The 72,089-nt window shown below is 38.9% G+C and overlaps 1 protein-coding gene across 1 annotated transcript; it reads right to left on the reverse strand.

Annotated features, from left to right (window-relative positions):
* Positions 1-25,588: 25,588 nt before the first annotated feature.
* LOC138911668 (uncharacterized) lies at positions 25,589-26,074 on the reverse strand. The gene has a single exon (XM_070211045.1). It carries the CDS (start codon positions 26,072-26,074, stop codon positions 25,589-25,591), a length of 486 nt encoding a protein of 161 aa, XP_070067146.1.
* Positions 26,075-72,089: the final 46,015 nt, after the last annotated feature.

The raw sequence follows: 72,089 nt of genomic DNA on the forward strand, positions 1-72,089 counted from the left end.
TACATATGATGTATTTTTGAACCGCTTACTCTACAGGAAAGTGCTGGGCGCACTCGCTTCTATATGATTTGTACGATAGAACGGCAACGCTGTTAACTTTTATCTCGCTCGCACTTACTCTCAGCTCTCAATGCTCTCTCTATGTTTAGGGATCGTTTCAATGTGTGTGTGTGTGTATTTGTCCGAGCACCAAAACTGCGCACAAATTCAATTTTTCCCAAATGCTGAGGCATTTCTACCCTTTTGAAGGCACGAGTAATATGAAATAGAGAAAGGGTTTGCCACGTCGATGCGAAATTCTTGCATTTTAGCTCGCTATCGTTGGTAAGGGTACCCAAGCGTTGCCATGTGTGCATTTAAAATATTTTGGACTCGCTATTCACGCATACTTGCATATTTTGTGTATGAATAGAAGCATTTATGCGCTTGTGTGCCTGTTGCTTGCCTGCCTGCCTGTCCCCGATGCAAATTTAACAAGATTTTAGGATTTCTGATTTTGGACCTCTACACACAGACACACACATACAAATGTCTGTGAATGGGCTGATCATGGGCGCAAAAGAAAATACATTATTGGTGATGGCAAGTTAGGCCAATATGTTCCGAAGTGCATGGAAGAGCAATTAATTTGAATAGCACACGATAAGTTAGGACATCTAGCGGCAGACAAGTGTGTTAATGACCTAAAAAGAAATTATTGGTTCCCGTCAGTGTGTAGTAAAGTAGAACAATTTATTAGAAATTGATTTCCGTGCATATTACACTCAATGCCCAAAACCATATATGCGAATTTCTTGCAAGAACGCGGTATAGAGCATATCAAAGTTGCCACTGGGGCACCACAGGTATCTTTTACAATTGTTGTTTATGCCATAGATTGTTTTATTACAATGAAGCAGTTCGTTAAATTCTAAATGTATTATATTGTTGTTTTTCACTACTGGCTTTATTATAGTATTTTTGCATTCTATTTCTTCTAAATTTGGAATTTTTACAATATAAAACAGAGTGGTTCCATTATGCAAAATGGATACATCTGCGAATTCTAGCATTTCTTAAATATTTAAAGGTGGCATGTTGCTTTTATTAAAGTTATCGTTAATAGGAATCTGTAATTTTTATGAGTTTTTTATGTTGCTTTTATGTATTATTTTGTCAGTTGTTGTTAGTACGGTTGTGTTTCTATTTTCTTTAATTATTTCTTTTTTGTATCTGGGTGACAGTTTGGTACCTAATCTGGTATTGACTTTGACGAATATTTCTTGACCAGGTATGTAAGTTCGTATGTCGTTACGTTTTTTGTTATGATTCTGCATGTCAGTCGACTGTTTCTGTTTGAGTCTGTCAATGTTCTCCTTCCTAGCTTTTTCGTATTGGTCTGGGTCCGTAGTCACGTTTCTGCCGAAGTACATGTCTAATGGTCTCTTGTTAGTTGTCGAGTGTATAGTGTAGTTGTAGTCGTATATTGATTTGTTAAGTAGTTCTTCGAATGTTCTGTATATGTCTACCGCTGTAAGTACTAAGTTTTTTTCTGTCGTGTATATGTCGATGTGGATTGTATGTCCTGGGTATTCGGGGATTGGTGTTTCTTTGAGTTTTGGGTTAGTGGGATGCCTATCGTATTTTTCTTCTTTACAAACCTGACACTGTTTGACTAATTCTGTTATTCGTTGCTTCATTTTTGGGAAATAGAATCTTTCGGACAATTGCATTTTGTTTTCTAGTGCGTTGCGGTGGGCTCTGTTGTGCGTAACCAATATCTTCTCATCTTGTTCTGTTTCATTTGTTAAATCTTTTACTTGAGACTGTGTGAATCTAATCTTGAAGTTCCTAAAATGTTGGGGATATATCTGCTGAATTTGGTTCATTATTTCTTCTGAAGTTATTATTCCGTTGATTACGGATGGGTTTAGATGAGCTTTCAGTATTTGCGTAAGGTCGTGTTCTGAGAAATTTGGTCGAGTAATTGTATGCCTGTGGAATGTTGGGAATGGGATATGGAATTCGTAATTTGTTTCGTTGGCTCTACTGAGAAATATCTGGTTTTTGAATACGTTGATTGGAGCTTCTATGCTCGGAATTAAGTTGTGGCTTGAACTGTCTGCACTGTGCTGGGTGGAGGCTACTGATCCAATATTATTGATCACGGGGATACGTGATAGCGCATCGGCTACAATGTTATCCCTACCTGGCTTATAGAGGAGTTCGTAATCAAACTCTTCTAGGTAAGCTTTCCACCTCTTTATCCTAGCGTTGCCGTTCCAACTGCTAAGAGAGTGGGTTAAGGGTTGATGGTCGGTGTATATTTTTACACTCTCTTTACCGTAGAGGTAATTCTTGAGGGCTTTTAAGGCCCAAATTATTGCCAACATTTCCCTTTCATTGGTGGCGTAGTTCTCCTCTGTTTTAGAGAGAGTTTTAGAGAGGAAACAAATGGGTCACTTGTTCTGGGATAGGACAGCCCCAATAGCAAAGTTGGATGCATCTGTTGTCAGATGAAATTCTTTGCTGAAGTCTGGGTAATGAAGTATTACCTCATTCGAAACTAGGGAATTTTTTATTTTATTGAATGCTTCGATCGCTTCTTCGTTGACATTAATGAGCATTTTAGCTGATTGATTTTTGGACATGCGTCCATCTTCCCCTCTTAAAAAAGAGGTTAGGGGCTTTGCCAGCTTAGCGAAATCTTTTGTAAACCTCCTATAATAGCTGGCAAGGCCAATAAACGATCTTAAATCTTTGAGTGTTTTTGGAGGTGGGTACTTCCTTATTGTCTCAATTTTGTTTGGATTAGTTTCTATCCCCTTGGCTGAGATGACAAATCCCAGGAATTCTACTCTGCTTTTAAAGAACTCGCATTTGTTCAACTGACATTTCATGTTGGCTTCTTGTAGAGTTCTGAATATGGCGGCAAGGTGCTGCGCATGCGATTCATCATCTTTGCTAAAGATAATGATATCGTCAATATAAATGAAGCATATTTTTCCAATATGCTCACGAAGGATGTCGTCAAGAGCTCTCTGGAAAATTGAGGGCGCATTCTTGAGACCGAATGGGAGTCGTGTAAACTCGTATTTTCCGTTGTTAACGGAGAAGGCAGTTTTTTCTATGTCTGACTCCTTAAGGGGTATTTGATGAAAGCCACTTTTCAAATCTAAGACAGAGAAAACTTTGTTATTGCCTAGCTGTGCTAGTACCTCGTTGACTTCGGGTATAGGGTATTTGTCTGCGGTAGTTTCTTTATTTAGTTTCCTGTAGTCTATAACCATGCGATATTTCTTTTGCCCGGAGGCATCTAATTTTTTCGGAACAATCCACAGGTGAATTGTACGGGGATCGGGAGGGTCGGGTGATTCCGTCCTCTAAAAGTTCTTTGATTTGGCTGTGTACTTCGTCTTTTAAAGACATTGCAAATTGGTAAAATTTTGAATATATGGGGAAGTCGTTTTTTGTTCGAATCTCTGCTCTGACGTTGGTTGTGTATGTCAGTTTTTCGTCCGGATTGGCAAATAGGTGTGGGTGCATTTTAACTAGTTGATTAAGGCTATTTTTTGTTCGTTTCTCATATGTTCTGTCCGTGGTATTACCGTGTTGACCGCCTCTATTTTTTTCTGCTTAATGGGTATGCAAATGTTGTTCTTGATTATTAGTAGATTCTTGCTGCTTTGTATCACAGCATCTAGTTCCTTTAGACTATCGTTACCTAATATGGCGTCAAATGATTTTAGGGTGGGTAAGAGAAAGAATTTTATTTTTATATCGTTTCTTTTAAAAAGATTAGCAAACTTGTGGTGTGTAATTTTAATGCTTCCGCCGACTGTGACGGCTTCAAAGGGTTTTTCGTTTGGTTTTCGGTTTGATCCTGTATCTATTAGTATTTTGAGTAATTTTCCGCTCCCCATCTTACATTCTATGTAAGGAAGAGAGGAGCTCTTTATCCTAAAAAATTAATGTCTGAGTGTTCGTATTGGGTATTTTGTCCGTCATCTGTTTCTTCAATTTGTTGGGCGTATTCGTTTAATGGCTGTTCGTATTCAGTCTGCTGTTCGTAATTTAGCATTGATTGTACGTATTCCTCCATAGTCACATAGTTGTCGGTGTTTTCTGTCTCCGTCTGTTCTTCTCCTGTTTGTATATTGAAATTTCTTTGTTTTTTGTCCGTGGCGTTTGTTTGGTGGTGGAGGTCTCTTCCCTACTTCAAAATTGGGTCTGTTCATGTAGTTTATCATCCTCGTGCGGATGCTTTGGTCCACGTCCATTGGCTCAGGACGTGGTTGGGGTTTTGGTGCAGAAGGTCTATTGGGTATGTATACCTGTTGTGGTTGTGCCTGGTAGGTTCGTTGGTTGGGATATTGTGGAATCGGTCAATTATTGTTGTAAGTCGGTGGTCCATGGTTTGTATTGGTTGGCCAAGGTGTATGGATCGGGAGTTGGGGCCTGAAGCTAATGGGTGGTGGCCTAAAAGTTTGCGCGAAAGAAGGCTGAGCTGTTCGAGGTGGCAGTGTAGGTGGTGGTATATTTCTATTTGGGTTTCTGGCATGTGTCTGTTGATTTCTATTCAAAGTCATGTTAGTGCGATAGCTTTGATTCTCTAGTTTTAAGGTAGATCTGCTGGCTCCTTTATTCCAAGAATCCGTGGTAAATCTCCCTTCAAACCTCTAATGAAGGTGTCTAATGCTTTATCTCGGTATATTTTTGTCATAAGGGTTTCGGATTCCCTATTTAATTCCATGCAGCCTACTTTATCTAATATCAGCGACAAGTGGTTGTAAACGACCTGGTAAAATTCTTCTACTGTTTGCTTGTTACCTTGCACTAACATTGTCATCTGATATTCTAATGTTCCCAGATCTCTTTTGTCTGCGTAGTGCAGCGTGAGACATTTGGAGATAGCGCTCCAATTTAGGGGAACATTATACGACTCGAGGGCCGTGTCGGCATTGCCAGTGATTTTGTTTCTCACTGTATGCAATATGCCAAAGTATTTTGGCGAACCTGCCTCAGCTGCATAGGCTGAGAGTATACGATCTACACTCTTCTTCCATGAGCTAAATTCTGCTGGATTACCGGAGAATTCTCTGAGGGTTTTAACTATGTCCGGAACTCTGTCTAAGTCATTCAAATTGTGGTTGGCAGTTATTGTTTGGTCGTCTACGTCACTAAACTCCCTAGAGGGGTTGACTAACTGCTTTACCAATGTCGGCAGTTGTTGTGCCAAAATCTGGCTAACCGTGGCTGCTATTATCTGTTCTGCGTTATTCGCCATGACTCTATTTTGTAAATGTTCGTTTTGTCTGTCGATATGTCGTTGTTGCTGTCTGTTCGAGTTATGTCCGCCTACCTGTGGTTGATCTGATACTATTGGGGGCCTAACTAAATTGCTTTCATTAGCCATAAACGAGATATATTACTTATATTGTATATTTTAAGATATTTTCGAAGTATATTTAAATCTAGTGTTAATTTTTTACTCTATATTTTACTTGAATTTTTGATCGTTTTGTTTTCTTTTTAAAACCAGTGGCTTGTTTCTTCCTTCTACTTTGGAGGGTCCCTTGGGAGTCGCAAAGTTGGAAATAATTTATACTACGTTCGTAATCTTTATATTTGTTTATCGTTTTACACTTTTTTATCTTGCTTATCGTTCTACAATATTTAGTATTTATTATTCTTATAATTCTATTTCACTTTTGTGTTAGTTGTTCGTTTGTTTTTTTTGTGTTTCACTTAATTTCTAACTTACAGTACTATTCCTGATGTGGCAACCTCCCCTGCCGGTCCGGATCTCATCCTTTTTGAAGCCTTTGGGTATCTACTGGGGATCCTGCGACCAGTCTTTGTTGAGAGTATCCTGCGGGTCCACCGATGGGCAAAATTGAGCAATTAAGTTCCAATTGCCTTTCGCGAATTTAACCAAGTTGAATTTAATCGACGAGAGTTGCACTGGTTTTATTTTCGCGTATAACCGACCAACGCGTACGTAGAAGCGTTTTGTTCTGTTGTAACACGAGCCGGTCCCTGCTCGGGCGCCAGTTAATTCCAAAGTTTATTAAACGATGAAAAAAATATAATTTTTAGGGAAGCAAGACTTTCTTTATTTGATGTTAATTTGCAACTAAATAAACTTAAATCAATTCTAGCCCTAGTAACCTGTGGCTTAGCGGCAGCGGCGTTGGCATCGGCGTCGCTGCTGATGTTGTTGGCCCGTTGGGCAATTCTTCTTGGAATTTTCGGCGGTTGCCAGTCGGCGCGTGGAGGAAATGGCACAGACACCAAGTCAGCATTTTGCTGCACTTCTTATGAGGTGTTGCAATGCTTCTTATTGGGACTGTATGAATTTATTTGTTGTTAACTTATATTATTAAGTAAACGCAGTTCGATGGCAAGTGGAAACCTACAAAAACATAAAAGTGGCTCAGAATTAGATTATCGAAAACCGATCTTGATATTTTACAAGCTTGTTGTTTACTTTTTCCACTTGACAATTAATTGTAAAAATGAATATAAATTGTTCTTGAAGCTGCTGTGGAGAATAAATAACAAACGATACATATATAATATGATGTGTGTGTATATACATGCAGGTGAATTTGCACAGATTTCGGCTTTAATTAACTAATTGTGTGTTTTTTATTGAAGTATGTGCTTGTTTGGTGAAATATAGAAATGAGAAGCCCATACACTTATTGTTCAACGGAGCGAAAACCTATGTGTGCAGATATAACTTGATGTACTTGAATGCATCAATATGGCAATCGGTTAAATTTTTTGGGTATGCACTTGTTCATATATACATACATACGGACACCAATATGGCGACCTTTTTTTCTTATGGAGTCACATTGTGTTTTATTTCTTAAAGTATCTGTAACTTTTTAAATGTCATTATGTCCACGAACAATATTTTATTTAAGCTTTTTATACCACGAACCCATTGCATATGGGTAAAAAGGGTATATTGTATTTGTGCAAAATGCAAATGTATGTAACAAGCAGAAGGAAGCATCTCATACTCGATCTAGCCATGTCCGTCTGTCTGTCCGTCCGTCCGTCCATATGTATGAACGCAAGGATCTCAGAACCTATAAGAGCTAGAGAACCTATAAGAGTTAGATGTAGGTGCTCCTAGTGCCCGCGCAGATTGAGTTTATTTCCGATAATCGATAAATTATTCCGTTTCCAAGCAATCGATTAAAATTTAAATCGATATCCTGTTTTTTGGCCAATTTTGGTAAATAATAAGAGCTAGAGTCACCAAACATTTGATGTTGGAAGAAGGTGGTTCAGGGTATCCCCTAGTCGGGAGCTCCCGACTGTAACCTCTTAATTGTTTTTTTCGCTGGTGTGGCTGTAGTAGACTCGACAGCAAGTAATGCGGTCAGTTGCGAGTTCGAACCCTGGCAAAGCAACTTTTTTTTTTTAATTTATTTGGTGTTGGTATAAGAGTTTTCAGGGTATTCCCTAGTCGGGGGCTCCCGACTAGAACCTCTTACTTGTTTTGTTTGTTTGAATGAAACTACCTCTCGCTTTGAGCACGGACAATTTGAAGCGAAAAAATATGCTTAGACATATAAATTTTAATAAGTCGGAGTGGTGTTGCTGGAATTTTGGCAATACTCAAGTTGAGGTAGGTGCACTGCTACTTATCTTGCATGGATTTCTGGTGGTGCTGGAAATTTATATTGCAGATATACAAATAATCTCGAAATGAAATTCGATACATCTGAATATTCTGAAGATCTTTCTCATAAATATGCCCTAAAGAGAGTTAATAAAAAGTCTTGGGGATGATGAAAAATGAGAACAATGGTAGGATGACGAAAGAATTCATAGGACTTTGACCCAAAATGTACTTATTGAAACTTGAGGATGGAGGTTGCCTTTTTGAGAATACACAAATATTCTATGGTACAATAAGATAAAGTGTAGAAAATTTGATTAAGATTGGTTAAGAAACAACCAATGTTATATGTAACTGCGCAATTTAATGGGGCAGCTAGCGAATAATTCGAGAAATTCTGTGTACATGAAAAAACACACAATCATGGGCGTCTGTTCCCGCATGGTGGCTATTATCTGTAACGCTATTTAAGTTCGTTTTCTTCTCATAAGTATCTAATTATTGTTGTGGCTGCTGAGTAGAGGCTAAGCAAGTGCCACCACTCACCTGGCGCGAGTTTGAGCCCTACCGGGAAAGTATTTTATATTTTCTTGCTGGTGTGGCTATTGAGTAATGTCGACAGCAAGTAATGCGGTCAGTTGCAAGCTCGAACCCTTCCAAAGGAACTTTTATTTTTATTTATTTGGTGTTGGAATTAGAGAGTTCTGGGTATTCCCTAGTCGGGAGCTCCCGAAAGCTCTTACATGTTTTAATCTGAAATTGTATAAAAATTGAGAAGGAGAGAGTGAGAGTTAAATAAGGTAACCTTAAAAAATAACTATCAAACCTCAGAGGGGAAGATATGTAAATACCGTATATCATATTCAGTAGATGCACATAACAAATGCTGCTGTATTCAAAAAATATAAGAATGAGCGATTCCCATCGTTTAATCGGCGGTGAGAGTTGCCGTGAAGATAAGGTGAAAGAAACAAAATATAAAATATATGAACATCCAGCTAAAACAAATAACGAGGTAAAAAACACAAATGATAAGAGCTATTCAGAGAGCTCTCTAAAAAAACAACAACCATTCGACGGAAACCTCACCTTAACAATAAAAATCAGTAAATTCAATACAATATGATAAATGGAGTTTAAATTCAAATTCACATTCAGATTTAAAAATACATCGTGAGATTCAAGTGAGCTTTTTGTTGAGGATGATGATACCGTTGTAGTCCCTGAAACAGACATTGAAAATGAGGAGGATGACATAATCCATCTGGACCATCTAAATTAAACTTTTTCTCATCCGAAAAAATAACCTTTTTAAGAAAAAAATATTTAAAAATCTTATGTTGCATGTGTTGCATCTGCATGTTGCATGCAACATTACAAGACAACGATTCCTTATCAAGTCCCAGCACGTATCAAGGTTTTTAAAAGCCAATTCAAGTCGTGCTGCCTTGTGGTGATTTTTGAGAGTTGGCTGCTTCTTCATTACTCCTCGCACTATATGTTTGGATGTTTTTAAAGTACGCCAAACGCACATTGGTGACACTGGAATGCTGCTGTATGCAGCAAGTTGACGACACGACAAGGTCGAATTACTTGCTTTTTTCAAAATTTGACGCTTGTTACGGCCAGACAGTTTGGATTTTCTTCCAGCATTATTATTTCTGCCGTATCCTTCCTCATTTTGTAAAAAATTATTGATTACGCAGCATGTTCGACCAATTAATTTCCCAATTTGGTTAATTAATAAGCCAGAGGCTTTAAAAGCGAGAATTTTCCCTTTTTCCTCTTCAGTCAAACGCGTTCCTCGTGGCATTTCAATGATTTTTTAAATAAAATTGATAAAATTCAAAACTACAAATCAAACAAAGTTGATACGCACGCCTAAAGATCAGTTTTTCGATTGTTTCGTATAATTTCGTTACAATAAAATTTCAGCAAAACAACGGCTTTTAGAAGCAAACCTAACGGGACATTTCCAGCATAGGCTAAATATAGAATGTAACGGTTCTCTATTGCACATTATGCTTTGAATTCTCATTTTATTCCATCGTGCGAGTTGATTTAACAACATTTTCGATTTGTCGAGTGTTTGAAGTAATATTTTGATAGTTTCGTATAATTTCGTTACGAACCTTATTTAACAATAGACCACTATTCGACTCAAGAAGCTCAACCAATAATATTATCACATAGTGAGGAAGAACTATTACTACAACAATTTATTTGATTAATAAAATTATATATGTCGCAGTGTGATAGGTCAGGAAGGCCGTGTCGCAGTGTGATCCCTAGTAATTGTACGCGGGTACATTCCTCAGTGGCATTCTGGGAATTTGGGGATTCGAGGAATTCCCTGCTTTTGCTTTACTAGCTGATATTGAACGAAAGCACGGCAGCAGAGGCAGAGACGCTCTGCTGCTGAGTGATGTTCGATGGTAAGATACCAAGAGTCTTGAGTAAGACAGAGATGGCTACATACACTCGACATGAGTGAGTTAACGACATGAGTGAGTTTACGACATGAGTGCGTAGGCTGACATGGTCAGTTGAGCTTGGGTATTTGAACCGATCGGAACTCGCTGTGCAGCCGCGTCAATCATCAGAAGTATCAACATGGATGACATACCTTTGCCGCCGACAGACATACCCCTGACGCCGACATCAGAAGTGGGATTAGCTCCGCCAAAAGAGGACAGCTCTAACCTTTTAAGGGCAGCCTTAGAAGAGCAAAATCGTAATCTAATGGAAATAATAAAATCCATGCAGGCACCAAGAGCACCGGCAATAGACGGGAGAGTACTCCACGTCACTCTACGCAAGTTTTGCCCTGACACCGCTGGAACAGATGCATCAGCTTCGTGTACTACAGTGGACCTAATCTTCGCGGATAATGCTCTCGAAGGCAGTGTGCTTGTGATTGCGTTAAGCAAAGCATTAGAAGGCAGTGCATCGCAATGGCTGTCCCAAATATGGTTCGCTGGCATCACATGGCCGCAGTTTAAGGAACTTTTCATCCAACGTTTCGTGGGCATTGAGACAACTTCTGCCATACTGATGAACATTTTGAACGGACGTCCCAAAACTGGAGAGAGTTTTGCCGAGTACGGCAGTGGCATAGTCACCCTATTGCTCTCTAAGTGGAAGGCAAAGAATTTGGAGGAGATTGCTGTATCAGTAGCGTTAGCCCACATGGCTCAAATTGATAATTTGTTGCGTTGGCTGTTTACAACGAATGTGACGACTCGTAATGAGCTGCAGCAGCAGCTACAGGCTTACGCTTTCAAGAAGCGTAACAATGAGGAGGACGGATATTCGACTGGTCCGGATAAGAAGAAAACAAGAATGCAGTCGCAGGTGAAGTGCCATTTTTGTGGAAAGGCTGGCCACAAATATGCAGAATGCCGCTCTCGAATGGGAAAAGCTTCAGCCCCAACAGAAAGGAGTTATAGCGTGAGCAGCACGTCCGGAGTGAAGGATCGATCAAAAATTAAATGTTTTAAGTGCGATGAAATCGGACATGTGGCTTCTGTATGCCCCAAAAATCGTACTGGTGGAAACAACAAGAGCTACGAGAAGCGAGTTGACGTTTGTACAGTAGCTCCACCAAGTGGAACGATTACCTTATCCGGTGAGTCTATTCCATATTGTTTCGATTCTGGAGCCGAATGTTCACTGGTCAACGATTTCACAATATTGTAACATTAAATGGCATAAGTAACGATTCAATTTGTAGCACATTGCAAGTTCTGAGTAATATTAATATTTAACAATATTGTTTAGAAGTTTTATTACATGTGGTTATGGACAAATATTTGAAGCATAAAGTATTCATTGGCCGTGAGGTTTTAAGCCAGGGCTTTGGTGTATCAATTGAAGAAATCATAAATTCTGATACCAATTTAAATGATTCTGATAAGACGATATTGAACAATATGTTGAGAAATTAGAAATTAGGCTAATAGATCCACAAAAGACTATGCAACGCCGACCTTATAGGCTTAGCGAAGATGAGAGGAAGCACGTTCGGTGCAAAATTGATGAATTGCTTACGTCAAAAATTATTCGTCCCAGCTGTTCACCATTCGCTAGTCCCATGATGCTGGTTAAGAAGAATAATAGCACAGATCGTCTTTGTGTAGATTAACGCGTTTTAAATGACAATACAATTGCCGATAAATATCCTTTGCCTCTTATTTCGGATCAAATATCGTGGTGCAAGGTACTTTTCGTGTATAGATATGGCAAGTGGATTTTACCAAATCCCAGTACACCCAGATTCAATTGAGCGAACGGTTTTCGTTACACCTGATGGACAGTACGAATTCTTAACCATGCCCTTTTGTCTGAAGAACGCACCTTCTGTGTTTTAGCGTGCAATAATAAAAGCCCTGGGTCCGTTGGCACACACATTCGCAATTGTTTACATTGACGATGTTATGGTAGTAGCTAAAACGAAAGATGAAGCTTTAGAACGACTAGAGATAGCGTTGGACACCTTAAGTAAAGCCGGATTTTCATTTAATATAACGAAATGTCGTTTCTTAAAACTAAAATCGAGTACCTTGGGTTTGAAATAACGAATGGAGAAATTCGGCCAAATGCACGAAAGATCCAGGCATTGATAGGGTTGCCACCTCAGGAATCTGTAACTCAATTACGACAGTTCATTGGTTTAGCTTCTTACTTTCGGCAATTCATTCCAAAGTTTTCCGAAATATTAAAACCATTGTACATGCTTACTTCAAAGAATAATGCTAATTTTGTCTGGTTGTCAGAGCATGAACAAATACGTTTGAAAATAATACGTGTATTGACACAGGCCCCAGTATTAACTATATTCGATCCACAATATCTAATAGAATTGCACACAGATCCAGCTCCATTGGTTACGGCGATATTGTTACATAAAATCGAAAATAAATCCTATGTAGTGGAGTATTATACCAAATGTACTTCTCCGGCTGAAGCAAAATACCACTCGTACGAACTCGAGACTTTAGCAGTTGTCAATGCTATGAAGCATTTTAGGCATTATTTACAAGGTCGTAAATTTGTCGTTTACACAGATTGTAACTCTTTTAAGGCCAGTCGCACCAAAATGGAATTAACACCGAGAGTGCATAGATGGTGGGGGTTTCTACAGTCATTTGATTTCGATCTCGAATATAGAAAAGGGGAGCGAATGGCGCATGTCGATTTCCATTCCCGAAATCCACTGTCAGAAGGAAATAAGTGTGCGGATAAAATAATTGAGAAGCGTATTAATCTTACTGAAGTGACCGACAATTCGTTGGTGTCCGAACAGCATCGCGATCCTGAAATAATCAATATTTCATCCAAGTTACGCAATAACGAGTTACCGGAAAATTTGAATAAAACATTTGAATTAAGAAAGAGCATATTGCATAGAAAAATACAGAGAAATGGTAAAACAAGGTGCTTGCCGGTAATTCCAAGGGCGTTTAGGTGGGCAGTGATCAACCACGTACATGAATCTGTTATGCAGAATTGCATCCAATTCCTTAGATAGAGATACCATGGCACACGGTACACATCGACATAACGGGTAAAATGAGTGGGAAAAATGACTTGAGGGAATACGTCATTGTTTTAATAGATGCCTTCACCAAGTTTGTTTATTTTTACCACACACTGAATATAGACACTGAAAGTTGTATTAAAGCTGTGAAATCGGTTGTGGCGCTATTTGGGCTGCCAACTAGAATAATAGAGGACCAAGGTCGCTGTTTTGCTAGCTCAGGCTTTCGCAATTTCTGTTCCGCTCAAAAGGTTCAACTGCATTTCATCGCTACCGGAGCTAGTAGGGCAAATGGACAGGTTGAACGCGTGATGAGCACACTTAAGACAATGCTGACGGCAGTTAAAACGAGCAGGATGCATTGGCTGAAGTACAACTGGCCATGAATTGTACTGCAAATCGAGTCACCAAGTTTAGCGCTTTAGAGCTATAAATAGGAAAAGAAGCTAGGCCTTTTGGTTTATTGTCAATAAACGAAGAAGACAATGATGTAGATAGAGAACAGATTAGAATTCAAGCCAAGGAAAACATGGAAAATAATGAATAATAACAAAGATTTGACAAAAATAAGGCAAAGATTATGAAGCATAACGTAGGTTATCATGTTTTACTGAAAAACGAAGACAAAGCTCGACCCTAAATTTAAAGGTCCATTTGAGGTGATCAAAGTCTTAGACGGCGATCGATATGAACTAAAATCATTGGTTAATAAGCGAACGTATAAATATTCACACGAGTGGCTAAGAGCGCTACTAAGCAGACAAATAATTAACGAATTAAACGAAGAATTCGATGGCCTAAGTGATGGGGATCCCAGGAGAAGAACGAACCAATCGACGGCGTTAGTAAGCGTGCGTCTGTGTCCCAAGAGGGGAATTGAGGACCGCACCATAACAGCTGTCTCACAGGGATGAGAAGTGTTATGGCGCGAGTCAAGGTGATTGGGTGTAAGTGTGCACACCAAATTAAATTGAGAAACTGAGAGACAAATCTAAGTTATGTAAAATCTGAATTATTGGAAAATTCTGATTAGAATTAAATGATATGAATAAGATCATGAAGTTGAAAAACTATTATGTTTGTAAACAATAGGCAATTGTGTTTCCTAGATAAGAAAAATTGTCAGTTAATGTTTGTGTAAGCGGCTCTGTAAGTTTGTAAATTGTAAGAGAAAATAATGTTGTTAAAAACAAGAGATATCATAATTAAAAGAGTCTGGTATGTGACTTGGACATGGGTGGTGGATGTAGCACACAAGGACGTGTGATAGGTCTTGAAGGCCGTGTCGCAGTGTGATAGGTCAGGAAGGCCGTGTCGCAGTGTGATTCCTAGTAATTGTACGCGGGTACATTCCTCAGTGGCATTCTGGGAATTCGGGGATTCGGGAGTCTTGAGTAAGACAGAGATGGCAACATACACTCGAATTGAGTGAGTTTAGGACATGAGTGAGTTTACGACATGAGTGCGTAGGCTGACATGGTCAGTTGAGCTTGGGTATTTGAACCGCTGTGCAGCCGCGTCAATCATCAGAAGTATCAACATGGATGACATACCTTTGCCGCCGACAGACATACCCCTGCCGCCGACATATATAATTATATTTTACAGAATTATATCCTTGTTTATTTTATTTTCATTAAAGGAGTTCTGGGAATAATTTTTTAAATGTAATCAATCGAATTTTCAGATCTTAAGCATTCTTTACAAATTTTAGCTGAGCAAACCTCTCCTCATTTGCCATTATCCTTACAGTTTCGGTAACAGGTAATTTTCAGATGACAAAGTTCATACCTACTCTAATAAGTACACCTTTATGTTGAGACATTTTCATCATATTGAAGCATAAAATGTCTACACATTATTGCGCTTGAATTCTCATCAAGTTGAAGTAGAATTAGTAGCGTATTAAAACATTGAGCTGCTTTAATAAATATATAATGTTTAAAAAGATGAGTGTTCTATATATTTTAAGAGCAATCGATAATATTATTTTTTATGCAATTTTATATTTAATCTATATCCCAAAGCTAGTCATAAGGCTAGTTTCAAAAGAAAACATTTTCAAATAAAATTCTTTATATTTTCATTATACCCTTCAGAGGGTATTATAATTTTGTCGTGAAATGTGTAAGGCCTAGAAGGAGACATCTTCGACCCCATAAAGTGCATTCATTCTTGATCAGCATCAACAGCCGACTCGATTTAGCTATGTCCGTCTGTCTGTTTCTATGCGTACTAGTCCCTCAGTCTTAATGCTATCTTTATCTATCTATCTTTGAATAGAAAAACTGTGATGCGTCCTCTAAGGTAGCCACCCCACAGTTCATAATTATAATTATAGGGTATAGCGCATTGTACAGTATATAATCTTAGTTATAAGAACAGTTAAGGCAAGGAGCCGGCTGTCGCATCAACCGTGCGTTGCTTATCTGTTGATCAATATCGCCGTCGGGAGCGCAACTTCCCTTCGGCGGCGAAGAGCGACAGCTCCGATACGAATTTGCGAAAGCTCGCGGCGAAGTTGAGCGGCCGAGGCGAATGCATCGCTACCGAGATTGCCGGCACTTTAGGAGAGACTACCAGGCTGAGTAGACGACATCGAAGAAAAGTATGAGTGAGGAAGTGCAAAGAGTGCAGCGGAGCGCTAGGGCGCCAAGACAGTGCGGCAGGGCTTTAGTTCAGGAAACACAGTGTAGGGTAGTAGTTAATGAACAGGTGAATAAAGTGAAAATAAGGAAAACTATGAAGGAAATTGTTTGTCTTTGTATTCTCGGGTGGTCGTATTTGTGCTAATATCGGGAATATCCGATATTAACCCTATCGATATCGTAGTTGGTGCGTGACCGCGGCCCGATAGTGCGAGTGGTGCGAGGCTACATCTCGGCAGTGAGTTTGGTGCTTGGCAACGGCCCGGTAGTGCAGTTGGGATTCGGAGTTGCCGCTGTGGACAGGGGGTCCCTGCCCCGCCGGCAACGGCCCTGCGGTAGTGGCCAACCAAAAGTGGCCGAAACCGGGTATGATCCGCAACCAGCGTGCGCACGGGAGGGGCACTTCACTAGAGAATGTCCTAACGTACCTGATTTGTTTTGCAGAAGTAGCCAGGATTGTTTTCGGCGCACGGATGCCTGAAACAGGCAACTGCGCCGCCCAGGCCAGGATCGGGTCAGCGCCGACACACTACATCCTTGAGCGGTTGCGTCTCCCCCGGCTTATCTAAACTCTGGATTTGAAGCACTGGTACTGGCCGATACCAATGGCAGCCGATAGTCGGGAATCCACGGCACTCACAGTCCCTGGAATAGGTCTGTTCCAATGGCGGGTGATGCCATTTGGGTTGAAGAGCAGCGTCATCCGGGCAAAGTTGATCTACCTTGGGCATGTCATTAGCGGGGATGGAATACGTACCGATCCAGAGAAGTTGAAGAAGATCCGTAACCTGAGGGCCCCAACAAATTGTAAGGAGTTGCGTCAATGCCTTGGGATGGCGTCACCTTAAAGAAGGTTCGAAAATGGGCATAGGAACAAGAACAGGAGGATCCATTGCGTCAATTGAAGGATAGCTTGACGAGTGCTCCTGTGTTGGCTTGTCCGGACTGTTCCGCCAAATTCGTCTTGCAGACTGACGCGAGCGAATATGGCCTCGTCACAGTGCTGACGCAAACAATTGAGGGCAGGAGCGATTGATAGCGTACGCGAGCCGGAATTTACTGATAGCGAAAATGAACTATTCCGCTACCAAGAAGGAGTGTTTAGCAATCGTAAGGTCAACCCGGAAGGTGCGTTGCTACCTAGAGGGGTATCGCTTCGACTCGATAACGGATCATCTGGCACTAAAGTGACTCAACTCCATCGAGAGCCCTTTAGGAAGACTCGCGCGATGGGCACTGGAACTACAACAGCTCCAATTCGACGTCCACGAACGACGCACTATCAACACATCCTCTAGAGACCTACCAACAATCAGTAGTAGCCGAGTCACCCTGCAAGTGGGTCGCGAGTATGTGTGCTAGAATCGCCGAGGAGCCGGCCAAGTTCCCGGACTACATAGAAAAGATCGGGAACTGTATAGGCATTTGGGTCACCTAACGGATGACGAGGACTTCATTTCTTGGAAATAATGAGTGCCTAATGATCAGCGATAGATTGTATTGCGGGAATGCCATGATGCGTGAGGAAAGCCGTGTCAAGATTGGCACATACTACTGGCCAGGTTTGTTCCGTTACGCCGCCAAGTAATGAAGTGCTTCGAGGTCTGTCAAAAATTCAAAAGCGAGCAACTCATACCGGCTGGACGGATGCTGTCGACGCAGGTGGCAGGGCTAATGGCAGTATTCTGCGCCGACTTCGTCAGGCCCCTTTCACGCTCGTAACATAACACAATGCTATTGGTGTTCCATGATGCCCTTTTAAAGTGGGTGGAATTGGTCCGTCTTAGGAAGGCCACGGCTGCACACCTGCAGACCTCATTCCGAGAGAGGATTCTAAGTAGGTTCGGTGTACCCAGGAAGTTTGTGTGCGGCAACGGAGTACAATTTACAAGCCGTAGTTTAAAGGCTTTTCTGGAGTCCTTGGGTGTCCAGTACACCGTATTGTCAGCAAGAAAATTCTATTGAGACGACCAAAAAGAGTTCGTGGGACGAGCTTTTGCCCGAGATAGCGCTGGCATAATACAAGTGTGACCGATTCGACCGTATTCAGTCCCGCTGCATTGGGAAAATGCATGGTAAGGAGCCGCGAAGAGCGCGCGCAGCAGACCTAGCTGAAAACCCGTAGATTAGGCTCACAATAGATAGAGTAGGTTCCACATATTGTGAGCTGCACTGCTAGGGCAGGGAATAACATAAATCTAGTATTAGTAATAGGAACCGGTACCGTTACCGATGTATTGAAGATATCAAGGAGCCCTGTTTGACTTATGTTTGAATTTAAACGGCGGGCGTCGCAGCAATAGAACAACACCGCCTTCAGGAGCGCGACATCCATTCAGCGGCGAAGACGGAAAGCGCCGAGGCGTACGTATAGCTCGCTAGCGAGCGTGCCGGCACTTTTAGAATGACTTCCAGGCTGAGTAGACGTGCAGCGAAGAGAAGTGTGAGTGTCAAAGTGCAGAGTGCAGCCGAGCAGTAGGGCTTCAATACAGTTCGGCAGGGCAGGGTAGTTAATTAACAAGTTAATTAAGTGAATGTTTATTTATTTATTTATTTATTTTTTAATTTATTTATTTATTGATTTATTTATTATAAATGGTTGACAAAACGACTGTCTTCCCCATTATTTAATAGATTAAAATAGATGTTATTATATGCTAAAAGCCTAGTTAAAGATAACAATGTTCTAAACAGCATCACTGACCAGTCCGGCCAGCTGTGTGCCCCTTTTCAAAGTCAATCTTGTCAGTGATGCTATTCGAGCCTACATCTAAGCAGACGGGTGTAAGTAGGAATAAAATTGTTCTTTAGTAAAATTAAAATAATATCATTTGTTATAATTAAAGTAATATCATTGTTATATAAATACAATATATAGGAAAAAATAAGAATTCATCGACCCGGTGGGGGAAAATTTACAGCCTGTCCGTCAAGCTATACCCCTGCTCATAGCTGGGATTAGTAAGTGACTTCCCGAAGGTATCCTGGAAGGAACTAATAGTGGTAGAGAGAGATCGGTAGTGAAAATGTGATGCATCCTATTAGGGTCCCAATTTAAACCTCGTAAGGCAAAAAGAAGAAATTGCTTCTGAACAGACTCAATTCGATTCTGGCTATTGTTATGCTGCGGAGACTAGATGCAAGAGCAGTATTTAAAGATAGGGCGAACAAGAGAGATGTACAGAAGTTTCATTATAAAAGGTTCATTAACCTCTTTAGACCATCGTTTAATTAATCCAAGTACACCTTCTGCCTTCTGCCTTATTGGATCCTTAACTGTTAGTATACGTTGCAAAGGAGTATTATCGATTGTATAACTGAAAAGATAAGGTGTCGTACGATTAAATGTCGTAAACATACACTTTGAACAATTCAGATGCAATTGATTGGCCGAACACCAAAGGTGCATAGCGTTCAAATCGTTTTGTAGAAGAGAATGATGTAGAGGATTAGTGAAGTTTCACATCGTCCGCATACATGAGTCCTCGGGCAATTGATATAACAGAGGGGAGATCATTTATAAAAAATGTGAAGAGTAAAGGTCCAAGATGACTACCTTGAGGAACACACAGAAGGAACGTGAACCTGTTTAGAGGTAGTCAGCCTCAGCATTACTCTTTGGGTCCTACCTTTCAAATAAGAATTAATCCAAATCAGAAGAGACGGAGGCAAACATATGCGGTCAAATTTAAAAAGTAAAATGTTATGGTACTCAGAGTCAAACACCTTACTGAAGTCAGTGTAAATGACATCAGTTTGCATTTTCGAAAGGAAAGCATCATTTACCAAGGAAGTAAACTCAAGCAGATTGGCCGTAGTTGACCGATTCTTTACGAATCCATGTTGAACAGGGGAAACAGCTGATTTGCAGAGATGCTGCAAATTCGAAGTGATTATATTTTCAAATAATTTTGGAATAGAGGACAGTTTGCAGTGCCCCTGTAGTTTTTTATATCAGACTCCATTTTTCTTGTGGATAGGAATGATATAAGATTCTTTTCAAAGAGATGGATGGAAACGATGAATGAAACTGCTGGTATTTGCATTCTCGGGTGGTCATATTTGTGTTACAGGGGAAATTATATTAAGCCTAACCTATAGTATTAGCATGTGGTGTGAGGCTGCAGTCCGATATCGTAGTTGGTGCGTGGCCTCGGCCCGACAGTGCGAGTGGTGCGAGGTTACATCTCGGCAGTGAGGTTGGTGCGTGGCCACGGCCCGGTAGTACAGTTGGTGTGAGGTTACGGCCCGGTAGAATAGGTGGTAGGAGGCAGCGCCCGGAAGAGTAGTTGTTGTGAACATAGAGAGAGAACTATAGTTGGGTCTGTATACTCACTTCCCAAACTCGGCATTTGTTAGTTGTACCATGCTCTTCATATAACTGCAAAATCTTATTAAGATCGGTACATTATATCATATAGCTATTTTTTGATTAAAAACCTATCTATCTATTATGATAAACAAAGATATCTTGACCAAACTCTGTATTAACTATTTTCCCTGTGCTTCTTAGATACGTGATGCAACTTGATGGTTTAACGTCCTCAGTAAGACTCCACTTCTCAGCCCTCGGCTGAGGGATCAAGATCATGAGCTCGCTCTCTTCAAACAATGCTCTCATTCTCTTGATGAGTTTCTAGAATATACATGAGCCTGAATTTGTGCTGCGTTAGCAATTTGGACCTTTGGGTTACAATTTTGGGTGTATCAGTTACATATGTGGTGCGCTTAGTTGCTAGGGCTTATGTGTAAGGGGTTGCCATTAGGCGCTGTAGACATGTTATATATGCTGTATTAGGATACATGAGTCAATGTGTCCTTATAGTTTATGTTGTGGGTGTGGTACATATGTCACAAACCTAATAAATTATCCTGTCCTCAGGCGTACTTTTTATACCCTTGCTGAGGGTATTATAATTTTGCCGTGATATATGTAACGCATAGAAGGAGACATCTTCGACCCCATAAAGTATATATATTCTTAATCAGCATCAACAGCCGAGTCGATATTGCCATGTCCGTCTGTCCGTCTGTCTGTTTCTATGCGAACTAGTCCCTCAGTTTTAAATCTATCTTAATGGAACTTTGCAGAACTCCCTCTTTCTGTTGCACGCAGCACATATGTGCAAACCAGCTGGATCGGACGACTATATCATATAGCTGCCTTAGGAACGATCGTTTAGTTTAGTTTTTGTATGAAAAACATTCTGTTTTTCAAGATATCTTGACCAAACTCGGCATTTATTAGTTTTATCTTACTCCTCATATATGTGCAAAATCCTATTAATATCGGACCGATATATCATATAATTGCCATAGGAATGATCGGTCGAAAATTAAGTTGTATGAAAAAACATTTTGTTTATCAAGATATCTTGACCAAACTCGGCATTTATTAGTTTTACTATGCTCCTCATATATATGCAAAATCCTATTAATATCGGACCGATATATCATATAGCTGCCATAGGAACGATCGGTCGAAAATTAAGTTTTTGTATGAAAAAACATTTTGTTTATCAAGATATCTTGACCAACCTCGGCATTTATTAGTTTCACTTTACTCTTCATATATATGCAAAATTCTATTAAGATCGGACCACTATATCATATAGCTGCTATGAAAAACAAATTTTGTATTTCTAGATATCTTGACCAAACTCGGCATTTATTAGTTTTACTTTACTCCTCATATATGTGCAAAATCCTATTAATAATAAATATCGGACCACTAAATCATATAACTGCCATAGGAATGATCGTTCGAAAATTAAGTTTTTGTATGAAAAAACATTTTGTTTTTCAAGATATCTTGACCAAACTCGGCATTTATTAGTTTTACTATGCTCCTCATATATATGCTAAATACTATTAAGATCGGACCACTATATTATATAGCTGCCATAGGAACGATCGGTCGAAAATTAAGTTTTTGTATGAAAAAACATTTGGCTTATCAAGATATCCTGACAAAACTCGGCATTTATTAGTTTTACTATGTTCCTCATATATATGCAAAGTCCTATTAAGATCGGACCATTATATCAAATAGCTACCATAGGAACGATCGGTCGAAAATTAAGTTTTTGTATGAAAAAACATTTTGTTTTTCAAGATATCTTGACCAAACTCGGCAATGGCTGGTTCCAGCCGGAAATCTAAAATTTGATGTTGGTCTCGGACATCTATCCCGAATTGAATTTCCAAGGTGTCCTGCCAAGCCATGGCGGCACAATTGGCCCAAAACAGCAGTCTTCGGGTGAATACTGTCCGGCTCCTGCGCTCACCAGTTAACAGAGCCACTACCTCCTCATTATACCCTTGCAGAGGGTATTATTATTTAGTCGGAAAATGTGCAACGCAAAAGAGGAGACATCTCCGACCCCATAAAGTATATTCTTATATTCTTGATCAGCATCAACAGCCGAGTCGATAGAGCCATGTCCGTCTGTCCGTCTGTCTGTTTCAATGCGAATTAGTCTCTCAGTTTTAAAGCTATCTTAATGAAATTTTGCAGAAGTCCCTCTTTCTGTTCTGCACATATGTGAAAACCAGCTGGATCGGACCACTATATCATATAGCTACCATAGGAACGATCGGTCGAAAATTAAGTTTTTGTATGAAAAAACATTTTGTTTTTCAAGATATCTTGACCAAACTCGGCATTTATTAGTTTTACTTCACTCCTCATATATGTGCAAAATCTTATTAAGATCGGACCACTATATCATATAGCTGCCATAGGAACGATCGGTCGAAAATTAAGTTGTATGAAAAAACAGTTTGTTTATTAAGATATCTTGACCAAACTCGGCATTTATTAGTTTTACTTTGCTCCTCATATGTATGCAAAATCCTATTAAGATCGGACCACTATATCATATAGCTGCCATAGGAACGATCGTTCGAAAATTAAGTTTTTGTATGAAAAAACATTTTGTTTTTCAAGATATCTTGACCAAACTCGGCATTTATTAGTTTTACTTCACTCCTCATATATGGGCAAAATCCTATTAAGATCGGACCACTATATCTTGATCAGCACCAATAGCCGAGTCGAGCTAGCCATGTCCGTCTGTCTGTCCGTCCGTCCGTCCGTGCGTATGTATGAACGCAAGGATCTCAGAACCTATAAAAGCTAGAAACGTGAAATTTGAGATGAAGGTGCTCCTAGTTCCCGCGCAGATCGAGTAACATATTTTGTGCCATTAGTTGCTAGGGCTTATGTGTAAGGAGTTGGCATTAGGTGCTGTAGATATATGTTATATATGCCGTATGAGTGTATGTGTACTTATAGTATATGTTGTGGGTGTGGTACATATGTCACATACCTAAGAAATTAGCCTGTCCTCAGGCGTACTTTTTATACCCTTGCTGAGGGTATTATAATTTTGTCATGAAATGTGTAATGCATAGATGGAGACATCTCCGACCCCATAAAGTATATATATTCTTAATCAGCATCAACAGCCGAGTCGATATAGCCATGTCCGTCTGTCCGTCTGTCTCTTTCTATGCGAACTAGTCCCTCAGTTTTAAAGCTATCTTAATGAAACTTTGCAGAACTCTCTCTTTTTGTTGCACGCAGCACATATATGCAAACCAGCTGGATCGGACCACTATATCATATAGCTGCCATAGGAACGATCGGTCGAAAATTAAGTTTTTGTATGAAAAAACATTTTGTTTTCCAAGATATCGTGACCAAACTCGGCATTTCCCGGTACTTCTTAGCACTATGAGCATTATGAAAAGGTTGGGTCTGCAAGGGTATTAGATCTATGGCGTGCCGAAGATAGCCCTTCTTTCTTGTTTTCTTTGCGCTTGTGTACTCTATTCGTGCTTTTACTTAAGCAATATACACTGTTCTGTCTAACAGTAACATCTAAAAAGAACACATTCGGCCGATCGCACAGAAAATAAGTGTGTGTTGAAGAGCAAAACGAAAAAAGTGGAAGTGAAAAGTGTCTTTTCTTGTTGTTGTCGTGAGACAATATCAATGAAAGCTGCGGCTTAGCTACTAACAATGAATTTATATTTTGAGCGCTAAGCATACTACCTTTTTCACTTAAAATAAAGGACAGAGCCGAGAATGCTCTTGGACTGATACCTGAGTTGCCGGTATGGCCAGCGAAAGTGCACTCATGAAAGGTGATTTTAATAACATATGTTGGTAAAAATCGAGTACATTTGCATCAAGTGGTAAACGACCATGAGCCATATCGAAATTTTCAATTTCTAAATATATTCCCGCCAATTTTTGAGACATTGGCTCTTCTTGGGGTTGGGCTACTGTCCGAAATTATTCAGAAATAGCGATGTTTCTTCTGTAGCACTCGTACAAGTGGAGGATGATTGCTCTGCCATAACTAAAACAGGTAGTGCTTCAGAAAATGTAGCCTCATTCTGTTTTGTACCATGGATCTATAAAATAAATATGCATTCGTTATTATGATTAAATTGGTTTTAAACAATTACAACTTTACTTGTTTAAAACATTTATTCTAAAATACAAAATATTGACTGATACTATATAACATAAATTACTTGAGGACAATTGACGGGACTTTCACTTCAGGGACACGTATACCCAACTTGTTTTATATATTTTTTAATTTTTTTTTTCCAACATTTTTTGTTGGTCGTTTATGACTAAACTAATACGTGGGTCCATATAAATCACAGTTAACAAAACTTTGTTTTCAAGTAACTTACTTTCGCGATTTAAGGGTTGACCTAATATTTTCTTCCTTCGGTAGTTTTGGCTTTTTTCAAATTTCCATCTTAGCTCAATCCATAATTTAAAACAAGAAAGAGGTTTTAGTCGGGAGCTCCCGACTAGGGAATACCCTGATCCCTCTTATTCCACCGAATAAATTTAAACAAGTAAGAGTTTCTATGCGGCAGCTCCCGACTAGGGGATACCCTGAACTCTCTTCCAACACCAAATGCATATATATTCTATTTTAGAAGTTCGGTGACTCTAGCTCTTATTTACCAAAATTGCCCAAAAAACAGGGTATCGATATCGATTGCTGGGAGACGGAGTAAGATATCGATTATTGGAAACATACTCGATCTGCGCGGGAAATAGGAGCACCAACATCTGAAATTTCAAGTCTCTAGCTCTTATAGTTTCTGAGATCCTTGCGTTTATACATACGGACGGACGGACGGACAGACCGACGGACAGACAGACGGACATGGCTAGATTGACTCGGCTATTAATGCTGATCAAGAATATAAATACTATATGGGGTCGGAGATGCTTTCTTCTGCCTGTTACATACATTTAGACTTCGCACAAATACAATATACCCTTATACCCATTTTTAATGGGTTCAGGCTATAAAAACCACTGTACAGAAGATGCTCAAGTTGCAGTTTTACGGTAGTGTTGAGTTACTAATGTTTTTTAGCAACTGTTTAGAACCCAAACCAAGAAATAAGTAAATTTTGGCCTGTCACAACAACACGTTATAATTCAGTTTATTAGGTAAATTTAAGTAGATTATAAGGTTATTTGGCTGTGGCTCAGAATTGGTTCTTCGCTTCGCCTCGATCAACAACGAACTGAGAGAGCAGACAGAAAAGGAATATGCAATTTTTATCAGTGCAAGAAAGGCTTGCCAGCCTTGTTTATAATAAACAGCTATTCCACTAGACCAAAATTACAACCTCTTCTTATGTTTACATGAATGTTTGCTTATGCTTATTTGATGTGGCTGCTGCAGAATCCAACACAATAGCTGTGATTTGGCAAACAAGAGTACGAAGCTCTTAAAAAGTAAGCAAAGAGCGTGCGACAGAGCGATAGAAGTGGTGCTTTGCCAACTTCACTGCCGCCTCCCATAGTCCACCAAAGTGCGGAGAACGTGGGAGGATGAATTTCCACCCGATGTAATCGGCGAGGCAGAACTGCCGAACTGCTTCCATGTGGGGATCGCTAAGCAAGAGACGTTTCAAATCCACCAGCTCATTCTTCGATCCGACGAAGTTTGTTGCGTTGTCGGACCAAATATGACTGGGTTTGCCACGAGTGGCGATGAATCGCTTCAGGGCACTCAAAAATGTAACAGTCGATAGGTCCTTGACTAGCTCTAGATGCATTGCCTTGCTGGTGAAACAAATGAAGACGCTGACATAGCACTTGATGGATGGCCTCGTACGAACTGCCGACTTATTGAAGAAGGGTCCGCAATAATCGAATCCAGGAACGGTTAAGGCTTGAACGACTTCCAGACGTTCCCTTGGACGACTTGCCATCATAGGCTCGACAAAAATAAGCCTTGCTCTGAAGCACCTCACACATCAACTCACTGCTTTAGAGACTGTTCTTATTCAACCAATCGGCCAATATTTAAGTCGAATTTTGGGTAGAAGTGTACGGGGACCAGGGTGTATATTCCTCTCATGAAACTGAACGATGACAGCTAAGGTGATTGCATGACGCCGAGGCAGTATAATGGGGTGTTGCGCATCATAGTCCAGGGACGAATTGTTAAGCCAGCCACCGACGCGGAGGAGGTCACGTTCATCCAGAAATGGTGCAAGAGATGCAACGGAGCTGGATTGTTTCACATTTCCATGAGAATAAATCTCCTTGATGTCATTCCACAAGTTCGCTCTCTGTACAACCCGAAGAAGAATGCGAGTGCCGTGATGAATGTCTGCAACAGTGAGTCCATGATGCTTTATACGCTTCATAAATTTGTACACATAGCCGAATGTGCGCTGCATGGAACCAAAGAGTTGGCGTGCTTGCATTCCAGAGTTAAATCTGCATGTGGAGACTTAAGAACAAGTGCTCTTTTCCTCAATTCAATGGTGCTTGGAGCTTCAGGCAGACAGGTCGCCGGTCAATTTAGGCGACCATTTTATAGATACAATTTTATAAATACAACCATAAAACCAGAGCTCCGACTGGGCTAGGATGTCGGGAACTGTGCCCCTAGAAAGAATGTCAGCTGGATTTCGGTCCGTCGGAACATATCGCCACTCCATACTGGCAGTTAGTTCTTGAATGGCAGCCACACGATTTACCACGAAAACGTTAAATTTGAAAACGTCATCTCTTATCCAGGATAGGACAACGGACGAATCGCACCAGCAATAAAACTGACTGACAAAGATGCCTGTGCGCTTGACTTCATGCATCAGTCTAGCCATCAGCTTCGCTACACAGAATTCCAGTTTTGTGACAGTCAATGTTTTTAATGGCGCAACTCGAGATTTGGAGCAAAGGATACGACTTGTGGCTAGTGGACTCCTGGCCACTACGTAGATGAAGCTTCCATAGGCCTCCACTTTGGCATCGCAGAATCCATTTCAACATCAGCTCCTTCGAAGAGTACTACTCTGGGAAATGATACATGGCGAATGTTGCGAAAACTGCTGCATAGCTCCCTCCAGGTCGTATCACGTGCAATCAGCAAGCTTTCATCCCAAGTTAATTTGTCCTTACAAAGATGTTGAAAAAATATGTTTGCCTTAGTTATGACTGGTCCCAAAAGCCCAAGCGGATCATTAAGCCGGGCAACCATAGACAGAACTGATCGCCTGCAGGGTTTAACAGTACAATCTAGAACAGAAAATGAAAATAGCAACTGGTCGATCGCTGGATCCATACAAGACCAAGGGCCTTGGTGTCAACGCTTCCATCATCGGACTTTAAGTACTGTTCCCTATCTTCATAAGATATTCCATTGAGTACTTCTTGGTTTCCACGAGACAATATCCCAGCCGTCTGACGAATTTTCTCTCTGGCTTCAGCAACTGAGTTGGTTCTGGATATCAAATCGTCAACGTAAAACTCCTGCTTGATGGCATCCGATTCAATTGTAAAAGCATCACGCTCATTAAAGGCGCGCACGGACTGAAATGATGCTGATTCGGTCCCATATGTTACACTGGAAGTAACTATCAGGCAAAGTCACTCGGACACAAGGAAACATTTTGCAAATATCAGCTGTGAGAGCAACAGGATATGTGCGGAAGCGAATCAGAATGTGATACAACTTAGGTTGAATGATTGGTCCCGCCATCAGTACATCATTAAGAGAATGTCCAGAATCAGTAGTTGATGAACCATCAAACATAACACGCAACTTGGTTGTGGTGCTGTCTTCTTTCAAGACGCTATGTTGTGGGAGGAAGTATTTAAAATAGCCACTCAACTCTGGACTTACTCGCGATATGTGATTTAGATCCAGAAACTCTTTGATGAATGCCGAATACTGCTGCTTCAGATGTGAATTCTGGCCCAATTTTTGCTCAAGACTGAGAAAACGAAGATGAGCCTGGCCATAAGACTCTCCTAGAAACTTTGCACTCCGCTTCAGAGGCAACCGCACACACTCGTCGGATGGTAAACGGGAGAAGTTATTGGCAAAATGCTGCTCGCATTCCGCCTCTTCTTTGGTGGCCTCTACTGTAGGCTCTTCTAAGCTTTCAATTTCCCAAAACCGCCAATCTAAATCATCCAGACTGACGTTCAACTGACTAGCTTCGCTATTAGGAGTGCGGCCGGCAGCCAACAACGAGGTACTGCGCGGTCTCTCAAATCCACCGGACACAGGTTTTTTGCAGAAGAGGTAGTCCTGGCAAAAGCACAATTTGCCCAACAGACAAAAGCTCATAGAAAAGTCTCGCTCCAATTAAGAGATTCACCCGCTGTGGTTTGTTGAACGCAGGCTCAGCCAACCTTATGTTCGACGGAATTTTCCAGTTTGATGTATCGATGACGAGACCCATGACAAGTGTCGACGACCTGGTTTTCCTTAACTGAAGTCTCTGTGCGAAACGGGATGTGACCATGTGCAACTGCGAGCCTGAGTCTAATAAGGCACTACAGGGACAGAAGGAACCAGAACTATTCTTTACCAGTACCACAGCAGTGGCCAGGAGCACAACACCAGACTGAAGACCTTGGGCAGCAAGAGAGGTAGTGGAGTGAGAGTGCGTCGAAGTGGCGGCGCCCAAATCAGCCGATGTATATAATGGTGTCGGCGCGTCAGCTTCTCTTGAAGTGGCAAAATGCAACAGTGTATGATGCTTTCCTCCACAAGTACGACAATGAGTACTACTGCAAGACCGAGGTTGGTGCCCCTTCTTTAGGCAGTTATAACAAAGGGCCAGTTTCTTGAGTTCCTTATGCCGAGGGGATGGAGACAAATTTCCGAATTTACTACATGTCTAGATCCCGCGACCAGACGCATTACAAAAATTGCACCCATTTTAGTCCTGACAAACATGAACGAAGATGCTACAATTTCACTTTCAATTTTAGACAGTTCGGTATCCTTGTCGACAACTGACTCAAACATCGCGATAAAGTCCGAATATTCGGTATAACCACCGGAAAAAGTTGGTAATTTGAGCTCGGGCAGGCGCGTTATGAGACTTATTTGATTTTGTGAGCTAATAGCTATCTCATCACTTATGAGAGATTCCTTTCTTATGCTATAATTAATATTAATTACGTCATACAATGGGCGAAATTGAATTTAATAAATACATTCCTACTTGGCGAAAAAGAAATAGAGATAGTAAACTATAATTTTAATAAAAGCAACATGCCACCATTAAATATTAAAGAAATGCTAGAATTCGCAGATGTATCCATTTTGCATAATGGAAACACTCTGTTTTATATTGTAAAAATTCCAAATTTAGAAGAAATAGAATGCAAAAATACTATAATGAAGCCAGAAGTGAAAAACAACAACATAATACATTTAGAATTTAACGAACTGTTTCATTGTAATAAAACAATCTATGGCATATACAACAATTGTAAATGATACCATAATATTAAAATTTGTAACAAATCAAAAATTGTAACCTTGAACACTAATAATTGTATACCTAAGTTAGTTAGTGGAGAGCAAGCGCTCTGTGGCTTTAGCAATGCAGATCATATCCCGGAGATCGAGGAAATCGACGATGGACTTATACTAGTGAACGACTTCAACGGTACTATTAGACGGCAAGAAGAGAAAAAATGATTGAGAGGCACCTACATGTTTAACTTCTGGAACGAAACCCTATTGATCAACAAACAAGAGTTCAGCAACCTAAAGGTCACCGTCATGACCCCAGGAAATTTCACAATACAAATAACCCCAACAGAAAACGAAAGAATAAAGATTCTTTCTCTGGAAGCATTAGAAGAATTGCACATCAACAACATAAAAACATGCAAAAACTTCAGACGCACTATATAGCAAATAGAGTCGGTTTCATAACTCTGTTCACAGTTGCCATCCTTCTTACCTGTGTATTGCACGTAATGAAGAAAAATAAGAAAAATATAAAACTGCAACTGAACAAAGAACAAGAGAGACCCAAAAAAGATCCAGCACATATCCAAATACAAAATACAGATGCCAACAACCTCAGGTTCAACAACATACCTTTCTTCTGATGATCGCTTGAGGCCAAGCTTAAATCAAAGGGGGAAGAGGTAACAACAAATAAATTCATACAGTCCCAATAAGAAGTATTGCAACACCTCATAAGAAGTGCAGCAAAATGCTGACCATTTCCTCCACGCGCCGACTGGCAACCGCCGAAAATTCCAAAAAGAATTGCACAATGAGCCAACAACATCAGCAGCGACGCCGCTGCCAACGCCGCTGCCGCTAAGCCACAGGTTACTAGGGCTAGAATTGATTTAAGTTTATTCAGTTGTAAATTAACATCAAATAAAGGAAGTCTTGCTTCCCTAAAAATTATATTTATTTCATCGTTTAATAAACTTAACTTACACAAATGATTTATGTAAGCAGTAATGTAATCAAATTAGAACCACTGTCATATATTCAAGCTAAAGAAATCGTAAAAGATCACACAAAAATTTACAATACCTTTCAGGAAAATCAAAGAGCGAATTAATTTCCCTATTGGGTGCCCTCAGTATCTAGTTTGGAGAAAGCGTCTCAATTCATCAATTGCGCTCAGCTCAGCCCGCCAGCCAAAGAGGCCAGATGGGGCGTGCTTCAAGTGCTGGAGTATGGATCATCAGTATGCGCGGAGTACTAAGCGCAGTACTACAACAACAATTGCAGCAGTGCAAGGCAACGAGGACACGGGTGAGATGAATAGTAACGAGTTAGCAGCTGTTCAATTAATACAATTATGAGTTCCATTTGGTGAAGAAAGAGGCACATGTATTTTTTGTTTATTCGATATGGGGAGTCCCGTAGGCTTTATTTATAAGGCATTAATACCAAAAAATATAAAGCTAAAATCTGAAGTCAGTCAATACCATGGATTAGGAGGACGGCCTATCCCAACTTGGGGAAAGTTGAAATGCCGAATAAATTTTCTTATGAGAACCTATATAATTTTACTTAATATTGTAGACGATAAGATATTACCTTTACCAGTATTATTAGGAAGAGACACTTTAGAAATCATTGAAGTAAAATTAGTTCATAAGAAAATTATTAATGCTGAATATCATTTACCTCTTGATTCAATAAAGAATAAAACCGCTTATTCGACTTGTGCATCGTTGTTCACCAGTTACCAACAAATTATTAGTGATAAGCAATTAAGTAATCATCAAATCAGTAGCAACTTAAGCAATCAACTACTAAATGAAGAAGTAGGCAGCCAAGTTAAGAGTAGTCTTCAATACTTTAAAGAGCAAGATGGTTTTAGTAACTATTGTGCCAGTATTGAAATCGAAGAGAATGATCCCATTAACGTGGGTGAAAAGTTTGGCAAATCTTGGGCAGATAAATGTAAGGAACTAATTAGAGTAACCGACACAACACCAGTCTACTGCAAACCACGGCGCCTGTCTTATTATCAGAGGGACAAAGTAGCAGAAATTGTAGAGGACCTTTTAAATAAAAAGATTATTCGACCTAGTGAATCTCCGTATGCTTCCCCTTTGGTTCTGGTAAAAAAGAAGACAGGAGATCTCCGAATGTGTGTTGATTATCGCTGCTTAAACAATTGAATTATCAAGGACAATTTTCCGTTGCAGTTAATTGAGGACTGTCTGGAATATTTAGAGAACAAATGCTGTTTTTCCATTATAATTTTTAAAAGTGGTTACCACTAGGTTGAAGTTGAGGGAAAATCAATCCCGTACTCTGAGTACGTAACCCCTCATGGACAGTACGAGTATTTAAGAATGTCTTTCGGGCTTAAAAATGGATCAGCCATATATCATAGATTTATTTCCAAACTGCTTAGTTTTCTCATTAGAAATAAGAGCATCGTAGTTTATATGGACGATATAATAATAACAGCAAAGGAACACATAGAGATCTTGGAGAAGTTGTTAGCCCATATCAGTGAACATAATTTAGGGATAAATATGAAGAGATACATATTTTTATACCCTTGCAGAGGGTATTATAATTTTGTCGTGAAATGTGTAACGCATTGAAGGAGAGATCTCCGACCCCATAGAGTATATATATTCTTAATAGCCTTAAACACAAAAGTCGATATAGCCATGTCCGTCTGTCCGTCTGTACGTCTGTCCGTGTGTCTGTTTCTATGCGAACTAATACCTCAGTTTTAAAGCTATCTTAACGAAACTTTGCAGACCTCCCTCTTTCTGTTGCATGCAGCACATATGTGAATACCAGCTGGATCGGACCACTATATCATATAGCTGCCATAGGAACGATCGGTCGAAAATTAACTTGTATGAAAAACATTTTGTGTTTCAAGATATCTTGACCAAACTTGGCATTTATTAGTTTTACTATGCTCCTCATATATATGCAAAATCCTATTAAGATCGGACCACTATATCATATAGCTGCCATAGGAACGATCGGTCGAAAATTAATTTGTATGAAAAAAAATTTTGCTTATCAAGATATCTTGACCAAACTCGGCATTTACTATTTTTCCGGTACTTCTTAGATAGGGGCAAAACACTATGAGCATTATGAAAAGGTTGGGTCTGCAAGGGTATTAGATCTTTAGCGTGCCGAAGATAGCCCTTCTTTCTCGTTAAGACGAGAGAGTGAGTTTTAGGGATAGAAGGTGACACAAAAGGGCATAGTACCAAGTGACTCCCATATAGAAGCGTTAAAAACCTATCCAGTTCCACAAAATATCGCACTACAGTCGTGCTTTGTGTTGTCATTCGCCAAAATAGCAAAACCATTGCTCGAAGTACTCAAATCGGGTGGTCCTTTTCTCCTTATGAAAGAACAGCTAGAAGTATTTCAAACGCTCAAGAAAGCACTAGCGAACCCTCCGGTCTTAGCCATCTTTAGTCCCAACAGAGAAACTGTGTTACATACCGATGAAAGCTCACACGGATATGGAGCAGTACTGTTACAAAGACAAGATGATGGAAAAATGCATCCCATTTCGTTTTATTCGGGTAAAACAACAGAAGTAGAATCTCGTTATCATAGCTTTGAATTAGAGACCTTAGCCATAATTTAGCATTGCGGCGTTTTAGAGCATATTTAGAGCATAGGCCATTTAAAATAATTACTGATTGTAATTCGTTAGTACAGAAGTTAAACAGAAAATTTATTAGGCCAAAAATTGCGCGGTGGTCGTTAGAATTGGAAAACTATGATTACTCTATTACACATAGGCCTTGTGTCAGTATGGCAATAGAGCAGAAATTAGAGCAAAAGATAAGGAAAATTTTGAATAATAAAGAGCAGCCGATTATAAGCTTAGCACTAAAAATTGGAGTGGTTGGTGTTAGCCCAGATGATGTGGACTTAATCTTACAAACAGACAAAGTAAAAATTAGAGAAATAATAGAGGAAGGTCGCGAGACTGAATTTGAAATGATAGATGCAATAATATACAAAAGAGATAGTGATGGCAAGTTAGGCCAATATGTTCCGAAGTGCATGGAAGAGCAATTAATTTGAATAGCACACGATAAGTTAGGACATCTAGCGGCAGACAAGTGTGTTAATGACCTATAAAGAAATTATTGGTTCCCGTCAGTGCCTAGTAAAGTAGAACAATTTATTAGAAATTGTTTTCCGTGCATATTACACTCAATGCCCAAAACCATATATGCGAATTTCTTGCAAGAACGCGGTATAGAGCATATCAAAGTTGCCACTGGGGCACCACAGGCCAATGGCAGAGTTGGAAGAAGTTAATCGTGTTCTCTCCCCTATGTTAGGCAAACTCTCAGAGCCCATTCAGCAGGCAGATTGGTCATATAAATAAGCGAGATGTTTTGTAACCCCAAAAATGGTAAGATCATGGGCGATCTGTAGTAAGATGGACAACCAATCGAATGTAAATTTAAATGTATCAATGTAACCATATGATAAGATAATAACACTAACCAAACAACATATAGACTGGTCATCCCATACAAACAGCGTTGTCACAAAAACTATCGGAGGCATCTGGTCCAAAATCGCGAGTAAGGGAGTAAGATATACATATGATGTATTTTTGAACCGCTTACTCTACAGGAAAGTGCTGGGCGCACTCGCTTCTATATGATTTGTACGATAGAACGGCAACGCTGTTAACTTTTATCTCGCTCGCACTTACTCTCAGCTCTCAATGCTCTCTCTATGTTTAGGGATCGTTTCAATGTGTGTGTGTGTGTATTTGTCCGAGCACCAAAACTGCGCACAAATTCAATTTTTCCCAAATGCTGAGGCATTTCTACCCTTTTGAAGGCACGAGTAATATGAAATAGAGAAAGGGTTTGCCACGTCGATGCGAAATTCTTGCATTTTAGCTCGCTATCGTTGGTAAGGGTACCCAAGCGTTGCCATGTGTGCATTTAAAATATTTTGGACTCGCTATTCACGCATACTTGCATATTTTGTGTATGAATAGAAGCATTTATGCGCTTGTGTGCCTGTTGCTTGCCTGCCTGCCTGTCCCCGATGCAAATTTAACAAGATTTTAGGATTTCTGATTTTGGACCTCTACACACAGACACACACATACAAATGTCTGTGAATGGGCTGATCATGGGCGCAAAAGAAAATACATTATTGGTGATGGCAAGTTAGGCCAATATGTTCCGAAGTGCATGGAAGAGCAATTAATTTGAATAGCACACGATAAGTTAGGACATCTAGCGGCAGACAAGTGTGTTAATGACCTAAAAAGAAATTATTGGTTCCCGTCAGTGTGTAGTAAAGTAGAACAATTTATTAGAAATTGATTTCCGTGCATATTACACTCAATGCCCAAAACCATATATGCGAATTTCTTGCAAGAACGCGGTATAGAGCATATCAAAGTTGCCACTGGGGCACCACAGGTATCTTTTACAATTGTTGTTTATGCCATAGATTGTTTTATTACAATGAAGCAGTTCGTTAAATTCTAAATGTATTATATTGTTGTTTTTCACTACTGGCTTTATTATAGTATTTTTGCATTCTATTTCTTCTAAATTTGGAATTTTTACAATATAAAACAGAGTGGTTCCATTATGCAAAATGGATACATCTGCGAATTTTAGCATTTCTTAAATATTTAAAGGTGGCATGTTGCTTTTATTAAAGTTATCGTTAATAGGAATCTGTAATTTTTATGAGTTTTTTATGTTGCTTTTATGTATTATTTTGTCAGTTGTTGTTAGTACGGTTGTGTTTCTATTTTCTTTAATTATTTCCTTTTTGTATCTGGGTGACAGTTTGGTACCTAATCTGGTATTGACTTTGACGAATATTTCTTGACCAGGTATGTAAGTTCGTATGTCGTTATGTTTTTTGTTATGATTCTGCATGTCAGTCGATTGTTTCTGTTTGAGTCTGTCAATGTTCTCCTTCCTAGCTTTTTCGTATTGGTCTGGGTCCATAGTCACGTTTCTGCCGAAGTACATGTCTAATGGTCTCTTGTTAGTTGTCGAGTGTATAGTGTAGTTGTAGTCGTATATTGATTTGTTAAGTAGTTCTTCGAATGTTCTGTATTCCTGTTTTCTTTTGTTGCATCTCATTATGTCTGATAGTGTTGAATGAAATCGTTCTACCTGACCGTTCACTGCGCTTTTGTAGGGTGGTGTTTTATAAACTTCTATATTTAATTGGTCCTGCATCATGAAAGTGATTGAGGCTGAATTAAGGGATTTTTCGTTATCTATTACAACTACTTTAGGTATGCCAAAATAAAAAAGGATTTCATGAAGTGGTTTTTTAATGTCTTCTATTGCCCTAGATTTGATAATTCGTCCCTGAGCTAATTTCGAGAATTTGTCTACTGCTGTTAGTACTAAGTTTTTTTCTGTCGTGTATATGTCATCTTGTTCTGTTTCATTTGTTAAATCTTTTACTTGAGACTGTGTGAATCTAATCTTGAAGTTCCTAAAATGTTGGGGATATATCTGCTGAATTTGGTTCATTATTTCTTCTGAAGTTATTATTCCGTTGATTACGGATGGGTTTAGATGAGCTTTCAGTATTTGCGTAAGGTCGTGCTCTGAGAAGTTTGGTCGAGTAATTGTATGCCTATGGAATGTTGGGAATGGGATATGGAATTCGTAATTTGTTTCGTTGGCTCTACTGAGAAATATCTGGTTTTTGAATACGTTGATTGGAGCTTCTATGCTCGGAATTAAGTTGTGGCTTGAACTGTCTGCACTGTGCTGGGTGGAGGCTACTGATCCAATATTATTGATCACGGGGATACGTGATAGCGCATCGGCTACAATGTTATCCCTACCTGGCTTATAGAGGAGTTCGTAATCAAACTCTTCTAGGTAAGCTTTCCACCTCTTTATCCTATCGTTGCCGTTCCAACTGCTAAGAGAGTGGGTTAAGGGTTGATGGTCGGTGTATATTTTTACACTCTCTTTACCGTAGAGGTAATTCTTGAGGGCTTTTAAGGCCCAAATTATTGCCAACATTTCCCTTTCATTGGTGGCGTAGTTCTCCTCTGTTTTAGAGAGAGTTTTAGAGAGGAAACAAATGGGTCACTTGTTCTGGGATAGGACAGCCCCAATAGCAAAGTTGGATGCATCTGTTGTCAGATGAAATTCTTTGCTGAAGTCTGGGTAATGAAGTATTACCTCATTCGAAACTAGGGAATTTTTTATTTTATTGAATGCTTCGATCGCTTCTTCGTTGAGATTAATGAGCTTTTTAGCTGATTGATTTTTGGACACGCGTCCATCTTCCCCTCTTAAAAGAGAGGTTAGGGGCTTTGCTAGCTTAGCGAAGTCTTTTATAAACCTCCTATAATAGCTGGCAAGGCCAATAAACGATCTTAAATCTTTGAGTGTTTTTGGAAGTGGGTACTTTCTTATTGTCTCAATTTTGTTTGGATTAGTTTCTATCCCCTTGTCTGAGATGACAAATCCCAGGAATTCTACTCTGCTTTTAAAGAACTCGCATTTGTCCAACTGACATTTCATGTTGGCTTCTTGTAGAGTTCTGAATATGGCGGCGAGGTGCTGCGCATGCGATTCATCATCTTTGCTAAAGATAATGATATCGTCAATATAAATGAAGCATATTTTTCCAATATGCTCACGAAGGATGTCGTCAAGAGCTCTCTGGAAAATTGAGGGCGCATTCTTGAGACCGAATGGGAGTCGTGTAAACTCGTATTTTCCGTTGTTAACGGAGAAGGCAGTTTTTTCTATGTCTGACTCCTTAAGGGGTATTTGATGAAAGCCACTTTTCAAATCTAAGACAGAGAAAACTTTGTTATTGCCTAGCTGTGCTAGTACCTCGTTGATTTCGGGTATAGGGTATTTGTCTGCGGTAGTTTCTTTATTTAGTTTCCTGTAGTCTATAACCATGCGATATTTCTTTTGCCCGGAGGCATCTAATTTTTTCGGAACAATCCACACAGGTGAATTGTACGGGGATCGGGAGGGTCGGATGATTCCGTCCTCTAAAAGTTCTTTGATTTGGCTGTGTACTTCGTCTTTTAAAGACATTGGAAATTGGTAAAATTTTGAATATATGGGGGAGTCGTTTTTTGTTCGAATCTTTGCTCTGACGTTGGTTGTGTATGTCAGTTTTTCGTCCGGATTGGCAAATAGGTGTGGGTGCATTTTAACTAGTTGATTAAGGCTATTTTTTTGTTCGTTTGTCATATGTTCTGTCCGTGGTATTACCGTGTTGACCGCCTCTATTTTTTTCTGCTTAATGGGTATGCAAATGTTGTTCTTGATTATTAGTAGATTCTTGCTGCTTTGTATCACAGCATCTAGTTCCTTTAGACTATCGTTACCTAATATGGCGTCAAATGATTTTAGGGTGGGTAAGAGAAAGAATTTTATTTTTATATCGTTTCTATTAAAAAGATTAGCGAACTTGTGGTGTGTAATTTTAATGCTTCCGCCGACTGTGACGGCTTCAAAGGGTTTTTCGTTTGGAATAGGCTCGGACACGAATTTTGGTTGGACGTAATTTCGGTTTGATCCTGTATCTATTAGTATTTTGAGTAATTTTCCGCTCCCCATCTTACATTCTACGTAAGGAAGAGAGGAGCTCTTTATCCTAAAAAATTAATGTCTGAGTGTTCGTATTGGGTATTTTGTCCGTCATCTGTTTCTTCAATTTGTTGGGCGTATTCGTTTAATGGTTGTTCGTATTCAGTCTGCTGTTCGTAATTTAGCATTGATTGTACGTATTCCTCCATAGTCACATAGTTGTCGGTGTTTTCTGTCTCCGTCTGTTCTTCTCCTGTTTGTATGTTGAAATTTCTTTGTTTTTTGTCCGTGGCGTTTGTTGGTGGTGGAGGTCTTTTCCCTACTTCAAAATTGGGTCTGTTCATGTAGTTTATCATCCTCGTGCGGATGCTTTGGTCCACGTCCATTGGCTCAGGACGTGGTTGGGGTTTTGGTGCAGAAGGTCTATTGGGTATGTATACCTGTTGTGGTTGTGTCTGGTAGGTTCGTTGGTTGGGATATTGTGGAATCGGTCCATTATTGTTGTAAGTCGGTGGTCCATGGTTTGTATTGGTTGGCCAAGGTGTATGGATCGGGAGTTGGGGCCTGAAGCTAATGGGTGGTGGCCTAAAAGTTTGAGCGAAATAAGGCTGAGCTGTTCGAGGTGGCAGTGTAGGTGGTGGTATATTTCTATTTGGGTTTCTGGCATGTGTCTGTTGATTTCTATTCAAAGCCAAGTTAGTGCGATAGCTTTGATTCTCTAGTTTTAAACAATAGTGAAGGGCTGAAGGTAGATCTGCTGGCTCCTTTATTCCAAGAATCCGTGGTAAATCTCCCTTCAAATCTCTAATGAAGGTATCTAATGCTTTAGCTCGGTATATTTTTGTCACAAGGGTTTCGGATTCCCTGTTTAATTCCATGCAGCCTACTTTATTTAATATCAGCGACAAGTGGTTGTAAACGACCTGGTAGAATTCTTCTACTGTTTGGTTGTTACCTTGCACTAACATTGTCATCTGATATTCGAATGTTCCCAGATCTCTTTTGTGTGCGCAGTGCAGCGTGAGACATTTGGAGATAGCGCTCCAATTTAGGGGAACATTATACGACTCGAGGGCCGTGTCGGCATTGCCAGTGATTTTGTTTCTCACTGTATGCAATATGCCAAAGTATTTTGGCGAACCTGCCTCAGCTGCATAGGCTGAGAGTATACGATCTACACTCTTCTTCCATGAGCTAAATTCTGCTGGATTACCGGAGAATTCTCTGAGGCTTTTAACTATGTTCGGAACTCAGTCTAAGTCATATTAATTGTGGTTGGCAGTTATTGTTTGGTCGTCTACATCACTAAACTCCCTAGAGGGGTTGACTAACTGCTTTACTAGTGTCGGCAGTTGTTGCGGCAAAATCTGGCTAACCGTGGCTGCAATCATATAACCGACTAACGCGCAAGTAGAAGCGTTTTGTTCTGTTGTAACACGAGCCGGTCTGCTCGGGCGCCAGTTAATTCCAAAGTTTATTAAACGATGAAAAAAATACAGTTTTTAGGGAAGCAAGACTTCCTTTATTTGATGTTAATTTGCAACTGAATAAACTTAAATCAATTCTAGCCCTTGCAACCTGTGGCTTAGCGGCAGCGGCGTTGGCAGCGGCGTCGCTGCTGATATTGTTGACTCATTGGGCAATTCTTCTTGGAATTTTCGGCGGTTGCCAGTCGGCGCGTGGAAGAAATGGCACAGACACCAAGTCAGCATTTTGCTGCACTTCTTATGAGGTGTTGCAATGCTTCTTATTGGGACTGTATGAATTTATTTGTTGCTAACTTGTATAATCTAGTAGTGTGACTGTGATTATTATTTCATCTAATTGGATTGAAAAGCTTGACCCTTTTATAAGGTTGTTACCTTCCATTATTATTTCTTAATTGATGCAATTTTCTCTCAAAAGTGTTTTGGGTAGATACCAAATAATGAGCATATTAGGCTCGACGTAATTGATTTCAAAATTGTTTATGGCTTGAGTCAAAATTCCTGTTATGCATTTATTCGTAATTAATTATTTTGTGTTTGCCGTGTAAGCTTGTTGGTTTTGTATGAAGTATTTGTTGGGATGACTTCTGTTAATATATTAATATCATAATCTGGATAAGGAAATATTTTAAAGAAAAAAATTTTGATTATCTCTCGTGGAATTTGGGAAATGATTAAAATTTCGTTGGTGTCGTGTCTTTAACCAAGTTAAAGATTTGATATTTAGTAATTTTTATAAATTAACATGTTGTAAAGTGTCATTATAGCCTTGCAGAGTGTATTATAATTTTGTCGTGAAATGTGTAACGCATAGAAGAGACATCTCCGACCCCATAAAGTATATATATTCTTAATCAGCATCAACAGCCGAGTCGATATATCCATGTCCGTCTGTCCGTCTATCCGTCTGTCTGTTTCTATGCGAACTAGTCCCTCAGCTTTAAGGCTTAATCTTAATGAAACTTTGCAAAACTCCCTCTTTCTGTTGCACGCAGCACATATGTGAGCTGGATCTATGGATCTGGATCACTATATCATATAGCTGCCATAGGAACGATCGGTCGAAAATGAAGTTTTTGGATGAAAAAACATTTTGATTATCAAGTTATCTTAACCAACCGCGGGATTTATTGGTTTTACTTTACTCCTCATATATATGCAAAATCCTATTAAGATCGGACTACTATATCATATAGCTGCAATACGAATGATCGGTCGAAAATAATGTTTTTGTATGAAAAAACATTTTGTTTATCAAGATATCTTGACCAAACTCGGCATTTATTAGTTTTACTATGCTCCTCATATATATGCAAAATCCTATTAAGATCGGACCACTATATCATATAGCTGCCATAGGAACTAATCGGTCGAAAATTAAGTTGTATGAAAAAACATTTTGTTTATCAAGATATCTTGACCAAATTCGGCATTTACTATTGTCCAGGTACGTTTTAGATAGGGGCAAAGCACTATGAGCATTATGAAAAGGTTGGGTGTGCAAGGGTATTAGATCTTTGGCGTGCCGAAGATAGCCCATCTTTCTCGTTTATTAGTTTTTACTTTGTGAAAGTATTGTAGTGTTACTAGTAGTTTTATGAACTCTAGTTGCCTGTTCTAATAATTAATAGGTCTTTCTGTGATAGGAATATGGTTTACGTTGTCTTCCTGTGCACTGTGTATGGTTGCGGCTACGCTTTCTGGACTTTCGCCTAATAGATTTTCCTCTATATTAATTCGTTATAAAGTATCTGCTACATAATATTCCTTCACAGGCACATATTTGATGTGGTAATCAAACTAATTTAGCTTGGTTTTCCACGTTTGTAGCTTCACATTGGGCTAGCTAAAAATTCTATTTCTATTTATTTCGTGTTCGTTCAGTGTTCTGCTTGCATGGATCGGTTTATGCTCTTGTGATAACACTGCTTGTATGGCAATATTACTGGCATCTGTGGTTAGTGAGAATTGTTTCTCGAAATTGGGATACAAGTTAATACCAAAGTCTATTAAACGATGAAGATAATATAATTTGTATGGAAGCAAGACTTGCTGATGAGACTGCTGATGTTGTTGGCCCGTTGGGCAATTTCTCTTGGAATTCTTGGCGATTGCCAATCGGCGCGGGGAGGAAATGGCACAGACACCAGGTCAGCATTTTGCTGCACTTCTTATGAGGTGTTACAATGCTTCTTATTGGGACGATATGAATTTAATTGTTGATCACTCTTCCCTTTGATTTAAGCTTGTCGTCAAGCGATCTTCAGAATAACGGTATGTTGTTGAACCTTAGGTTGTCGGCATCTGTATTTTGTATTTGGATAAGTGCTGGTTCTTTTTTTGGGTCTCTCTTGTTCTTTGTTCAGTTGCAGTATTATATTTTTCTTATATTTCTTCATTACGTGCAATACACAGGTAAGAAGGATAGCAACTGTGAACAGAGTTATGAAACCGGCTTTATTTGCTAGAGTGCGTCTCAACTTTTTGCATGTTTTTATACCCTGAACCCATTAAAAATGGGTATAAGGGTATATTGTTTTTAAGCAAAATGCAAACTTATGTAAAAGGCAGAATTTAGCATCTCTGACTCCGTAAAGTATGTATATTCTTGATCAGCATCAATAGCCTAGTCGATCTGCCCATGTCTGTGAACGCAAGGATCTCAGAACCAATAAGAGCTAGAGACTTGAAATTTTAGATGTAGGTCCTCCTAGTTCCTGTGCAGATCAAGTTTAGCAATCGATTAAAATCGATATCGACATCCTATTTTTTTTTTAGCAATTTTGTTAAATATTATAAGCTGGATTCACTAAACTAGATATGTTGCTTCTAGAATATTATATATATGTCAAGTATCTCTCTTTTTATACCTATTGACACCTCATCGCTATCACCGCAGCGGGGCATAAATCATGTTAATAACCCAACTTTTATTGCCAACCAATTTAACCTACAATTTAAATGCAATTGACTTTTTGAGAATACACTAATTGTTGCGCTTTTGAGCTTTTTCAATAGCTTTCACAAATAGAAATAATTAACTATTTATTTTTTGTGTTCAAAATTGTTTTATATTTCTGAAAGTTACGAGAAGCAGGCAGACCCGAATTGGTCTGTACTTATTATTTAAGAACAATTGTTTGTATATAGGCAAGCGAACCCGAATTAGTACGTGCCAATTTTAGCGAAGAGACAATTATTAGTTATAATTTTGAGTAATGCAAGTGGCCGATGCGTACCAAATGCATGAAGCGAACGAACCTAACTAACTCGATGCGCAGCATCGAGGCCTTCGCATAAGTAAAGCTAGGGCTATAAAACGATCGTTACAGCGAAGTGCGGCAGCTCTATGTAAATGAATTCTTAAGAGCGAAATTTAGGCACTCTCGAGTATTATAAGATAAAATTAAGATGCTGCTCTTATCAGTTGCGAGGTCGCTCCAGTTGTTTTGGCTGCGTAACCAGACATTCTCCCCCCGTGGGAAGGCATGGGCTTTCAACAGATTCCCTGATGGACAATAGGCATAGCTTGTTTGCAGCTCTTCTCGTTTCTCCTGTTGCGGTGCGCAAAACGGCTACTCGAGCGACACCATCCTTTCCCACGATAAACTCTGTGATTCTCGCCAGTGGCCACCTGTCGTTGACGCATAGGCCTGGTTTCGGAGTACGCCATTTGGAGCGCTGCTGAAGCAGTGTTAAGTATTCTTCACGCCAGCGAGACCAAAACAGTTGTTGGAGGTACGTTACGCTTTGCCAACCATCCAGACGATTGAATTGAAGGTGCGTCACATCAGGTTCAAAGAACGATGAGCTGGGTCCACCAATCAAGAAATGAGTTGGAGTGAGAACATCCAGATCTGCTGGATCTTCTGAAAGAGGAAACAATGGCCTGGAAATAATTATCGATGCTATGTGGCAGACTAGGGTGCGAAACTCTTCGAAGTTGAGAACACAAGATCCAACAGCACGATAAAAATGATGTTTCGCTGTCTTCACTGCTGCTTCCCAAGGGCCGCCAAATTGCGGTGAACGATGAGGTATAAATTTCCAATCAATGGAATCAGCCATGCAAAAATTATGCACTGACTCAATATGATTACGACTTGTAAATAGACGCGTGAGATCCAGAAGCTCGTTTTTGGCTCCGACAAAGTTGGTACCGTTAACCGACCATATCTGAGATGGCCTACCTCGAGTCTGGAGGCGGACCCCGCTTGAGTGGTTCTATGTTAATGGCAAGGCATACTGCGGGCAAACTTGAGTCAAGTTCTGAAGAACGTGCTGATGAATTGGTTCGAAGATTTTGGGAGATAGAATCCTGCTTGGAAAGTACACCTACCACTTCAAAGGAAGAAAACATCTGTGAAGAACATTTCGTAGACTCATATCAGATTGACTAGTGGCCAATATTCGGTTCGTTTACCCTTCAAGCGAAGTTTGGAATGTCTGGGGACGTCATACCAACAAGCCTTTCGTCGGTTCCTGACCCTGGAACGCAAACTACAAAATCGTCCAGATCTGAAGATTCAATATTCAAACTTTCTAAAGGAATATTTGGATCTTGGTCATATGTCGCCTGTTGCTCCAGAGTCTATATGACTTTGTCAATACTTTCTTCCTCATCACTGTGTCTTTAAAGAAGACAGTTCAACGACAAAATTGCGAGTCGTTTTCAACGGCTCAGCAGCTACCTCGTCAGGTTATTTATTAAATGAACTATTGATGGCTGGACCTGTTATTCAAAGCTCGCTGTTTCATATCCTTCTTCGCTTTCGTAATTTCCCGATCGCCCTAACAGAAGGTATTGGAAAAATGTATCGCTGCGTACGCGTTTCAGCACCGGATGATTTTCTACAATGCATTCTGTGGCGAGACTCGCCAGAACAGGATATAAAGATTTTTAAACTGGATACAGTTACATACGGAACAAAGCCAGCTTCATTCCTCTCTATCCGTGTTATGCATCAGCTGTCTATGGATGAGGAAACTAATTTTCCAATTGGATCTCGGATTTTGCGGCGTGACTTCTACGTTGATGACCTCATTTCAGGGGGTGATTCAATTCAAGAAGCAAAGGAACTTCATCATACAGCTGGAATCTTGGCAAGTGGGGGCTTCAAGTTGCGAAAGTGGTGCTCAAACAATTCTGCTGTACTGAAAAGGATACCCGTAGAGGACAGAGAATCTTCCCTAAAGTTTGATGATGGTAGCGACATCACCAAAACTCTTGGACTCGCTTGGGAGTCAGCGTCGGATTGTTGTTTTCGTTTTCGTCCATTCAGCAGAGATCTAAACCATCCAAAAGGTCAATGCTATCGACTATAGCTCGCTTGTATGACCCGCTTGGACTCATAGGGCTGGTAATTGCCAAGGCTAAAATCTTTATGCAGCAGATCTGGAAGGAGAAGCTTAAGTGGGACGAGAGCTTGCCATCATCACTGGCAACAGCTTGGCATGATCTTTGCTGCAGTTTTGAGAAGGCACAGTTTCTTAAATTTCCTCGTTTCGTGTCAATACCTGCAGCAGAGTTAGAAGTTCACGGTTTCTGCGACGCCAGCATCGAAGCATATGGGGCCTGTGCCTACGTTCTTTCTCGAGGAACATCAGCCAGTTTTCAGCTGTTGTGTTCCAAATCGCGTGTAGCTCCTCTGAAAACAATCACAGTTCCAAAGCTAGAGCTCTGTGGTGCCGTCTTATTATCTAATCTCATGCGTAAGATATCTAAAATGAATCTGTTTGATGGAAAATTCTACTGTTGGTCGGATTCTTCTGTATGCCTTTCCTGGATAAGGACCGAGCCCTGCAAGCTCAATGTGTTTGTGGCTAATCGCGTCACAGCAGTTCAAGAGCTAATTAATGCCATGGAATGGCGTTACGTGCCTACTTCACTCAACCCTGCAGATATACTCTCGAGAGGATCTACGCCCAGTGAATTAGATCAATCGTCACTGTCGTTCAACGGCCCAGAATTTCTAGCTAAAAACAAATTGGACTGGCCTGCTTCTTGCTTGTCAGAAAGGACAGAACTCGAATTTTAAAAAAAGGGTCCTTATTGCGTCAACTCCCTTCACACCTGTGGGAAGAGATCAAATCATTGCAATCGTGAAGAGTTGTTAAACCGTCCAGTTGTATCGCATCACTTAACCCTTTTTTGGATGATTTCGGAATTCTAAGAGTTGATGGGCGCTTGAAAACTCTTCGCTGGATTTCGACGCTCGCCATCCAATAATTCTCCCGTGTCACCACCCCATCACAAACTCGGTCATCACACGGTTTCACAATCGGGACTTACACGCTGGTCCACGGGCACTTCTCGCTCATATTCGGTTGCAGTTTTGCCTATTGGTGGAAGACGGTATCCAAGGTGGTTGGAAAATGTGTGAGATGCTTTCGTGCCAAGCCTCGATTAATAGAGCATATAATGGGTGATCTGCCCAAAGAACGTTTGACTGCTTGTCGAGCCTTTGAAGTCTCTGGTGTTGACTATTGTGGACCATTCTTCTATAAGCCAGACGTACGAAATAAAGCTCCAGTCAAATGATACATGGCTGTCTTCGTCTGCTTCGCGACTAAAGCGGTTCACCTGGAACTGGTCAAGGATCTGTCGACAGCTTCTTTCTTGAATGCGCTTAAGAGGTTTATATCGACTCGAGGCAGGCCATCTCAGATATGGTCGGATAACGCTACCAACTTTGTCGGCGCCAAAAACGAGCTTCTGGATCTCAAGCGTCTATTCATAAGTCGTAATCATATTGAGTCAGTGCATAATTTTTGCATGGCTGATTCCATTGATTTGAAATTTATACCTCCTCGTTCACCGCATTTTGGCGGCCTTCGGGAAGCAGCAGTGAAGACAGCGAAACATCATTTTTATCGTGCTGTTGGATCTTGTGTTCTCAACTTCGAAGAGTTTCGCACCCTAGTCTGCCACATAGCATCGATAATTAATTCCAGGCCATTGTTTCCTCTTTCAGAAGATCCAGCAGATCTAGATGTGCTCACTCCAACTCATTTCTTGATTGGTGGACCCAGCTCATCGTTCTTTGAACCTGATGTGACGGACCTTCAATTCAATCGTCTGGATGGTTGGCAACGCGTAACGTACCTCCAACAACTGTTTTGGTCTCGCTGGCGTGAAGAATACTTAACACTGTTTCAGCAGCGCTCCAAATGGCGTACTCCGAAACCAGGCCTATGCGTCAACGATATAGTCCTCGTAAAGGATGAAAATCTGCCGCCACTAAGGTGGCCACTGGCGAGAATCACAGAGTTAATCGTGGGAAAGGATGGAGTCGCTCGAGTAGCCATTTTGCGCACCGCAACAGGAGAAACGAGAAGAGCTGCAAACAAGCTATGCCTATTGCCCATCAAGGAATCTGTTGAAAGCCCATGCCTTCCAACGGGGGGAGAATTGTCTCTTCGCTAAAATTGGCACGTACTAATTCGCTTGCCTATATACAAACTATTGTTCTTAAATAATAAGCACAGACCAATTCGGGTCTGCCTGCTTCTCGTAACTTTAAGAATTATAAAACAATTTTGAACACAAAAAATAAATAGTTAATTATTTCTATTTGTGAAAGCTATTGAAAAAGCTCAATAGCGCAACAGGTATATTGTTTTTAAGCAAAATGCAAATTAAGCTGCTCCGACCCCGTAAAGTATGTATATTCTTGATCAGCATCAATAGCCTAGTCAAATTACCCATGTCCGTCTGTCTGTCCTTCTGTCCGTCAGTTTAAATGAACGCAAGGATCTCAGAACCTATAAGAGCTAGAGACTTGAAATTTTCGATGTAGGTCCTCCTAGTTCCTTCGCAGATAGAATTTAGCAATCGATTAAAATCAATATCGACATCCTATTTTATTTTTAGCAATTTTGGTGAATATTATAAGCTGGATTCACAGTCAGTTGCGAGCTCGAACCCTGCCAAGGCAACTTTTTTTTTTAATTTCTATGGTGTTGGAACAAGAGGGTTCTGTAATATTCGTGTTAATACATTACGTCAGTGCTTGTTTGGTTATTGAAATCGAATGAATTTACTTAAGGTCAATATAATGCACTTAGTCTATGGATACATGTATATACTTATGCTGTTATTGGTTAACAGCTACAAAGAGAGGGAGAGTGAGCAGCTTGCAAATGCCTATGTTAGTGAGCATATATGCTGCGCATTCTATGCTTATGCTGTTATTGGTTAACAGCTACAAAGAGAGGGACAGTGAGCAGCTTGCAAATGCCTGTGTTAGTGAGCATATATGCTGCGCATAGAATGCGCTCAAAGTGGAAAGTGCAGTGTAAGCATAAATGGTCAGCTAGAGAGGCTAGTGACCTGCGCTGCGTATATGACAAAGAGCCACATACTTTATATAGGGTGTTCTATTAAGGCATATACACACTACACCTCCCCTTTTAGAGAAATAACGTAATATAATGTAATTATTTTAAATTTATTAAATATCTTTTTCTTTTTTTTTGAAAGTGCTAAAAATTAAAAAACATACGAATTTGTTTATACATTTTTATTATACCCTGAACCCATTAAAAATGGGTACAAGGGTATATTGTATTTGTGCAAAATCCAAATGTATGTAACAGGCAGAAGGAAGCTTCACCGACCCCATAAAGTATATATATTCTTGATCAGCATCAATAGCCGAGTCGATCTAGCCATGTCCGTCTGTCTGTCCGTCCGCCCGTCCGTCCGTCCGACCGTCCGTATGTATGAACGCACGGATCTCATAACCTATAAGAGCTAGAGACTTGAAATTTGAGAAATTTGAGATGTAGATGCTCCTAGCTCCCGCGCAGATCGAGTTTGTTTCCGATAATCGATAACTTGCTCCGTTTCCAAGCAATCGATTAAAATCGATATCGATATCCTGTTTTTTGGGAAATTTTGGTAAATAATAAGAGCTGGAGTCACCAAACATGATATGTTGGTTCTAGAATATTATATATATGTCAAGTATCTTTCATTTTATACCTATCGCCACCCCCCCGCTACCACCACAGAGCTATAAATCAAGTTAATAACCCAACTTGTATCGCCAACCAATATAAGCTAGATTTTAAATGCAATTGACTTTTTCAGAATACACAAATATTCTATGGTACAATAAGATATACTGTATACAATTTCATCAAGATCGGTTAAGATACATAGAAGTTGTTAAAGAAACCATGTGGTTATATGTATATGTACATATATATTGGCAGGCACGAGTCAGCGGCAGCTGGCACAAATTTCTGTATACATGTGCACTAATACACACAAAAAGAATTACAATTGCGATTGTATCGTATGCTCTATGTACATATGTGGTCCTATTTTAGTTCAGTTTTTTTTCAATTAGTAGCAACTTTCGGTATGGCTGCAAGGTAAAAAGCCACGGGAAGCAGTTCAATTGTTATATGTCTGGAATAAGCGGCGCAAGTACAATTCCAATGGGGAAAAAGAATTTTTTTGACTATTTATTATTTGTCTAATAATGTTAGTTATATTCCTTCACCCATTAAAAACGGAAATACCCGTAGAGGACAGAGAATCTTCCCTAAAGTTTGATGATGGTAGCGACATCACCAAAACTCTTGGACTCGCTTGGGAGTCAGCGTCGGATTGATTTTTGTTTTCGTTTTCGTCCATTCAGCAGAGATCTAAACCATCCAAAAGGTCAATGCTATCGACTATAGCTCGCTTGTATGACCCGCTTGGACTCATAGGGCTGGTAATTGCCAAGGCTAAAATCTTTATGCAGCAGATCTGGAAGGAGAAGCTTAAGTGGGAGGAGAGCTTGCCATCATCACTGGCAACAGCTTGGCATGATCTTTGCTGCAGTTTTGAGAAGGCACAGTTTCTTAAATTTCCTCGTCTCGTGTCAATACCTGCAGCAGAGTTAGAAGTTCACGGTTTCTGCGAGCCAGTTTTCAGCTGTTGTGTTCCAAATCGCGTGTAGCTCCTCTGAAAACAATCACAGTTCCAAAGCTAGAGCTCTGTGGTGCCGTCTTATTATCTAATCTCATGCGTAAGATATCTAAAATGAATCTGTTTGATGGAAAATTCTACTGTTGGTCGGATTCTTCTGTATGCCTTTCCTGGATAAGGACCGAGCCCTGTTTGTGGCTAATCGCGTCACAGCAGTTCAAGAGCTAATTAATGCCATGGAATGGCGTTACGTGCCTACTTCACTCAACCCGGCAGATATATTCTCGAGAGGATCTACGCCCAGTGAATTAGATCAATCGTCACTGTCGTTCAACGGCCCAGAATTTCTAGTTAAAAACAAATTGGACTGGCCTGCTTCTTGCTTGTCAGAAAGGACAGAACTCGAATTTTAAAAAAAGGGTCCTTATTGCGTCAACTCCCTTCGTTGATATAACTGTCACTTGTAAATACGTCAACTCATTTGATACAATGCAGCGTATATTCGGATATATTTATAAATTCATACACAGAAGCAGGCATCCTGGGCTAACAGTGTCTGATATACAACATGGGACCCAACTCTTACTAAGGCTCGTCCAGAGAGCACACCTGTGGGAAGAGATCAAATCATTGCAATCGTGAAGAGTTGTTAAACCGTCCAGTTGTATCGCATCACTTAACCCTTTTTTGGATGATTTCGGAATTCTAAGAGTTGATGGGCGCTTGAAAAACTCTTCGCTGGATTTCGACGCTCGCCATCCAATAATTCTCCCGTGTCACCACCCCATCACAAACTCGGTCATCACACGGTTTCACAATCGGGACTTACACGCTGGTCCACGGGCACTTCTCGCTCATATTCGGTTGCAGTTTTGGCCTATTGGTGGAAGACGGTATCCAAGGTGGTTGGAAAATGTGTGAGATGCTTTCGTGCCAAGCCTCGATTAATAGAGCATATAATGGGTGATCTGCCCAAAGAACGTTTGACTGCTTGTCGAGCCTTTGAAGTCTCTGGTGTTGACTATTGTGGACCATTCTTCTATAAGCCAGACGTACGAAATAAAGCTCCAGTCAAATGATACATGGCTGTCTTCGTCTGCTTCGCGACTAAAGCGGTTCACCTGGAACTGGTCAAGGATCTGTCGACAGCTTCTTTCTTGAATGCGCTTAAGAGGTTTATATCGACTCGAGGCAGGCCATCTCAGATATGGTCGGATAACGCTACCAACTTTGTCGGCGCCAAAAACGAGCTTCTGGATCTCACGCGTCTATTTACAAGTCGTAATCATATTGAGTCAGTGCATAATTTTTGCATGGCTGATTCCATTGATTGGAAATTTATACCTCATCGTTCACCGCAATTTGGCGGCCCTTGGGAAGCAGCAGTGAAGACAGCGAAACATCATTTTTATCGTGCTGTTGGATCTTGTGTTCTCAACTTCGAAGAGTTTCGCACCCTAGTCTGCCACATAGCATCGATAATTAATTCCAGGCCATTGTTTCCTCTTTCAGAAGATCCAGCAGATCTAGATGTTTTGGTCTCGCTGGCGTGAAGAATACTTAACACTGTTTCAGCAGCGCTCCAAATGGCGTACTCCGAAACCAGGCCTATGCGTCAACGATATAGTCCTCGTAAAGGATGAAAATCTGCCGCCACTAAGGTGGCCACTGGCGAGAATCACAGAGTTAATCGTGGGAAAGGATGGAGTCGCTCGAGTAGCCATTTTGCGCACCGCAACAGGAGAAACGAGAAGAGCTGCAAACAAGCTATGCCTATTGTTGAAAGCCCATGCCTTCCAACGGGGGGAGAATTGTCTCTTCGCTAAAATTGGCACGTACTAATTCGCTTGCCTATATACAAACTATTGTTCTTAAATAATAAGCACAGACCAATTCGGGTCTGCCTGCTTCTCGTAACTTTAAGAATTATAAAACAATTTTGAACACAAAAAATAAATAGTTAATTATTTCTATTTGTGAAAGCTATTGAAAAAGCTCAATAGCGCAACAGGTATATTGTTTTTAAGCAAAATGCAAATTAAGCTGCTCCGACCCCGTAAAGTATGTATATTCTTGATCAGCATCAACAGCCTAGTCAAATTACCCATGTCCGTCTGTCTGTCCTTCTGTCCGTCAGTTTAAATGAACGCAAGGATCTCAGAACCTATAAGAGCTAGAGACTTGAAATTTTAGATGTAGGTCCTCCTAGTTCCTGCGCAGATAGAATTTAGCAATCGATTAAAATCAATATCGACATCCTTTTTTATTTTTAGCAATTTTGGTGAATATTATAAGCTGGATTCACAGTCAGTTGCGAGCTCGAACCCTGCCAAGGCAACTTTTTTTCTTAATTTCTATGGTGTTGGAACAAGAGGGTTCTGTAATATTCGTGTTAATACATTACGTCAGTGCTTGTTTGGTTATTGAAATCGAATGAATTTATTTAAGGTCAATATAATGCACTTAGTCTATGGATACATGTATATACTTATGCTGTTATTGGTTAACAGCTACAAAGAGAGGGAGAGTGAGCAGCTTGCAAATGCCTGTGTTAGTGAGCATATATGCTGCGCATTCTATGCTTATGCTGTTATTGGTTAACAGCTACAAAGAGAGGGACAGTGAGCAGCTTGCAAATGCCTGTGTTAGTGAGCATATATGCTGCGCATAGAATGCGCTCAAAGTGGAAAGTGCAGTGTAAGCATAAATGGTCAGCTAGAGAGGCTAGTGACCTGCGCTGCGTATATGACAAAGAGCCACATACTTTATATAGGGTGTTCTATTAAGGCATATACACACTACACCTCCCCTTTTAGAGAAATAACGTAATATAATGTAATTATTTTAAATTTATTAAATATCTTTTTCTTTTTTTTTTTGAAAGTGTTAAAAATTAAAAAACATACGAATTTGTTTATACATTTTTATTATACCCTGAACCCATTAAAAATGGGTACAAGGGTATATTGTATTTGTGCAAAATCCAAATGTATGTAACAGGCAGAAGGAAGCTTCACCGACCCCATAAAGTATATATATTCTTGATCAGCATCAATAGCCGAGTCGATCTAGCCATGTCCGTCTGTCTGTCCGTCCGCCCGTCCGTCCGTCCGTCCGTCCGACCGTCCGTATGTATGAACGCACGGATCTCATAACCTATAAGAGCTAGAGACTTGAAATTTAAAGAAATTTGAGATGTAGATGCTCCTAGCTCCCGCGCAGATCGAGTTTGTTTCCGATAATCGATAACTTGCTCCGTTTCCAAGCAATCGATTAAAATCGATATCGATATCCTGTTTTTTGGGCAATTTTGGTAAATAATAAGAGCTGGAGTCACCAAACATGATATGTTGGTTCCAGAATACTATATATATGTCAAGTATCTTTCATTTTATACCTATCGCCACCCCCCCGCTACCACCGCAGAGCTATAAATCAAGTTAATAACCCAACTTGTATCGCCAACCAATATAAGCTAGAATTTAAATGCAATTGACTTTTTCAGAATACACAAATATTCTATGGTACAATAAGATATACTGTATACAATTTCATCAAGATCGGTTAAGATACATAGAAGTTGTTAAAGAAACCATGTGGTTATATGTATATGTACATATATATTGGCAGGCACGAGTCAGCGGCAGCAGAATTACAAGTGCGATTGTATCGTATGCTCTATGTACATATGTGGTCCTATTTTAGTTCAGTTTTTTTTCAATTAGTAGCAACTTTCGGTATGGCTGCAAGGTAAAAAGCCACGGGAAGCAGTTCAATTGTTATATGTCTGGAATAAGCGCCGCAAGTTCAATTCCAATGGGGAAAAAGAATTTTTTTGACTATTTATTATTTGTCTAATAATGTTAATTTTATTCCTTCACCCATTAAAACGGAAATAAGTCAAGAGAATGCTTTTTTTTTGCTTAAAGCCCTAGTAAGCTTGGCAAGTGCGTAGTGCGAGCTATTTCAGGTAAGGTATGCATAAATATCCATGCATTTTAATCACTAAAATGTCAATTTACGCAAAATTTAATTTCCTCATTCAGAAATCATATTCTTTATTAAATCTTACAAAAGAATGTAATCATATGTATTTATATCTATTTTCATACATACATACGTTTTAGGCTTAGGCCTAACCAGTGCGTATACACATACGTATATACATTATAATAATTTACATATGTACATATGTGTGTTTGTACACATTATTTTCTTCCCGCAAGTAGTCGAAGACCACGAAGTGGAACTTTTCAACACTGTTACTATAAATCTGCGCGCGTAATTTGAGAATTTTATTTCGTAAATATTTATTATAGTTACATGATTTTAATAATTCATAAGACAGTCTTAAGGAGGTTGCCTGATGAATTAATAAATATTATCATTAGATTAATGTTATTATATATGTGATTATAATAATAAATAAAGTAGCGCGCGCATTTCGATATGTATACTAAATCGTGGCGTTAGGAAAGTAAATATTTCCCAACACTCTCTCTTCAAATGTGCTCAGAAGAAACAGTAATCGATTTAGTCTGTAGCCTGCGATTGCCATCAAACTACCACTAACCAAACAGTATATAGATGGAACGTGCCGTAGAAGCTAAATGGGCACAAAAAGTGCCTGTTTTGGTTTTGTGATTTGTGATTTTTGCGTTTCTTACTGATCTAACAACGATTTTTATTCGAATAAACTATATTCTATCGGTTCCGAGCGGTTGAAAATAAATAAATTGCAGTGTTTTGTGACCATTTTAATAAAAACAGTTAATTATCGATGAATTACCGATAAAAATAGTTTTCGGCCGTTACAACTTGGCGTGTATGTGCAAGTGTGTGATTGACACTTATTAGGAATCGTATTTGTGCGAATGCAACTCACACAGCTGGTGTTGTAAGGGAAGTTTCGGAAAACCATTTTAGCTGAAATCGCAAAAATCGCAAGTTTTTAAATATATTTATAATTTTAAAGTCTTTTTAAAGACTATACAAATATTACCTACTTTTTATTTATTTCAGACATATATATATATCTATATATACATACAATATATATAAATTATATAAATTAGTTTTAACAAATTTTATTGTAAATAATTTATTGGAAATAATTAATTTAAATTACGAATTTTACTATATTACATTTTTATTTTTATTAAAGTTTTAAAGTTAGTTGTCAGGTTTGAATAGGGCTCGTAGACAACAAGCTAGAAATGAGCTAAATAGGTCTAATTCTGAATATGCTGAGCATGAACGTATCAACAATATAGAGTCCCAACGAGAGCGTAGGGAAAATGAAGGTTTTAGCCAAACTGAGAGAAATAGGAATAGGCAAAGGAAGCAAGTTCGCAGACAATACATAGTTTACAGGGCAAACGAACAAAGACAAAATACTGTAGACCACTCGAGTCGACGAGCTAATTCTCCAGTTAGAGAACAGGAGCAATTGGCTAATACTTCGCGTCGATCGACACGCAGACAAGACCCAGTCTACCGGGCAAACGAACAAAGACAAAATACTGTAGACCACTCGACTCGACGAGCTAGTTCTCCTGTTAAACAACCGGAACAATTGGCTAATACTTCGCGTCGATCGACACGCAGACAAGACCCAGTCTACCGGGCAAACGAACAAAGACAAAATACTGTGGAACACTCGACTCAACGAGCTAATTCTCCAGTTAGACAACAGGAGCAATTGGCTAATACTTCGCGTCGATCGACACGCAGACAAGACCCAGTCTACCGGGCAAGCGAACAAAGACAAAATACTGTAGACCACTCGACTCGACGAGCTAATTCTCCAGTTAGAGAACAGGAGCAATTGGCTAATACTTTGCGTCGATCGACACGCAGACAAGACCCAGTCTACCGGGTAAACGAACAAAGACAAAATACTGTAGACCACTCGATTCGACGAGCTAATTCTCCAGTTAGACAACTGGAGCAATTGGCTAATACTTTGCGTCGATCGAGACGCAGAGAAAACCCAGTTTATAGGGCAGACGAACAAGAACAAGACAATATTCGTCGAGCTCGCCATCGAAAAGACATACAACGACGACTTTTAGAAAGGGATAGGAATCAAAGATCAGAGGTTAGAGAGAATCCGATTCGTAGAATAATTGAGCAGGCACGTAGCACAAGTGTGAGGCGAAGTGTGCGCATTCATGCACGACAGGAGGCTTTTGACGCCAATTGAAGTTTGTCCCAGCGAGTTAGCCAGTATAGGGGTAATACAGGTAATAGGATAGCAGAGAAAAGGCGCAATGCTACAAGGAACAGGGGTGAACGTGCGATTAATTTTTCAGAGGTTAGAATCTCTCCAGCTATTAGGAGTAGCTTAGATGGTCTGATAGCTGGATTCAATAGAACAGTTAAGCAGGGTCCCGATCAGGTTTGCCTTTGTTGCAAAGGCTTATGGTTTCCACATCGAGTGGAAAAAATTTCTCGTGAGGTTATTGAAAGTAAGTGTAGTGCAAAAGTAAGCTCCGATATTTTATATCTTTCCTCTATATTTCCCTCTGATAATAATATATATGATTTTTGCAAAACGTGTAGTCGTAGCATTAAATTAGGCAAAAAACCTAAAACTTCTATTACAAATGGCCTAGATTTTCCCGATCTGCCAGATTGTTTGAAAGGCTTAACGCCTTTCGAGGAAAGGCTGACTTCCCCTCGCCTTCATGATTATTAAGTCATTAGGATATGGTCGACAAAATGCAATTAAAGGAGCAGTGGTCAATGTACCCATTCCTGTGGCCAATGTTGTAACGTCCCTTCCGAGGGCGTTTAATGAGAGCGAGGTAGTGCAAATTCATCTCAAACGTAGGATGGAATATATCCACGATTTCATGGCTGAAACCATTAGGCCTTCTAAAGTTGCTGAAGCAATAAAATTTTTAGTCAACACCGAGCTTTATAGAAAGCATCAAATTACTATTAATGAACAGTGGTTGTCATCTTTTTCGTCTGACGAGGTTCCGTTTGTTGCATCTGCTGATGACAGGGACTTAGTATCGCAGTTAGTGGCAAGATCTGCTCAAGCCTCCATAGATGAGCAGAATAATATAGAAGAAGATATTAATCCAGGAGGCCAGGAAACATTATTAGAAAACGTCCCTGTCGAAAATATTGCCATGCAAAGAATAGTTATAGCCCCTGGAGAGGGTCAGCGGCCTTTAGACATGATCGAAGATTGTGATTCAGAGGAGCTGGCCTTCCCAACTATTTTTGCTGGCATTAAGAGAAAGTGTGCAGAAAGTTTTACAACCATAGTTAGGTCAGAAATTAGAAACTTTGATAGCAGAGGTTGTAGAACAGATAAATTATTTCTCAATTTTATAAAATTGGAAATGATTAATACAAGGAACAGTACTTCCATTTGCTTACGTAAGCACAGCGCCACTCGAGGCATTACGGCAGCACAAGTCCTTAATGAGGAGTATTTAGAAAATTTAATTTGTCACGATGATTGCTATAGGGTTTTGAAAAATATTCGCACTTCACCTGCTCATTGGGAAGGAGAAAAGAAGAAGGTCATGGCGATGATAAGGCAGATTGGTCTTCCGACATTTTTTATAACCTTTTCGGCAGCAGAGACTAGATGGGCAGAGCTGTTAGTTTTACTTTCTAAGAATGTAGATAAGCTAGAAATTTCAGAAGAATTGGCAGCTAATTTAAGTTTTGCCAATAAAGCCCCGTCTAATTAGAGCTGACCCTGTTACTTGCGCTAGGTATTTTGATTTTCGTTACAGGCAGGTTTTAAAACTAATGAAAAAGGAAGGCGGTGTTTTTGGTAGTCACAGAGTTATTAAGTATTATTGGCGAGTTGAGTTTCAGCAAAGAGGCTCCCCCCACGTTCATGGCATGTTTTGGCTGAAAGATCCTCCGATAGTTGACTTGGCTGATGAGTCAAGCATTCCGTCTGTAAAGTCCTTTATTGATCAGTTTATCACAACTAAAACAAATAACCCGGATGTGGCTCCATTTTTGGAGTATCAAACTCACAATCACGGGCACTCATGTAGGCGAGAAGTTGGGGCACAAAATATATGTAGATTTCGTATTCCATACCCTCCCATGCCCCAAACAGAAATTCTATTCCCATTAGAAGAAGATGCTGAAAATAAAGAAGGGCATCGCAGAAATTTCGAAAAGATTCAGGGAGTTTTAGAATATCCGTTTGATCGAGAAAGTATAGATTACCTTAGCGATTTCAATAACTTTTTGAACCATGATCAACTTAACTTAAGTTATGAGTGCTATATAAATGCACACAGGTCGAGTATAAAGAAGCCCAAAATATATTTAAAGCGATCATTCGCAGCAATTAAGCTTAACGCTTATAATACTCACCTCCTTCTGCTGCAGCGCGTGAATATAGATATCCAGTTTATATTAGATCCCTATGCTTGCTGCAGTTACGTCGTTAATTATATTAACAAGTCCCAGAGAGGCATTTCAAAGCTAATGCGTGAAGCTGTAAGTGAGATAAGCAGGGGCAGTGTAACTTTAAAGCAAAGGTTACAGCATATAGGGCACAAGTTTATTTCGGGTACGGAAATATCCGCCCAGGAAGCCGTTTACTGCTGTTTAGGTATGTCTTTGTCCGAAAGCAGTAACGCAGTGGTTTTTATTAATACCTCATTACCAGAGAATCGGGTTGGGTTAAGGAAGTCTAAGCAACAGTTGCAAAACTTACCCGATGACTCAGTAGCAATATTGGAAATTGGACTTATAGACCATTATGTTCAGCGCCCCGACGCTTTAGATAGTTTATGCCTAGCTGATTTTGCTGCTTTTTACAGCTTTACAAAGCGGCATAGTGGTACTCGCCAAAATATAGATGATGCTGATGACATCGAAACATCCAGGGCTTCCCAGCAATTAGCTTACGCACTTCGCGATGGTAGTGGGTTCGTAAAGAAGAGGAACACTCCTATTATAATTAGGTATAGGAGATTTAATATTAATACTGATAGGAGCAATTATTTTCGAGAATTAGTTATGTTGTATGTCTAATGGAGGGATGAAAATGTAGAACTAGTAGCAAGAGACTGCGAATCGTTTTGCGGCCAGAATCCTGAGTTAATTGAGAGCAATCGCAGGAAATACAATAGCTTAAATGACAGTGAGCTTCAGCATACTCTTGAAAATGCAGTGCAGGCAGAAAATTAAGAAAATGTTGAAAATCAAGAAGTAGTAGACGATAGATTTCACGTATATTAGGATTACCAGAAATAAATCATCATTTAAATGTCTTAAACATTAATGGAAATGACGAGAATCTAGATTCAGAAGATAACAATGTCCGATTAATAAAACTTCCAGCTATAGTTTCAGCTGAAAGCTTAGCAGATATAGTCAGGTCACTTAATTTAAAGCAGAAAACTTATTTTACACATGTTTTATACAGGCCAGGAAGTGATCAAAATTCTCCTAAAATAATATTGTGTGCTCCATCAGGTAAAGCTGCTTTCGGAATCAGTGGCTCAACACTGCATTCCATGTTTTCCTTACCAGTAAATCAATCTGGTTCCGATTTGAGGGCTTTAAGTAATGATTTAGTAAATACTTTGCATTCAAGGTTAATCGACCTTAAACTAATTATTATAGATGAAATATCTATGGTAGGCTCCAAAATGTTTTCCCAGTTAGACTCCCGCTTAAAACAAATTTTTAAAAATACTTCTCCATTCGGTGGTATTTCTGTCATAGATTTCGGGGATCTACGACAATTATCTCCAGTAGGTGACCGTTGGATTTTCGAATCCAACTTTAATGATCCCTACAGTGCAATTTATGCTTCATTCCTGTGGGACCTTTTCAAGTATTTTGAACTCACAGAAATAATGCGTCAACGGGAGGACCAACCGTTTGCTTCTGCTTTAAATAATATGGCATCGGGAAACATGACAGCCGATGATATTAGTCTTGTCCGATCTAGCATTTGTCAGCAATCGGATGAGCCCGATGATGCCATTCATCTATTTAGTACAAATGCGGCGACAGATAGTTATAACACGATAAAGCTAAACTCAATTCCGACTGATCAAGTTATTTCTACCGCTGATGATTTTATAAAAGCAACACATTTAACTGCGGCTTGTAGACAGAGAATTTTAGAAGCCGTTAGTAGCTTTAGGTCATCCGAAACACAGGGATTGTGCATGTCCCTTCTAAAAACCACTGCGAAATATATGATTACGGTCAATGTAGATACTGGGGATGGATTAGTTAATGGGGCAACAGGCATGTTAATGCAAATAGATTTCGATGCATCTAGCACTCCCATTATTTTATATATGAAATTTTCAGATGATACCGTAGGAGTACTTGCTCGCTCAAAGTGTACACATCGTACAAAAGCTTTGTGGACCCCAATTCAGAAAATAGTTAAAAGTTTTCAATATAGAAAAAATGAGCAAGTTTCTATTGACCGCAGACAGTTTCCAGTTGTACCTGCAGAAGGTATAACTATTCACAAAAGTCAGATAGCTACGTATAGCAAAGTGGTGGTTCACACTTGCTCTCGTATGCAGCGTGCTGCAATATACGTAGCTTGTAGTAGAGCAACAACTGCTTCCGGGTTGTTTATAATGGGAGATTTTGTTCCTCCTTAGCCTCCGAAAAATGACGACAAGGTCCAAAATGAGATAGAGAAATTGCGGACTGGAAAACTACTTCGAACACATTATGATCACTTAGTTAACAGTTCCGCCCTAGACATTTTCTTTCATAATACTGAAAGCATTCACTGTCATATTGAAGATATTCGATCAGATAAGCTTATGCTTCAGTCGTCTGTTCTATGTTTCGTTAAGGCCTCAACATATTCAAATGAAAATATTGAAATTCCAGGGTTTACTGTTGTTGTCCGTCTTGATTGCGAGGTAATACCGAATGCACCGTGACCTAAGAGGGGAATCGTCATTTATATTAAAAATGCAATTTTAAACAGTATATCTAATTGCTTTAGCGGTAGGCAAATTTCTGGGTCATTCGTTTTTGAGCATGCAATATTTCGTTATAAGTCTGTATGTTATTTAGTTATTTACAAAAGTCCGTCATATCCGCTTGGTTTGTTTAAAACAGAATTTGAGGTTTTATTTCAGCAATATTTATTTCTAAGGGAGCGTTGCATTGTTTTAAGAGACTTTAATTTTTGCTTGAGCAAATTTGATAGATGTAGGGCTCTTTACGATGAATTGCTCAGAAAGGGATTAAGGTGCCTATTAGATTTAAAAACGCCCACTACCAATTGTGACTCTCACATTGATTGGGCTTTTTCCAATCTCTCCAGTGAGGAAGTTAGCGCTAGGACACTCGAGACAGTGTATAGTTACCACAGTGGTATGTCTCTAACGGTTCAGGATATGGTAAATTAAGTTTCTATATATATGTCTATATAATTACAATATGTTTAATTTAAACTTAAGAATTTTTTTATGAATATAAATAAATATATTACCTATATTTATATTTAAAAGTTATTTTGTGGTCTTTTACTTGGGTTCAGGGTATTTTCTAGTCGGGCACCCCCGACTCGAGCACTCTTACTTGTTTTTATTAATTTATTTGGTATTGGAATAAGAGGGTTCAGGGTATCCCCTAGTCGGGAGCTCCCGACTAGAACCTCTTACTTGTTTTAATATTAGTTCTTTGAATTCTGCGTATGTTTGAAGGTCTACTAATTTTTTACTAGTTTTCATTGCCTTTGTTGAATTATTCGGACCTATTATTTCTAAATAGGCTTCTTGAAAAATTGGAAAACCTGCTTCGTTGTGGAAGTATAGCACACTTTTCTTTGTGCATAAGTATTATTTTATTAATTCTTTGGCATGCACGTTAGTCATGTCCTTATATGTTATTTTTATACCCTGAACCCATTAAAAATGGGTATAAGGGTATATTGTATTTGTGCGAAATCCAAATGTATGTAACAGGCAGAAGAAAGCATCTCTGACCCCATAAAGTATATATATTCTTGATCAGCATCAATAGACAAGTCGATCTAGCCATGTCCGTCTGTCTGTCCATCCGTCCGTCCATCCGTCCAAGCAATTGATAGAAATCGATATCGATATTCTGTTTTTTTTTTTTTGGCAATTTCGGTAAATAATAAGAGCTGGAGTCACCAAACTTGACATATAGCTTCTAAAATAAAATATATATATGCATTTGATGTTGAAGGAAGAGGGTTCAGGGTATCCCCTACTCGGGAGCTCCCGACTAGAAACTCTTACTTGTTTTTATTTTGTTTTGGCTGATCAGGCCATTTTGTATTTTTTGTATTCCCCTGCAGAGGGTATTATAATTTTGTCGCGAAATGTGTAGCGCATAGAAGGAGACATCTCCGACCCCATAAAGTATATATATTCTTAATCAGAATCAACAGCCGAGTCGATATAGCCATGTCCGACTGTCCGTCTGTCTGTTTCTATGCGAACTAGTCCCTTTGTTTTAAACCTATCTTAATGAAACTTTGCAGAGCTCCCTCTTTCTGTTGCACGCAGCACATATGTGAAAACCAGTTGGATAGGACCACTTTATCATATAGCTGCCATAGGAAAGATCGGTCGAAAATTAAGTTTTCGTATGAAAAAACATTTTGTTTATCAAGATATCTTGACCAAACTCGGCTTTAATTGGTTTTACTTTACTCCTCATATATATGCAAAATCCTATTAAGAGCGGACCACTATATCATGTAGCTGCCATAGGAACGATCGGTCGAAAATTAAGTTTTTGTATGAAAAAACCTTTTGTTTATCAAGATATCTTGATCTTGATATCCAAACTCGGCATATATTAGTTTTACTTTACTCTTCATATATATGCAAAATCCTATTAATATCGGACCGCTATATCATATTGCTGCCATAGGAATGATCGGTCGAAAATTAAGAGCGTGGATGAAAAAGCATTTTGTTTTTCAAAATATCTTGACCAAACTCGGCATTTATTAGTTTTGCTTTACTCTTCATATATGTGCAAAATCCTATTAAGATCGGACCACTATATCATATAGCTGCCATAGGAACGATCGGCCGAAAATTAAGTTTTTGTATGAAAAAACATTTTGATTATCAAGATATCTTGATCAAACTCGGCATATACTATTTTTCCAGTACTTCTTAGATAGGGGCAAAGCATTATGAGCATTATGAAAAGGTTGGGTCTGCAAGGGTATTAGATCTTTGGCGTGCCGAAGATAGCCCTTCTTTCTCGTTTTTAATTTATATGGTATTGGAACAAGAGGGTTCTGTAATATTCGTGTTAATACATTACGTCAGTGCTTGTTATACCCTTGCAGAGGGTATTATAATTTTGTCGCGAAATGTGTAACGCATAGAAGGAGACATCTCCGACCCCATAAAGTATATATATTCTTAATCAGAATCAACAGCCGAGTCGATATAGCCATGTCCGTCTGTCCGTCTGTCTGTTTCTATGCAAACTAGTCCCTCAGATTTAAACCTATCTTAATGAAACTTTGCAGAACTCCCTCTTTCTGTTGCACGCAGCACATATGTGAAAACCAGTTGGATAGGACCACTTTATCATATAGCTGCCATAGGAAAGATCGGTCGAAAATTAAGTTTTCGTATGAAAAAACATTTTGTTTATCAAGATATCTTGACCAAACTCGGCATTTATTAGTTTTACTTTACTCCTCATATATGTGCTAAGTCCTATTAATATCGGACCACTATATCATATAGCTGCCATCGGAATGATCGGTCGAAAATTAAGTTTTTGTATGAAAAAACATTTTGTTTATCAAGATATCTTGACCAAACTCGGCATTTATTAGTTTTACTTTACTCCTCATATATATGCAAAATCCTATTAAGATCGGACCACTATATCATATAGTTGCAATAGGAATGATCGGTCGAAAATTAAGTTTTTTTATGAAAAAACATTTTGTTTTTTAAGATATCTTGACTAAACTCGGCATTTATTAGTTTTACTTTACTCCTCATATATGTGCAAAATCCTATTAGTATCGGACCACTATATCATATAGCTGCCATAGGAACTATCGGTCGAAAATTAAGTTTTTGTATGAAAAAACATTTTGTTTTTCAAGATATCTTGACCAAACTCGGCATTTATTAGTTTAACTTTACTCCTTATATATGCAAAATCCTATTAAGATCGGACCACTATATCATATAGCTGCTATAGGAACGATCGGTCGAAAATTAAGTTGTATGAAAAAACATTTTGTTTATCAAGATATCTTGACCAAACTCGGCATTTACTTTTTTCCCGGTACTTCTTAGATAGGGGCAAAGCAATATGAACATTATGAAAAGGTTGGGTCTGCAAGGGTATTAGATCTTTGGCGTGCCGAAGATAGCCCTTCTTTCTCGTTTGGTTATTAAAATCGAATGAATTTATTTAAGGTCAATATAATGCAAATAGTTTATGGATACATGTATATACTTATGCTGTAATTGGTTAACAGCTACAAAGAGAGGGAGAGTGAGCAGCTTGCAAATGCCTGTGTTAGTGAGTATATATGCTGCTCATGGAATGCGCTCAAAGTGGAAAGTGCAGTGTAAGCATAAATGGTCAGCTAGAGAGGCTAGTGACCTGCGCTGAGTTTATGACAAAGTGCCACATACTTTATATAGGGTGTTCTATTAAGGCATATACACACTACACCTCCCGTTTTAGAGAAATAACGTAATATAATGTAATTATTTTAAATTTATTGAATATCTTCTTTTTTTTTTTTTTGAAAGTGTTAAAAAATATAAAAATTTGTTTATACATTTTTATTTTTTATTTTGTTTTGGCTGATCAGGCCATTTTGTATTATTTTTTTTTCTTTACAAATTTAATGAGAAAAAGGGCTATATTCGGCACGCGGAAGATCTAATACCCTTGCAGACCCAACCTTTTCAGTTATATTTCGAGTCATACCTTTCCAAAAATAATGTCTTTTGACCTTTCTTTGCTTTCCGCGTGGAATTTTTGTCTATTTTTATATCTAGTGGTGACTTTCTTTATATTTCCAATAATATTTATTAGTTCTTTATTGGTATGGTTCTTCCTGATAACGCATCAGCTACATGATTGTCTTTTCCCTTTATATATTCGACTTTGAAGTCATACTCTTCTATTTCTAGCCTGATACGCGTCAGTTTAGAGATTGGATTGATCATTGAAAATAGATATATTAATAGTCTGTGATCTGTTTTGATTGTAAAGTGCTTTCCATAAATATATGGTCGAATATGTAATATTGCCCAGTGTATTGCAGCTAACTCCTGATCAGTAGTACACTTATTACTTTCTCCCTTAGTGAAAGCACTTGATGCATATGCAATGGGAAGTTGGAGTCCGTTATGGTTTTGAGTTAAAACCGCTCCATATGTTTGCTTACTAGCTTCAGTAATTATACAAAATTCGTTGCTAAAATCGGGGTATTGTAGCAAAGTAGGTTCCATTAGTTTTGTTTTTAAATATTTGAAAGCGTTTTGGCATTCATCTGTCCATTGAAAAGGCACATTCTATTTACATAATATTGTTATGTGCCGTCAATTTTCGGCGAAATTTTTTATGAAACGTCTATAATAATTGCAAAATGCTACAAAACGTCTAGCGCTGGGTAATTCATAATGACGTCATATTTCTTGTCGTCTGGAAGTATTCCTTTATCTCTGCATTGATGACCGAGGAAAGTCACCTCATGCATAAAATATGATCATTTTTTTGAATGTAACTTTAGATTGTATTCCCCACACGTCTTTTAAACATCTGTTAAGTTATAAAGCATGTGTTTTTCGGAACAACCTATAACTATTAAGTCATCCATAAAAAGGAATGCTTGTGAAGGTTCTAGTCCAGAGAATTCAATAGTCATCTTTCTTTAAAATTAATTTGGCGCTATTCTTAAACCAAAAGGTAATCGCGTAAGGTGATATGAGCCATTGCTTGTTGAAAAAGACGTTATATATTTTGAACTCTCTTCAAGTTCAATTTGGTGAAAACCTGACTTAAGTCAAGGCATGAAAAGTATTTTACTCTACCTGGTTGATCTAAAATATCATAAATTAATTTGACGATAGTCAATCACTAATCGCCATTTCTTTTCTTCTGAACCTGGAGATGGTTTTTTAGGGACAAGTAATAATGGGTTATTATATTCAGATACGGATGGTTCAACAATCCCGTCGGTGATTAATTTTCCAACTTGCTTCTGTGTGCTTCGTTCATTTGACTGTGTGGGCTTCTGTAGTTTTTTGTATACACTGGTCTTTTAATCTCTGTTTTTGTTTATACAAATTATTTGTGCTTATTGGTTCTGTTTCCAATCCGAATATATCTTTATATTTAGTGCATAAGTTTGAAAGCTGTGACTTGAATTGTGGTGGAAAGTTTTTTGAAAGTTGAGTTTAGTTTTGACTACTTCGTAGTTCGAAAGTGATTCATACGTTAAGTTTTTGCACTGACTACTTGATCTTTATTTGTTGTATTAAGTATTCTTATGAAAGCGTTTTCAGTTATTGCTATGGTACTTGCTATTTCAATACCATGTTTAATTTGTTGATTTGGAATCAATACACTGTCCTCTTTTGAATTTAGTTGAATTTTTTTAATAACTTGGGATCTTGCTGGCAGAAATATTGAGTTGTTGCCAAAACTGTATGTTATTGATTGAAAATTTTAAGATATTAGGTATAATTATAAGCCAATCTTCAGATTGCTTGAAGTCTAATTTACAGTTATATTTTTTAATAAAATCGATTCCTATTATAACATCACAAGGAATAGCGAATTGTAAATCCACGATATGAAATATTGAAATATCTGCACCTGTGTCTACTCAAAAGATGATATTCAGCATTAATAAATTTCTTATGAACTAATTTTACTTCAATGATTTCTAAAGTATCTCTTCCCAATAATACTGGTAAAGGTAATATCTTATCGTCTATAATATTAAGTGAACTTATATAGGTTCTCATAAAAAAATTAATTCGGCATTTCAACTTTCCCAAAGTTGGGATAGGCCGTCCTCCTAATTCATGGTATTGACTGACTGCAGATTTTAGCTTTATATTTTTTGGTATTAATGCCTTATTAATAAAGCCTACGGGACTCCCCGTATCGAATAAACAAAAAATACTTGTTCCTCTTTCTTCACCAAACGGAATTCATAATTGTATTAATTGAACAGGTGCTAACTCGTTACTATTCATCTCACCCGTGTCCTCGTTGCCTTGCACTGCTGCAATTGTTGTTGTAGTACTGCGCTACACGATCCATACTCCAGCACTTGAAGCACTCCCCATCTGACCTCTTTGGCTGGCGGGCTGAGCTGAGCGCGATTGATGAATTAAGACGCTTTCTCCAAACTAGACACTGTGGGCGCCCGATAGGGAGATTTATTGGCTCTTTGATTTTCCTAATATTTCAGTGTATTTCATTGCCAATCGTACGGCTCCGATTTCAGATTTTATTCTTCTTGTTTTGATTAAACACGGCATTTAAAGATTTCACTATGCTCCCTTCATTTTTGCAAAATCGTATTTACATACGGAATACTACAGCACATATCTGCTATAGGAACGATTGATCTTCTTTTTGTTGCTTATATTTTTTTTTTTTACAAATTTAATGTAAATGTACTACTCCAGTTTATAATAAAATGAATGATAAAAATAATTATATGAATATTCTTATTTATGGCCACACTAAAATGATTATGAAGTAAAAATTTTTAACCTATCCTTATGAACTTTCTGGTTTGTATTTTTATTATCTGATATTACTATATTATCTCTCTATACCTGTGACCTTATATGGTCCAATATAATTAACATCTAGCTTATGAAATGTTTCTTTTCTTTATCTCATAATTTTTATTCAAAGCTTTCTAGTCATATAAAAGTTTGTTTCTATGTTTGTGCTGTTCAAGCATTATCCTAGCTCTTTTATATGCTGTTTCTAGTCTATATTTCGATTCCTTAGGCTATTTGTTTTAAAAAATACTAGCTCGTATGGACAATAAGTATGTGCCATAGAGTGGGTGGTGTTGAAACAGTAAACGAAATATTGAAGCCATACGTCCTAATCAGATTTATTAACCGATATATATGAGCGTATGTATTCATTGAAAGTTCTATGACTTCTTTCTGTTGTTCCAACTGTCTGGGGGTGGTGTGCCGTAGATGTTATATTTTTGATTTTTATGTATTTGCACAAATCATCTATAATTGAATTCTTATATTCTGTTGCCATGTCCCTAATGAACGTCTTCATTGGACCGTACTTCAAAATAAATGATTCAAAAATTGCTTTAGCGACTGTGTTTGCGTTCTTATTTGGAACTGGTATGGCAACTAAATATTTAGTTAAGTCACATATTGAGTGACTACATATCCATTGCCATTTTCTGATTTTGGTAACGGACCAATAGTGTCCACTATCACTCTGTCGAAAACAGTTATTATCAGTTATTATTAATAGGGTCTTATTATGCTTAGTTTTTTAGCTTTTTCTCATTTCTGACATTTTCGTATGTAATCAGTTATATTTCGAGTCATACCTTTCCAAAAATAATGTCTTTTGACCTTGGCCAAGGTTTTTGCAATGCCTGTATGACCTCCTTGCATTGGATCGTCATGGAATATAGACAGCTTCTCTCTCATCTTGTTTTTCTACAAGGGTCACCGGGTTGAGTAGCGCTACTCTTAATGTATTCAATATTTTATTGCCCATTTGTTTAAAATTATCTATTGAAACATGTTTAAAGATATTTTCCCACGGTGCCATTTTAAGTTGGCTGATTTTTTTTATATCGGTTTGCTTTTCAAGCCTTTGGAAAAATTGACCTAAGTCTAGAATTCCATTGGTATATAAATCGCTAACATCATATCTTGCAGTAATTTTTCTACCATATTTAAATAAATATAGCATATCTTTTACATGCAAGGTCACCTTACATACTTCGTAATTGTTTATGACTTCATATACTTTGGGTTTAGAAGCTTTCTCTATAGATTGTGTGGACAATACTATTTCTTTGCTTTCCGCGCGGAATTTCTGTCTATTTTTATATCTAGTAGTGACTTTCTTTATATTTCCAATAATATTTTGTAGTTCTTTATTGGTATGGTTTTTCCTGATAACGCATCAGCTACATGATTGTCTTTTCCCTTTATATATTCAACTGTGAAGTCATACTCTTCTTATTCTAGCCTCATACGTGTCAGTTTAGAGCTTGGATTGATCATTGAAAATAGATATATTAATAGTCTGTGATCTGTTTTGATTATAAAGTGCTTTCCATAAATATATGGTCGAAAATGTAAGATTGCCCAGTGTATTGCAGCTAACTCCTGCTCAGTAGTACACTTATTACTTTCTCCCTTAGTGAAAGCTCTTGATGCATATGCAATGGGAAGTTGGAGTCCGTTATGGTTTTGAGTTAAAACCGCTCCACATGCTTGCTTCCTTGCATCAGTAATTATACAAAATTCTTTGCTAAAATCGGGATATTGTAGCAAAGTAGGTTCCATTATTTTTTGTTTTTAAATATTTGAATGCGTTTTGGCATTCATCTGTCCATTGAAAAGGCACATTCTTTTTACATAATCTTGTTATGTGCCGTGAATTTTCGGCGAAATTTTTTATGAAACGTCTATAATAATTGCAAAATGCTACGAAACGTCTAGCGCTGGGTAATTCATAATGACGTCATATTTCTTGTCATCTGGAAGTATTTCTTTATCTCTGCATTTATAACCGAGAAAAGTCACCTCATGCATTAAATATGAACATTTTTCTGAATGTAACTTTAGATTGTATTCCCTACACTTCTTTAAAACATCTGTTAAGTTATAAAGCATGTGTTTTTCGGAACAACCTATAACTATTAAGTCATCCATAAAAAGGAATGCTTGTGAAGGTTCTAGTCCAGAGAATTCAATAGTCATCTTTCTTTAAATTAATTTGGCGCTATTTTTAAACCAAAAGGTAATTGCGTAAGGCGATATGGGCAATTGCTCGTTGAAAAAGACTTTATATTTTTTGAACTCTCTTCAAGTTCAATTTGGTGAAAACCTGACTTAAGTCAAGGCATGAAAAGTATTTTACTCTACCTAGTTGATCTAAAATATTATCAATTCTAGGAAGTGGAAACTTATCGGACAATAATTTTTTATTAATCTGACGATGGTCAATCACTAATCGCCATTTCTTTTCTTCTGAACCTGGAGATGGCTTTTTAGGGACAAGTAATAATGGGTTATTATATTCAGATACGGATGGTTCAACAATCCCGTCGGTGATTAATTTTCCAACTTGCTTCTGTGTGCTTCGTTCATCTGACTGTGTGGGCTTCAGTAGTTTTTTGTATACACTGGTCTCTTAATCTCAGTTTTTGTTTATAAAAAATATTTGTGCTTATTGGTGCATAAGTTTGAAAGCTGTGACTTGAATTGTGGTGGAAAGTATTTTGAAAGTTGAGATAATACAGACTTTTCCCTATCTTCTGTATAAATTTGACTACTTCATAGTTTATTTATTTATTTATTAATGGTCGACAAAACGAGTGTTTTCTTCATTATTCAATAGATTATACAATGTATGCTAAAATTATATGCTAAAAGCCTAGTAAAAGAATACAATTTTCTAAATAGCATCGCCGACCAATGGAGGTGTTTTATTTGCCAGTCCGGCCAGCTGTGCCCCTTTTCACAGCTAATTTTGTCAATGACGCTATTAAAGCCTACATCTAAGCAGAAGGTTGTAAGTAGGAAAAAAGTGTTTTCAAGTAAAATTAAAAATAATCTTAATTTGCTATATTAATAAAGAAAATACAATAAATAGGAAAAAGAAAGTAAGAAGATTGTTAATAAAGTAAAGCAATGTAAGTTAGATAAAGAGTGTTAAGTAGATAGGAAAAAGAGAAAAGTAATGGGAAATCACCGACCCGGTGCGGGAAAATTTTTCAGCCTGTCTGGCAAGCTATGCCCCTGTTCATAGCTGGGAATGGTCAGCGTCTTCCCGAAAGTATCCTGAAAGCAACGATTTTATTAGGGGTTGAGACAGTTCAATAGAGAAAACGTGATGCAAACTATTATAATTTTTACATAGCACGCGAAATAAATTGTGCATAACGTAGTCTGTTGTGCACGTATATAGTAATAAGGGGCGATAATTTCTGGTTGGTCTAGCCGGAACAGAGAATTGAAGACGCCCTAGCAGAAAAGGAAAATCTATGTCGCCAATAATCAACTTATGTAGAAGGACAACACCGAAAATTGTCCTACGGTTGGTTAACGACGGAAGGTTGAGAAGAAGCAGTCTGCTGTAGTAGGACGGCAACCAAAGATTAGTGTCCGAATTTAAACCTCGTAGGGCAAAAAGCAGAAATTGGTTTAATACGATCCTGGCTTTTGTTATACTGTGTAGACCAGATGCAAGAGCAGTATTCAAGGATAGGGCGAACAAGAGAGATGTACAGAAGTTTTGTTATTAAAGGATTGTCTGGTTACGCAGCCAAAACAACTGGAGCGACCTCGCAACTGATAAGAGCAGCATCTTAATTTTATCTTATAATACTCGCTCTGCAAAGCAAGTGCCTAAATTTCGCTCTTAAGAATTCATTTACATAGAGCTGCCGCTCTTCGCTGTTACGATCGTTTTATTGCCCTAGCTTTACTTATGCGAAGACCTCGATGCTGCGCATTGAGGTAGTTAAGTCAGTTCGCTTCATGCATTTGGTACGCATCGGCCACTTGCATTACTCAAAATTATAACTAATAATTGTCTGTTGGCTAACACTGGCACGTACTAATTCGGGTTCGCTTGCCTATATATTAACTATTGTTCTTAAATAATAGGTACAGACCAATTCGGGTCTGCCTGCTTCTCGTAACTTTAAGAAATATAAAACAATTTCGAACACAAAAAGTGAATAGTTAATTATTTGTCTTTGTGAAAGCTATTGAAAAAGCTCAATAGCGCAACATTTGGTAACCCCGACGTGATTTTTATTTTGTTGTAAGATTATTTGCTTTACATTAAAGCAATAATCTTAAAAGGCACCACCTGGCATTTCGTTTTGTGCACTTTATACACATACATACTTATCGCCGTCGCTTTGCCTACTCTCTCAGTCGCTTAAAGTCGCTTAAATGAGCAAAGGCTCATTCGTGCGGTACTTATGTAAAAACTATTGCCGTTGCTTCATTACATAGCTTGACACTTGCGTTCGCCGAAGTTCTTATTGTACAACTATTGTTTTTTGAACGGTTTGCATGTACTAGCGATCACCGTTGTTAGTTACTCAGCTTGTTTCGCACGCGCTTTCTATCACGCCTCTAATGGCAACCGAAAATAATGCCTCTAGTGCAGTGCCCTCTGCAAGCGCAAAGTCATTCCAATTTATGACAGTTTGCAAACACTTCGAAATGCTCTAACTAATTCGCCACCTAGTGCAATTGATGAGTGCGGTCTTAGTGTTAG

The sequence above is a fragment of the Drosophila virilis genome, unplaced genomic scaffold (genome assembly GCF_030788295.1).
Source record: "Drosophila virilis strain 15010-1051.87 unplaced genomic scaffold, Dvir_AGI_RSII-ME tig00001875, whole genome shotgun sequence".
Lineage (NCBI taxonomy): Eukaryota > Metazoa > Arthropoda > Insecta > Diptera > Drosophilidae > Drosophila > Drosophila virilis.

What these genes read in the sequence shown, in the direction of transcription:
- LOC138911668 (XM_070211045.1), bottom strand. Translation starts at nt 26,074, where the DNA reads ATGGCAAGTCGTCCAAGGGAACGTCTGGAAGTCGTTCAAGCCTTAACC.